The 60,948-nt window shown below is 44.6% G+C and overlaps 1 protein-coding gene across 1 annotated transcript; it reads right to left on the bottom strand.

Moving 5' to 3' along the window:
- Positions 1–793: 793 nt before the first annotated feature.
- On the bottom strand, positions 794–51,070 carry TAS1R3 (taste 1 receptor member 3). The gene is made up of 7 exons (XM_068242171.1): positions 50,699–51,070; positions 29,048–29,371; positions 23,162–23,923; positions 21,670–21,867; positions 21,427–21,495; positions 16,774–16,894; positions 794–2,725 (listed from the first exon to the last, which is right to left on the bottom strand). Exons 1-5 carry the CDS (start codon positions 51,068–51,070, stop codon positions 21,463–21,465), a joined length of 1,689 nt encoding a protein of 562 aa, XP_068098272.1. The 3' UTR covers positions 794–2,725; positions 16,774–16,894; positions 21,427–21,462.
- Between the last annotated feature and the right edge of the window lie 9,878 nt (positions 51,071–60,948).

Raw genomic sequence — 60,948 nt, 5'->3', positions numbered from 1 at the left:
GACCATCAGAGATCGGCTATTTCCGATTTTTCGATAGGATCCGGAGGCTTCCCCCACCCGAGGTGAGTACCCCCAGGGGAACTTTTTTAGTTACAGATTTTCTTTAATTGCTTGAGAACATCTATAGTCTCCATCAATATCTGCTACAGCTGTGAAAATGTCAAGCTATTAAGTGTGGTCATTGTACCGCTGATGCCAAACGGTGGTTAGCAAGTGCAACAACTTAATTACATTATTTCAGGTCTCACAAACATGTTAAGCCAGGAGTTGCATTTTGAAAGTATGAAAGAATAATATATAAGAGAAATTAAACATAATAAATATCATTGGTTTATAAGATAGAATTATCAATCTTTATTTTTTAGGTTCAAACATAAATTTACATGGCACAGACAAAGTTAAATATATAGGCCCCTATTCAATTAACTTTTTCTCTTAAGTTTTCTACTAGGTGATATTTTCACATTTGATCAATAAAATACCTTTTAATCCACCAGCAAGCAAGAAAACACTCAGAACAATTTTGATAGTACTTTTTCACCTCCTTTTTACTACTTTTCAATTGCAGAGTGCTGAAAGGTTATTTAATACAGAAGATGAAAAAATATTGCAGAAGAGAAAACTTAGGAGATAACGTGAATTGAATAAGGGTTATTGGCCTTATCCAGTTAAGTTTTCTCCTGGGTTTTCTCCCAGCAGATAATTTCTTATCTAAAAAAAGTTTTTAGCACTCACTATTTGAAAAAGTGCTAAAAAGAAGTTATAAAGGTAATATTATACTTATTTTGCATAATTTCTTGCTTGGTTGGAGCTTTAACGGTATTTTATTTGTAAGGTCTGAAAATATTTCTTTGGAGAAAAATCAGGAGAAAGTTAACAGGTAATAGGCCACAGAGGCTGATCTACTTAGGTTCTCTGGAGCTGGAGCACAGTGGAGAAATTTGGAGAACATAAGTCAGTAATCAAATCTACAATGGATTTGTAAAAATTTACTGGCATTAGGTGACAAAGTTTAAAATCTTCAAAGCTTGGATTGTGAATAAGCGTTTGTGTTTTTGCAGTTGCAAGAACACACTTATATTTAATATGTAATTAATTCAAGACTGTCTAGATACGTAGTGCAGAGTGCTCCTGGCCAAGGATGCGCGACACCAGCCCAGTGCCTGCGCACTATTGGTGCAGATTGCCTGCCTGGAAGTAGCTAGGTGGTAAGTGCCAGTGCAGCAACAGCTCGCCTTTCCAGAAGTAGCTAGATGGTGAACTGTTTGCTGCCGAATAGTGTGTGCCATCACTATTTGGGGGGATTAGTTCTAGGCACTTCAATGGGAGTTAGTGTTAGGCATTAGGTTGTGGGGTACTTTTAGGTACTAGGAGGAGAGGGTTAAGGGGAGAATGGGTGGATTCTTGATGTCAGGCATCATACATTGAAAGCCGGAGGGATGATAATGCATGCCTACTGGCCCAGGTGAAGAGGCAATGATAGGACCCAACACCCAGTGGTAGAACAGATACATGCATCTAGTGCAACAGCTCTGCATATAGATACATAGAGTGAGAGAAAAAGGGAGTCATGTTTTGTGCGAGAGGGGGGTGGGAGACATACTGGCAGCACTGTTCACTAAGAAGAGGAGGAGGAAAAGGGGATAGCATACCTAGCGCTCCACTGTTGCTGATCTGCTTAGGAGGAGAGAGAAGCACTCTGCCTCCTGGCTATAAGGCAGAGATTTAGGTCTGACTAACAAATAGGTTGACCCGTATACTTTTCTTAAGTGAGTCAGACCTAAAATTATGAATTTCTAGCCAAGGATATACAGTAAGAAGTTAAATTATTCATTATAAATTTTGAAATACGCCTCAGATGCCATCTCAGGTTTAAACAGAAGAATATAGCATTTTGGAGCAAAATAACCCAACATTATACCATAGGAACTGATAATAGTGACTGCCATTTGCAACAAAGACTGGTTTCCATCTGTAACCTCAGCATAAGCAGGTACAAAAGTGATCCATATCAGCAAATAGGACAATGAAGAGAATGTGATATCTCTAGCAAGATTGTACTGGCCAGGTGGGGCTTGAGCTACACAATTTAGCATGAAGGATATTAGAGCTAATAATCCATTGTAACCAAACATCAAGAAGAAAGTGAGAACATTGGAGATTTCACACTTAAGAAATTTGTAGAGGTAGGTGACCTCATTATTTTGGGGTGCATTGACTGTACTTAGCATGTGCCCAGTACAGAATAAACCCTGGATAAGGATGCCAGAGAGCACAGAAACCCATGTCCCAGTGGTCTTCAACCACTGGATATACTTGGTGGGGAATTCCTTGAAGTCTGTCACCAACATAACTTGCAGAGCCTTGATTGAGAAGGTCGATAGGCAGCATGTAAGGCTCATAGCTAGGAATGGTTGTTGTATTAAGCACACTGAATATACTGGCTTGCCTACAAAGAGGACCATGCTAACTAATACAGCTAATATAGATGTAAGAGCTAAGAAGCTCATGCAACCACCAGAGGCACGGACAAGTGGGGATTGCCTGTGCTTGAAGAACAGAGTGAGAGTTACTAAGGTAAAACAAAGGAGGACAAAGGAAAGCAACAGAAGACAAATGACAGAAGTGTCACTCCATTGGAGATACAGGTAGGTGGGTTGGCTGCAGCTGGTACTCCTTACACTTGACCATTGACCTGCTGGACAAGAGTGGCAATGGAAGTTATCTGCAAAACAAGAAAAACAATTAAATTCCAGTACGAGTATAAGTGTTAAAGAGACTATGATAGTTGTTAAGGCAAAAATGTATAAAACGCTGCAAAAACTTCAAAAAAACAACAACACGTCACAGGATAATCTCAGTCCTCTGCAGCAATTCAATCATGCAAACTAACAAAGCCTCACTTTCCTGTGCTTCTCACTCTGGTACAACATCCACTGACTCACCACAGATTAACTTGGTGCATGATGGCACTTCAAGTGGAGCACTAGTAGAAGTTATTACAATTTGTGTTGCTAGCCAAGAAACAAGTGTTGAATGAAGCTGCAGATGTGGCTGAGGCCCTGTTTCCCAATGTGACTGCTCACAGAAGGGATCAAAGACTGAATCTATATGCATCCTCCAGCATGTATGTTATAAGTGGAATTGGTAAGTGTGCTCACCCAGAGTGCAAAGTCTAAGGAGTCCCCCCGTTTTCACCAGAGCACCATGCAAGAGATGATGGTCTGGTACTCTTACTGAACCCCCGACTACTTTGCTGCCCTGGGCTCCCAGGTTGCATAGAGAGCCTCTAGCACAACTGGAGCTGAGTGAAGACACAAAACAGGGTTTCTGCTGATGCTTATTCAGGGATGCCTACCTGTAGCATGCGAAACCATGCCATGGTTTGTGCACACATGCTGTTGCACACTGGCACCATAGTGAAAACACCATAATGTGCACATGTACAATGGCCATATAGTAAAGATGAAGCCGGCACCATCCAAAGCTCTTTCAAAATTGTTTATTAAAGACTATCATGTAAACATTGCTTTGGACGGTTGACTTGTTCCTTTGTTCAGCTATGACAGCCTCAGTACAATCAATAAATACATTTGTTTAAATAGCACACCATAGTCACAATTTGACCTTTCATAGGATAGACGCTTGTACAGCCTATGATAGGTCAAATTGTGCATATGCTGTTCTATTTAAACAAATGCACTTAACCATTGTACTGAGAATGTCATAGCCTGAAAAAGGAGCAAGTCAACACTCCAAAACGTTGCAATGTTTACCTGACAGTTTTAAATAAAAAATTGTGAAAGAACTTTGGATAGTGAATGTCTATGATACCTCAGCGCAATAGATACAGTTTGCCCACATAGAGCAGGGTGGCCACAGTACCTGTTCCTGGAGTTTCCCACCTCTGATACTGTGCGGGGTATGTTCAGAAGGATCTTTAGTCTTGCTGTAATCCCGACAAGCCAAATCCGCTCCGTGTTATTAGATCGCTTCATGGAGAAGGGATACGATAAGAAGATCATTGAGGAGGAAAGGTTGAAAGTGTTGAAGGAAGGAAGACTTATTAGATTAACAACTAAAACTCGGAAAGAGAAGTCTGTGGAAGACAAATCAGAGTTCTCCTTTATCACTACCTATTCACGTGATCACAAGAAAATAAAGAAGATTCTAACCGATAGCTGGGGCATTCTGAAGAAGGACCCTGTATTGGGCCCTGCTCTTCCGGAGAAACCCAAAGTAATCTATAGGAGACCTCAAAATTTAAGAGATAAAATAGTGAAAAATTGCATTAAAGAAACAAGACCACCAATGTTCCCCACCTTAAAAGACTTTTATCCTTGCAGAAATCCAAATGTGTGTAAGATCTGTGAATATGGAGGACAGAGAATGACTGCCTTCACCTCCACCTCGAATGGGAAAAGATTTGTGATTGACAAATTTATCACATGCACATCTATTAATGTTGTGTATGTTCTGGAATGTCCGTGCGGTCTACAATATGTGGGCCGCACGGGCAGACGTGTGAGAAAGAGATGTTAAGAGCATATTTACAACATTGGACACCCAGATAAAAAGGCACACAGTGTCCCAAAACATTTCTCCAAGTACCATAATAAAGATCCAGCAGGCATAAGGTGTTATGGAATTGATCTGATAAAACCCCACTGGAGGGGTGGCAATGTGATTAAAGGGCTATCACAGCTGGAGACTCGCTGGATATTCCAATTACAGAGCCTGGCACCTCATGGCCTGAATGCTAATATTGACTTGAACTGCTTTATACGAGATGAGTAAATTTAATGGACTGTCCCTTTAAGAATTTAATACAGCGTCCCTTTTAAATACATTGCTTTTAATTTTCATTGTCGTTAATTTTTAATGTATTTACATCTATGATGTTGATTTTAGTTGGATTCAGCCATGTGGTTGTACAGTATTGTTTTTATGCATATATCTATATATGTATGCTGCTGTCTTAATTCCTCCGCTATGTGTAGGGAGGAGTTATGTTAATAAAAATGACCTCCTGTGTATGTAGCCCCACCCCCTGATGAAGGCGAAAGCCGAAACTCGAGTCGGGAAGTGGAGGCTACGTTGCAATACTGCCATTAAACAAGTTTTAATCTAGTAAGTGGATTCCTGCGCGTGGTCTATTTTGCCCCATACGGTGTGTACAATTGTCTTTGCATCTCTTGCAGTAATACCGTGACGCAAGGGACGCATTGGAGCGCACAGGGGAACGTCCACTGGCAATAGTGTGGATCACATGACCTAGAGAGACAGAAATCCGTCCAGCGTGACCATCCTGCTACCTACACGGAGCGGATTTGGCTTGTCGGGATTACAGCAAGACTGAAGATCCTTCTGAACATACCCTGCACAGTATCAGAGGTGGTAAACTCCAGGAACAGGTACTGTGTCCACCCTGCTCTATGTGGGCAAACTGTATCTATTGCGCTGAGGTATCATAGACATTCACTCCCTTTCCATTGCGCTGTGAAGCCAGCTCACCTCCAGCAGCATTTCCTATCTGCGCTGCTTTTTCTTGTGTTGTGAACTTTGGATAGTGCTTCATCTTTACTATGTGTTCTTGCTCATTTTGTGACCGAGTGGTGTTGGCACAACCGTGACTATCGCGGTCGGAGCGAATTTCTTCACCATGTGGCACATGTTCAATGGCCTGCACATTGACAGGGGGCACCAACCACCAGAACCGCCAAAGAAGGTATTACAGCAGCAAGTGTGTAACGATCGGTGTAACACAGAGAGGGTCTGATTATTGGTGATCTGCAGTATCACCAAGAATACAGATATATACCCGATTATTGATGATCTGCAGTATCACCGATAATCAGATATATCACTAACCTCTGGACACCGGAGAGATATGAGTGTTTTGGTGCAACAGTAAATACTTTGAGAGCAATACCTGGAAAACAGGTATCAGAGCAGTAGGCTATACTGCAAAAGAGAACAAGTGCCTTCCAGCAACCTGAGACTCTCCCGAAGGGAGAAGACAGGCCAGGAGATGGAAGGACCAGAGCGTTAGTGACACCAATAGGAGAGTGTCACTAATGATCTGTGAACTATCTCTAAGGTAGGGAGATAGCTCTCGAGGTCGGGCAAGCCTGGTCGACAACACACGGACAGATAAGTACAAAGACAGGAGACAGATTCAGTAATCCTAAGACATGCAGAGTTTGGCAACAGAATAACAGATATAGCAAAGTACCAAATCAATAATCAGAAGAGTGGTCAGAAAAGCAGAAGGTCATAACAGATAATAAACAATGCCTAGTCTTGGTGTGAGCTCCGTGATCATCAACACCCTGGAACTAGTCTGAAGTATAACAGAATGGTAATACAAGTCCCTAATCTGGGTGTGAGGTCCTTGATCATCAACACCCTGGAACTAGTCTGAAGTATAACAGAATGGAATACAATTCCCTAATCTGGGTGTGAGGTCCTTGATCATCAACACCCTGGAACTAGTCTGAATATAACAACTGGTAACACAGAATCTAACAAAAGGTCTGAGTGCTTCCACGTAGTGATCGCAACGGCAGACAACCAGTGAATGACCAGCACCCAGTATATATAGTACAGCGCTCTCCAGCGCCTCCCCTAAGTGCTGGACCAATGGGAACTGGTTAAATCGTCAGCTGACCGGCTTGGTCAGCTGACTCCTTTCTGGCTGTCATAAAAGTTCTGCCTCTCAGCGCGCGCGCGCGTCCTTCTGAACCTGTGTGGACTATCAGTCCCAGCCACACCAGCCATGTGTTGTGTACCACCCGCCGCGCTGGACGCGGAACCAGCCGCACCGATATCAGGGCATGCGGTGGTTTCTCCGCATTCAGCCATAATGGTAGATGTAGGCCTACGCGTGCAAACCGCCGCGTTGGACGCGGAATCAGCCGCCTTGTTCTGAACACACGCGGCGGCTTTTCCGCGTTTTCTCACAGTAACACCCCCCCCCCCCCCCCCCCCGAGGAGTGGACTCCGGACAGCTCCTACCCGGCTTCTCAGGATGTAGGGCATGGAATTCCCTCTTTAATTCATCCACATGCATGCGGCAATCAGGTACCCATGTTCTTTCCTCAATGCCATAACCCTTCCAGTGAACCAAATACTGTACTGGATTCTGTACAATACGTGAGTCTAAAATCTTTTCCACTTCATACTCAGGTTGGTCATCCACCATCACAGGGGGAGGAGGAGTGGAACCCACATGCACTGCTGGCTTAAGCAGGGATACATGGAACGATCTCACACCACGCATGCTGGCTGGAAGGTCAATGGCATAAGTAACATTGTTGATTTTCCTGGTTACCGGGAAAGGATCCACAAATCTGGGTCCTAGCTTGGGTGAAGGCTGTTTTAAAGCCAAATGACGAGTGGACACCCAGACCAGGTCTCCTGGCCGGAACTTCCACTCTATGGAACGTTTCTTGTCAGCTTGTCCTTTCTGACTCTGAAAAGCCTTCTCTAGATTATTTTTCACAATTCCCCACATGTTTTTAAAGGACTTTTGCCAAGCCTCTAAAGCTGGAAACGGAGTAGAAGCTACTGGCAGTGGGGAGAACCTAGGCAACCTTCCTGTTACCACCTGGAATGGAGAGAATCCAGAAGAAGAGCTTTTCAAGTTATTGTGTGCAAATTCTGCAAACGGCAAACACTTGACCCAATCAGTTTGTGCATCCGCAACGTAACACCTTAGAAACTGTTCCAGAGATTGATTAATTATTTCGGTCTGACCATTGGTCTGTGGGTGGTAGCCCGACGAAAACGACAGTTCCATGCCCAACTGATGACAGAATGCCCTCCAAAGTTTAGAAACAAATTTGACTCCCCGATCTGACACTATATTTTCCGGAATGCCATGTAGCTGGAAGATATGCAGGATGAATAGATCGGCCAATTCCTGGGCCGAGGGGAGTCCTTTCAAGGGCACGAAATGGGCCATTTTACTGAATCTGTCGACTACCACCCAAATGACCGACATGCCCTCAGACCTCAGGAGTTCACCCACAAAATCCATGGACAAATGGGTCCATGGTTCACTTGGGGTGGGTAAAGGCTGCAATGTTCCCACAGATGCCTGACGGGAGGGTTTACTTCTTGCACACACTGCACATTCTCTCACATACTCCTTGCAGTCAGTTGCCAATGAAGGCCACCAAGCACACCTAGCAACAAGGTCCTGTGTTCTGGTGGCACCAGGATGCCCAGCATTTTTGTGGGAGTGGAACATCTGCAATATCTGGAAATGAAATGGCAATGGTACAAACATGACCCCTTCAGGCTTTGCCTCAGGGACATCCTGCTGGAAGGGACTTAAAGTTTCAGTCCAGTTCCTCCAGGTCTCTGTGGTTGCCAACACCACTTTCTGTGGGAGAATAGTCTCTGGGTCTGAGGGCTGTGCTGTCTCTGGCTCAAAACATCTGGATAAAGCATCTGCTTTAATATTTTTACTACCCGAGGTATACGTAATTATACATCTGAATCTTGAGAAAAACAGTGACCACTGATTCTGTCGGGGACTCAATCTCTTAGCCCCTTTGATGTATTCCAAATTTTTGTGATCAGCGTAGACTGTAATCGTATGTTCTGCTCCTTCTAGCCAATGACGCCATTCTTCAAAGGCCAATTTAATGGCTAGGAGCTCCCTGTTGCCTATATCGTAGTTTTTCTCTGCGGGTGAAAATCTACTGGAAAAATAGGCACATGGGTGTAACCTCCCTTGCAACTCAGAACGCTGAGACAGCACAGCCCCTACCCCAACCTCTGAGGCATCTACTTCCACAATAAAGGGATAGGAGATGTCCACGTGTCTCAAAATGGGTGCAGTACAAAACAATTCCTTCAGAGTGGAGAAAGCAGCAAGAGCTTCGGGGGACCAGTGGTTACTAGGTATGGTACAGCAGGCAAAGGGTGTATGACAGTGCACCTGATTGGCTGACAAGCGTCTGCTGGCCAGATAGAGGCAGGATATTGCTCTGACTGGAAGTTAGCAATTGTGTTTGTTGCAGTTGGCATTCAGTTTAGAGGTGGTGGGGTGAGTTCCCTGGAAGTGAGAGGTCCAGGGCTTGCCCGCACTTCCCTCTAGGTGTCGCATGGTGGTTTGGGGGCCCCAGTGAGTGAGAGAGACCTGGGGCCCCTGGGCTGTCATGTGGACCAGTGTTTGTGATTTTAAATTTTATTTCTTGCAGCTTCTACGATGCGGTTGACAGGTGAGTGGTTAGGGAGAGGACCGTGTGGGAGATGTGCCTACACGGGGCGTCCCTGTTAAACGACGCAATTCACGATTGCGTCCAACCGAAGCCTCCCACCTGAATGCTAATCTATGTAATTCCTGCTAGGTATGGTACAGCAGGCAAAGGGTGTATGACAGTGCACCTGATTGGCTGACAAGCGTCTGCTGGCCAGATAGAGGCAGGATATTGCTCTGACTGGAAGTTAGCAATTGTGTTTGTTGCAGTTGGCATTCAGTTTAGAGGTGGTGGGGTGAGTTCCCTGGAAGTGAGAGGTCCAGGGCTTGCCCGCACTTCCCTCTAGGTGTCGCATGGTGGTTTGGGGGCCCCAGTGAGTGAGAGAGACCTGGGGCCCCTGGGCTGTCATGTGGACCAGTGTTTGTGATTTTAAATTTTATTTCTTGCAGCTTCTACGATGCGGTTGACAGGTGAGTGGTTAGGGAGGGGACCGTGTGGGAGATGTGCCTACACGGGGCGTCCCTGTTAAACGACGCAATTCACGATTGCGTCCAACCGAAGCCTCCCACCTGAATGCTAATCTATGTAATTCCTGCTAGGTATGGTACAGCAGGCAAAGGGTGTATGACAGTGCACCTGATTGGCTGACAAGCGTCTGCTGGCCAGATAGAGGCAGGATATTGCTCTGACTGGAAGTTAGCAATTGTGTTTGTTGCAGTTGGCATTCAGTTTAGAGGTGGTGGGGTGAGTTCCCTGGAAGTGAGAGGTCCAGGGCTTGCCCGCACTTCCCTCTAGGTGTCGCATGGTGGTTTGGGGGCCCCAGTGAGTGAGAGAGACCTGGGGCCCCTGGGCTGTCATGTGGACCAGTGTTTGTGATTTTAAATTTTATTTCTTGCAGCTTCTACGATGCGGTTGACAGGTGAGTGGTTAGGGAGGGGACCGTGTGGGAGATGTGCCTACACGGGGCGTCCCTGTTAAACGACGCAATTCACGATTGCGTCCAACCGAAGCCTCCCACCTGAATGCTAATCTATGTAATTCCTGCTAGGTATGGTACAGCAGGCAAAGGGTGTATGACAGTGCACCTGATTGGCTGACAAGCGTCTGCTGGCCAGATAGAGGCAGGATATTGCTCTGACTGGAAGTTAGCAATTGTGTTTGTTGCAGTTGGCATTCAGTTTAGAGGTGGTGGGGTGAGTTCCCTGGAAGTGAGAGGTCCAGGGCTTGCCCGCACTTCCCTCTAGGTGTCGCATGGTGGTTTGGGGGCCCCAGTGAGTGAGAGAGACCTGGGGCCCCTGGGCTGTCATGTGGACCAGTGTTTGTGATTTTAAATTTTATTTCTTGCAGCTTCTACGATGCGGTTGACAGGTGAGTGGTTAGGGAGGGGACCGTGTGGGAGATGTGCCTACACGGGGCGTCCCTGTTAAACGACGCAATTCACGATTGCGTCCAACCGAAGCCTCCCACCTGAATGCTAATCTATGTAATTCCTGCTAGGTATGGTACAGCAGGCAAAGGGTGTATGACAGTGCACCTGATTGGCTGACAAGCGTCTGCTGGCCAGATAGAGGCAGGATATTGCTCTGACTGGAAGTTAGCAATTGTGTTTGTTGCAGTTGGCATTCAGTTTAGAGGTGGTGGGGTGAGTTCCCTGGAAGTGAGAGGTCCAGGGCTTGCCCGCACTTCCCTCTAGGTGTCGCATGGTGGTTTGGGGGCCCCAGTGAGTGAGAGAGACCTGGGGCCCCTGGGCTGTCATGTGGACCAGTGTTTGTGATTTTAAATTTTATTTCTTGCAGCTTCTACGATGCGGTTGACAGGTGAGTGGTTAGGGAGGGGACCGTGTGGGAGATGTGCCTACACGGGGCGTCCCTGTTAAACGACGCAATTCACGATTGCGTCCAACCGAAGCCTCCCACCTGAATGCTAATCTATGTAATTCCTGCTAGGTATGGTACAGCAGGCAAAGGGTGTATGACAGTGCACCTGATTGGCTGACAAGCGTCTGCTGGCCAGATAGAGGCAGGATATTGCTCTGACTGGAAGTTAGCAATTGTGTTTGTTGCAGTTGGACCAGTGGTTAGTATCTGCCCCTTTCTTTGTGAGACTGGTGAGGGGTGCGATGACTGTGGAGTACCCCTTTATGAACCTTCTATAGTAATTAGCGAACCTTAAGAATCTCTGGAGAGCCTTCAGTCCCACTGGCTTAAGCCACTCCAGAACAGCAGAGACTTTGTCAGGGTCCATAGAAAGGCCTGAGGTAGAAATTATGTACCCCAGAAAGGCGACAGATGTTACCTCAAAAATGCATTTCTCCAACTTGGCATATAACATGTTTTGTCTTAGCTTGTCTAACACAAATCTGACATGGTCTCTATGCTCTGAAAGGTTGGCTGAGAAGATTAGTATATCATCCAGATATACTAGGACAAATTTACCCAAAACTTCTCTGAACACCTCATTAATGAGTTCCTGAAAGACGGCCGGGGCGTTACACAACCCGAAGGGCATCACCAGGTACTCGTAATGCCCATCGGGTGTGTTAAGGGCCGTCTTCCACTCATCGCCCTTTCTAATCCGTACCAGGTTGTATGCACCCCGCAAATCCAATTTTGAGAAAATCTTAGCATTGGTGACCTGAGTAAATAAATCATCTATTAAAGGTAATGGATAGCGATTTTTTACTGTGATTTTATTCAGGCCCCGATAATCAATGCACGGCCGCCCTTTTTCTTTACAAAAAAGAAACCTGCCCCAGCAGGCGACCGGGAAGGGCGAATGAACCCTTTGGCTAAGTTTTCACGGATGTATGCTTGCATGGCCAACTTTTCAGGCCCAGATAAATTGTAGAGATGACCTCTAGGGGGCATACAACCAGACCGGAGATCGATAGGACAATCGAAAGGATGGTGTAACACAGATCGTTACAGAACGGCAGACCAAATACAAATGGACGCACTCATCACCCGTCTGGGCACACTTACCACTACGGTGGAAAATATCAACCAAGTGCTGGGTAAACATCAGACCCTGATTAATGCCCTGTCTGGGTCCACACAAACCCTACAGACGGCTGTGGATGAAGTGCGATCTCAGAATCAGAATCAGAATCAGAATCTTTATTTCGCCAAGTGCGACCGAGGTCGTACCCGGAATTGGTTGTGGTTCACATGGCAGCAGCAATAGAGCAAAGACAGAGATTGGCATAGACAGTAACATAATACAAGCAAGACAGGCATAAGACAATAACAATAATACAAGCAATAATACAAGCAAGGTCAGGCAGGTAACGTCAGTTTTAGGGTCGGTGCAGTACAAAGTGCGGTTGGCTCTTGCAAGAGTCCTCCGGGTTGGATATTGTGCTGCTCAAGGGATAAAGTCACCTCCTTCAACCCTTTGAGTAGATTCTACCAGAAGTGACAGCTGGGTTATTTACTGGCCCGGGAGTGACTAGACAGGCTAATTTGACCTGAGTGCGGCTAGCGTACCGACGAGAGGCAGGAGTTCAACAGGAGGGCTGCTTGGGGAAAAAAGGTGTCTCTACGCCTGTTAGTCTTTGGGCAGATGGTCCTGTAGCGTCGGCCCGATGGGAGGAGCTCAAAGAAGCGGCAGCCTGGGTGGGAAGGGTCCCGGGAGATCCTGTTAGCCCTTGTTTTCATTCTGGTGGTGTAGAGGAGGTCTAGAGGTGGCAGAGGAGAGCCAATGGTTCTTTCTGCTGAGCTGATAACTCTTTGAAGCTTATACTTATCACTGGCGGATGCTCTTGCGTACCACACAATGATGGCGGAGCAGAGGGTAGCTTCAATAGTGGCAGCGTAGAAGCTGGACAGCAGCTCCTGAGGCATACCAAATTTTTTCAATTGGCGCAGGAAGAATAGCCTCTGCTGAGCCTTCTTCTGGATTTTGGTGGTATTCTCCGCCCACCTTAGGTCGCTCGTTAGGGTTGTTCCCAGGAACCTAACACTAGAGACCCTGGTCACTTCAATCTCATTGATGAAGATTGGTTGTTGTGTGGGGGGGTGTCTCCTGAAGTCCAAGATCAGTTCCACTGTTTTGGCTGCATTAAGGACAAGTTTGTTGACCTCGCACCATCTGCGGATTCTCTCTATCTCGCTGCGATAATCATGTTCACCCGCCTCACCGATGAGCCCAATGATAGTGGTATCGTCCGCAAATTTAATGACCTTTACGGAGTCGGCGGAGGAGGTGCAGTTGTTGGTGTACAATGAGAACAGGAGAGGGGACAGAACACACCCCTGTGGAGCACCTGTGTTGGTAGTGCTCACACTGGAGAAGCAGTTGCCAAGCTTCACCTGTTGCGTCCTGTTCGAGAGGAAGTCCTTTACCCACGCGCAGAGTGTGGGGTCGGCTCCGAGATGTGCCAGGTTGTCGATCAATATATTTGGACAGATTGTATTAAATGCAGAGCTAAAGTCCAAAAACAGAATCCTAACGTAGGAGTTTGGTCTTTCGAGGTGTTCCGTGATGAACGCCAGACTGATGTTGATGGCGTCATCCACGGACCTGTTTGCCCTGTACGCAAACTGATGTGGATCGAGGAGGGGGCTAGCAAGGCACTTCAGGTGGGCAAGGACCAGACGTTCAAGGATCTTCATGACTATGGGGGTGAGGGCCACAGGCCTGAAGTTGTTGTGTTCTGTATTACCTGGCTTTTTTGGGACCGGTATGATTGTAGACCTTTTGAGACAGGAGGGGACACTGCCTTCCGCCAAGGACCTATTAAAAAGGGAGGTGAGCGTGGGGGCCAGCTGGTCTGCGCAGGTTCTCAGGCAAGTTGGTGACACGCCATCCGGGCCAGCTGCTTTCCTGGCGTTGAGTCTGTGGAGGTGCTGTAGGACGTCTGCTTCCCGGACCGCTACCGGCCCTAGGTCAACTTGGGCCCTCAGTGGGAGCTTTTCCGAGGGTGTAGGGTTAGCAAGCTGCTTGGGATGGTGTTCGAAACGACAGTAGAACTTATTTAGATCCTCAGCCAGTGAGGTGCTGGGGGTTGCATGCTGGGGGGGTGGTTTGAAGTTCGTAACTGTTCTGAGGCCTTTCCACACCTCGCGTGGGTTGTTTGACTGGAGGAAGTGTCCCAGCTTGTCGGAGTAGGCCCTCTTTGCAACGCGCAGTTCACGATTCAGGGCGTTCTTTGCATCCCTGAACTCGACTGGGGTGCCGTGCTTGTGCGCCACCTCCTTGGCTTTCCGGAGGTGGCGCAGCTTGCTGTTGAACCATGGCTTGTTATTCGGGAAGATCTTGTAGGTCTTTGAAGGGACACACATCTCCTCGCAAAAGCTGATGTAGGCGGTGATGTTCTCTGCCCATTCCTCCAGGGAGGGTGCCTCTAGGGCCGACCAGTCGGTGCAATCAAAGCAAGCCTGTAGCTCCATCTTAGCCTCGGCTGTCCACCTTTTTGCCGTCTTTATGGCGGGCTTTGTAGTTTCAAGGTGCCTTCTGTAGGTGGGGATCAGGTGGATTAGGTTGTGGTCAGAGTTTCCCAGTGCAGCACCTTGAGTGGCCTTGTACGCATTCCTGAGAGTCGTGTAACAGTGGTCTAGGGTGTTGAGGTTCCTAGTGGGGCAGGAGATGTGTTGTTTGTAGCAGGGCATCTCCTGGCGCAGGTTGGCGCTATTGAAGTCGCCCAGGATAATGAAGAGGGCCTCCGGGTAGGCAGATTCCCACTTGGAGATGCTGTCGCTGAGTGCACTCAGGGCATTCTTAGTATTTGCGTCAGGGGGGATGTAGACCCCATAGAGAACGATGGAGGTGAACTCCCTGGGGGAGTACTGTGGCCTACAGTTTATAGCTATGAGCTCGACATCAGGGGAACAGATTTTACTGAGGGTGGTGGTGCTGGAGCACCAGGTGGTGTTAACGTAGAAGCATATGCCGCCCCCTCTTTTCTTCCCAGACAGTGCTTGGTTGCGGTCTGCGCGGAGTAGGTCGTAGCCTGGCACCGCAATGGAGTTGTCAGGAATGCCGTCATTCAGCCAGGTCTCGGTAAAGCAGAGAACCGGGGTGCTGCTGCCGATCGAGGGCTTACTGCTAAGTAGTAGGAGCAGTTCATCGACTTTATTTGGTAGTGAGCAGACGTTCCCTAGCAGGATGGCAGGGATGGGAGAGCGCAGGCCTTTCCTCTTCAGTCTCACCCGGACTCCTCCTAGCACAGACATATGTATGCCTGTACCTGAAAAATTTTCTGGTCACAGATCTGACTTCGGAAATTTTAGAAGTAGAGTGTTATCATACTTTGAGTTAAGGCCTAATTCTTCAGGAACCATGAGACTCTCCCGAAGGGAGAAGACAGGCCAAGAGATGGAAGGACCAGAGCGTTAGTGACACCAATAGGAGAGTGTCACTAATGATCTGTGAACTATCTCTAAGGTAGGGAGATAGCTCTCGAGGTCAGGCAAGCCTGGTCGACAACACACGGACAGATAAGTACAAAGACAGGAGACAGATTCAGTAATCCTAAAACATGCAGAGTTTGGCAACAGAATAACAGATATAGCGAAGTACCAAATCAGTAATCAGAAGAGTGGTCAGAAAAGCAGAAGGTCATAACAGATAATAAACAATGCCTAGTCTTGGTGTGAGCTCCGTGATCATCAACACCCTGGAACTAGTCTGAAGTATAACAGAATGATAATACAGTTCCCTAGTCTGGGTATGAGGTCCGTGATCATCAACACCCTGGAACTAGTCTGAAGTATACAGTAACAGAATGGTAATACAAGTCCCTAATCTGGGTGTGAGGTCCTTGATCATCAACACCCTGGAACTAGTCTGAAGTATAACAGAATGGTAATACAAGTCCCTAATCTGGGTGCGAGGTCCTTGATCATCAACACCCTGGAACTAGTCTGAAGTATAACAGAATGGTAATACAATTCCCTAATCTGGGTGTGAGGTCCTTGATCATCAACACCCTGGAACTAGTCTGAATATAACAACTGGTAACACAGAATCTAACAAAAGGTCTGAGTGCTTCCACGTAGTGATCGCAACGGCAGACAACCAGTGAATGACCAGCACCCAGTATATATAGTACATCGCTCTCCAACGCCTCCCCAAGTGCTGGACCAATGGGAACTGGTTGAATCGTCAGCTGACCGGCTTGGTCAGCTGACTCCCTTCTGGCTGTCATAAAAGTTCTGCCTCTCAGCGCGTCCTTCTGAACCTGTGTGGACTATCAGTCCCAGCCACGTGCTGTGTACCACCCGCCGCGCTGGACGCGGAACCAGCCGCACCGCTATCAGGGCATGCGGCGGTTTCTCCGTGTTCAGCCATAATGGTAGATGTAGGCCTATGCGTGCAAACCGCCGCGTCGGATGCGGAATCAGCCGCCTTGTTCTGAACACACGTGGCGGCTTTTCCGCGTTTTCTCACAAAGTGATGATCAACAAGGAACTTAGCGAAAGAAAGCTTGCATATCCAACCAGAGTGAAAGACATATTTATTTTGCTTCTCCATAGTACATAAATGGATACACACCTTCAGAAATGGTACTTGTAAATAAATGTACTACACAAAGGACACTGTTTTCACTAATAGTACTTACCAACACTAGACTTATACATTCCCTCCTGACAATCAATACAATCAAAACAACATGAATGTGTTCCTTTCACTCTTCTGATCTGACCAGGTGAACAGTCCCGGGAGCACTGAGATACTGGGATCTGAGGGAAAAAACACAAGAAATGTTCTGAATAAGGCCTGTAATGCCTCCTAAATATTTAATATACATTTACTGTATAATATTGCACAATCCTTACATAGGACTCTAACTCTTCATGGGTTTATGCTGTCTGGAAATCTACAGTTGTATAGCACACCTTGTGCATACTTATAGATATAACACAGAAATGACAAGATATAATAGGAAAACATGCCCTACCCCTTTGAGCTTACAGCCTAAAGGTGTGAGGGTGGATACAGGAGATAAGGGGGAGTTGATAAACTGTATATTAAATGAAAATATAGTAGAAGTAGAGTGACAATCGCCCACCAATCCTGTCGTACTATGCCATAGTTGTCATACAAGTCTCATCCACTTGAGACGTCTGGAGGCAAATGCACTGTGAGCACAGTAAATGTTTAAGATTGGTTAGCGTGCCTATACATGATACAATCTCAATTGTATATACAATTGGTAAAATAAAGTCATCAATTTTGCACTGGAAATCAAGGTATTTTGCTGCCACCACTCTCTGGATTGAAGAGGTAGAGACACCTCAAAGCTAGTTATTCCTAAAAGGAAGAAAATGGTTAATTGCAAACTAGCCAAATCAACAATATATAAAGACAAGCAATGCAGTAGTGTGTCTTTTCTTGAGGCCATTGAGGCCAGAGTTCTAGCATAGAATAATCTAGAATAATCCGGTAACAAGGGCAAAACTGCAATGATTGAATCGATAGTTTTATTATAAAAAATATAATTATTAAAAATAATTACTGTATATATCTGGTAGTAAGAGACGAGAGGTGAGGTATAATGTCTGGAAGTTCAAAATGAATAAAGAGAAAAATTAAATTAAAGGGAGAGCTCTGGATACCTAGAGCCTTCGCATGCCATTGTCCCCCTCCTCGCCCCCCCCCCCCCCCCCCCCTCTAAGTCATCCTGCGCTGTTCCCGTTGTGAATAGCTCTTTGGCACCCTTCGTGCAGTTTTCAGAACTGCTCTTATCCCCGGATAGTTCCCAAACACAAGTGCATACACAATGTGCACACGCAAGTCTGAGCTCAAGGACCTAGAAGAATAAGTAGCTTTCACCAAGGACAGTGCAGGAATGACCAAGGACCGGGAAGTCTCTGGTATGCAGAGCCTTCTCTCTACATACAGTATGTGTGGATAAAAGGTAGAATTCATTTTTCACTTGAGATTTGCTTTGACTTTTATTTTGATGATTTTCTGCCTTCACTTTATCTTCAAATCCGAAACTAAATTATGAGCAAAAGTTTTAGATTTAATTAACTGCTTTAACATGTCAATGATGCCATGATTTAACCAGTTCACCCCCAAGGGTTTTTATCCTAACGGACCAGAGCAATTTTCAGTTGTCAGCGCTCCTCCCTTTTATTCCCTAATAACTTTATTACTACTTATCACAAGAAAATGATCTATACCTCGTTTTTTTTCGCCACCAATTAGGCTTTCTGTGGATAGTACATTTTGCTAAGAATTTTTTTATTCTAAATGCATTTTAATGAGAAAAACAGAAAAAAAAAGAAAAAAAATCATTATTTCTCAGTGTTCAGCCTTTATAGTTTTAAAATTAAACATTCTCCTGTGGATAAAACAAACACGTTTTATTTGCCCAGTGGTCCCGATAATTAAACCGTTTAGATTATGTCCCTACCACAATGTATGGCGACAGTATATTATTTTGAAATATAAGTGGTTATTTTTCTGTTTGTTCTGGCCATAATTACAAGCCCCTATGTAATTAATTAAAATTAATTTTCCCCCATAAAATATAGAATAAAAAAAGCTGAGTCCCTAAGGCAACTATTTATTTATTTTTTTTAAGCTGATTTTTTTTTTTACAAGTGTTTTTTTTGGGGGGGAGGGTTGGAAGTGTAATTTTATTAATGATGTGTATATACTTGAAAATGTATGTATTTTGTAGGTGTAATATACTTTTTGGCCACAAGATGGCGCTAGTGAACACTCATAGGACGTGTTCACTTTTTTTTTTTTTACACTTTATTAAACTGTTACATTTCCTGTTTATGTGAATGGACGTAGCCGCTGTTCGCGGTCAAGTCCATTCACTCCAGGCACTGCGATTGGGTAGAGGACTGTTCGGTCCTCTTCCCCAATCGCCCAGCACGGGATCCCGACGGTAATGGCGGCGGTAGCGGCGGACACACGGCGGTAGCAGCGGCGGGAATGCGCGACGTATTAAAACGTCATGTTGCTGTTAATAGCGGTAAGCATGACGTTTTAATACGTTAGGATGGCGGTAAATGGTTAAATGAATATTCTTTGAATCAGTACCAAGTGATTCATCTAATTTTTGCAGCTACTGTTAACCTATGGTTTAGGGTTTAATTTAAGACTTGTACTCAGCAGGTGTTCAGTGCGATACTGCTGATCCCTTCAGCTTGGATGTACTTGGATAAATAAAATTAAAAAAATTATGGTTAATTAAGAATTATTAAATAATTTTCTTGTGATCAAAGTTTTATTTCATTTTTAACTCCTTGTAGAAATGGTTGAAGAAAATCTATAACACCCCCCCACCTCCTGGGGATACTTACCTCAGGAGGGGGAAGCCTCTGGATCCTAATGATGCTTCCCTCATACTCTTCACCCCGGGAAACCCCCGAACACCGGCAGGGTAAATATTTACCTACCGCAATCCAGCTGAAATGGCCGAGCCTGATCAGGTCCTCTCTACTGTGCAGGCGACCCACGCCTGCGCAGTAGAGCAGATCCAATCGGGCTCAGCTATTTCCGCCTAAGCCTGATCGGAAAGCTACTACTGCACCTGCGCTGGATCGCAGTAGGCACCAATGAGCCACAGCCGACATCCTTGTTGGCTGTGTTTTCAGGGAAGACAGAGCTGGATCCCTGAGGCTTAGGAGGATTGGGAAAGCTTCATTATGATCCAGAGGCTTCCCTCTCCCAAGGTAACTATGCCCGGGGGGGGGGAAGGGGGAGGGGGAGTTGTTACAGTGTCTCTTCAAGGGGCACATTAGTATCCCAATAACCATTTGGGGGCCAGGCTTTTAACAAGGGGACGCCCAGATGCCATCATCAACCCTGCTAGTAGGGCTTGGACCCATAGCCGTGTCAGTAGTTTCCCGCCACCTTTTCCTTGGCTTTACACCCCTCTCTTCCAGAGCCCCCCAACATCATGGACTATGCAGGGTGGTATAGCTCAGTGAGCATAGATCCCTGAAATCTGGGCTCAGCATTCTGGATATACCAGCCTGCAAGGGTGGCAAGAGGTAAAAGAGGCTTGGGAGGAGGGACCCCACATTGTCATTTTCTTAAAATATATCAAATGTGTATACGGAAACTCGGTATATATTAAAATGTACCACAGATTTTTCCCCTTTACCCCCCAACATACCTAGCAAATTAGGTGGCCATAGCATGTATGATGGTTTTGCTAGTAACCAAAAAAGTCAGCAGAATTGACCTCAATGTGAATTTTGCATAATTACGAGAAATTGTGAAATTTCAGATCATTATTACAGTTAAGAGACAAATTTATTATGAATTTGCTGGAAATTTTGCATTAACTTTTTGTATAATAGCTCAATTCAATACAAAATTACGATTATGTGGTATTGGCTAGCAATGGGTTACTAGTTTTTTGTAAATGTAAATTGTTATGAGGCTTCCCCCATCCTCTTCACCCTGGGATCCCCGAAACATCAAATAGGTAAATATGTACCTACCGCGATCCAGCTGAAATAACCGAGAAATAAAGTAGTGTGAGAAAATTTTCACTCTCTTCTGTTATCATCCACAGTCTAATAATCAGATGGAGAGAATGACTCAGACCTTGAAGCAATGCGTCCGTTGATTCACCTCTTCTTCTCAAGACGATTGGGTAAAGTTGTTGTACACTGCAAAATTTGTTTATAACAACTCTCTTCATTATTTTACTGATCAGACCCCCTTCTTCACTAGCTAGGGATACATCCATTGACTTCATTTGGATATAGATTTTTCTGTACCTAAGATCAAAAGTGGCTTGATGTAATCACTCAGATATGAGATAAGAAAGAGGATGCCCTGAGTTCAGGAGTGGGGACTGGGTTTCGCAGTCCACTGCTAATATGAAGCTTAAGTGCCCTTCCAAGAAGTTGTGTACAACATTCATTGGACTTTTTCCCATCTGCCAAGGGATCAGTCAAAAAAAACCTTCAATTTGATATTTCTCAGGTCTCTGAATTCACTCCGTGTTTCCTGTATTCTGTCAGGAGAATGGTGTTCCAGAATATTTTGCGGATGGAAATGAAGAATTTGAGGCTGAGGAGGCTGAGAAGATCTTAGACTCTAGAAAAAGGGCTGACACCATTCAGTACTTGATTAACTGACAGGGTTTGGGTCCTGAAGAGAACTCTTGGGAACACTGACGGAACATTCATGCACCAAGGATTCTCTCCAGGCCTTCCACATAGTGCATCCAGTGCAGAGGATATCCTTCAGGGGAAGGGGATGGGGAAGGGGGGGGGGGTTATGTTACACTTACCTGCACCTTGATTTAGGGATGCACGCCTCTGCAGGACTAACAATTTCCTCTGACACCATTCCGGGGCATCTTCAAGGATGGTGTGTATGTCATCCACATGCTCTTTGCCGGTTGTGCTTCTGTCAGTCAGTCCTACCCATCCTGTCTGAACTTTAGTCAGTCTCTTCTAACTCACTTCTGCCAGTCAGTTAAAATGAATTTACAGAAATAAACCACTTTATACTGGAAGATGTGCTTTCTTACCTGGTTGTCTTTAGTTCCCCAGTTAATGAGAGAAATATTCAAATCCAGTTCACCATTGTACGATCCAATGTTGATGAAGCCCATGCCAGTAAAGCTATGAGTCACAATGTAATATCCCACATTAGGGTTTCCATTTCTGTCAAAGTTAAATGATGTGTTAAAGATGGAGAAAGTCACGTTCTTCACCACCTCCAGCAGCTGCAATATTTAAAACAGAAAAAAACTGTGAATAATTGTAGCTACCAAATAAAAAGAGAGGCAAGTCAGTATTGGGACAGGAACAATGAACAAACGATATTCTGTCTCAGTTTTCATTATTTACTATACAGTCTGATTGCAAGTTTGCAACCAATCTCTGCTGTCTGTGGTATAATGCTCGTCTGCCTTAACTTGCATTATTTACCGTACAAACTGATTGCAACCAATCTCTACTGTCTATGACTTGCCGTCTCCTGTACACTTTACACTGCCACTTCATTTACTATCTGATATGATAGTGGTATGATATCTTTTGTTAACTTCTGAATGCTGGGTCCATTTCAATGGTTCATATATCTAGCAGGCGGAATCCATGCAATAGTAATCAGTAATATTTTATATGTTCCTGGTTTAACTTGTGTATAAAGTGAAATTAATTACTGTATATCCATGTGTGGGTGCATGTGTGTGTGTGCAATGGGAGGGTGCCAGAATATGCAGGGCCGAAACTACACAACCTTTTTTTTGCTCACTGAGGGCTATTGCCAACTACAGGGCTTTTACTTGCCCCTTGGAATCGATCGCAGTTGCCAGTGATTCCAAAAGTGCTAGGCTAATTAAAGTTAATGGAGTAGAGCCCACAGATGGATTATGGTTTGTTGAACTCACAATCGCAGGTCCTGTGCGATTCTTGTGCTATTTTCGTAGCAATTTATTCAAAGAAAGTGATAGTCAAAAATCTCTTTTCAGAATCACTTAGTTTTAAGTTCCAAAATTGCTCTCAGCATTTTGAGAGTGAATTTGCAGACCCAAATGGGCGTCCAGCCTAAGAGAAATTAGGCCACGTAAGAATGCTTACGTTTTAACAGAGGTGTCGTGTGTAGGCCAGCTCACCCCCCCCCCCCCCCCCCCCAATTTGCAGAGAGGCTTTTCTTCAATCATTATAAGTCAGGTGCTGCTTGGGAATGAACACATACCATGCTACTTCTTTGCAACAGTACTTTTTTACTATGTTGCTATCACTTTCTAGCATTTTATATGTTTTTTAAATGATTATGTTTCTTGGGAAAAGAAAATATTGTGTAATGCAGTCTATAAGAAAATAAAACAAATGTCCTTTAAAAAGCAGCACAGTGTAAGGGATTGGAGACACTAACGCACTTGTGTTTGCTTTTCGCCATCAGTAACACTGATGTGTTGCTGAAAAACAGGCAGAAGCACGTTAGTGTGTTCAGGCCCTAACAATGTCATAAGTAGTTAGGGCTATTTTGTTAAGTTTCTCTTTTCATCTTACCTTCCAAGGGTAGATTTTTGATTCTTGCTTGTTACACATCACAGAGTTACAGTTCAGAAGCGTGTCCAGTGCATAAGCCACGGCGTACACTGCTGTGTATACACTTTGTGCCAGTAGAGCAGTCAGTGGGTGCAATATGGCACTGATTGCATCAGGATTCAGATCAATGTTTTGGTAGCCCTCACTGGCCCACATTGATTGTGTAGCAGAATGTGGTGGGTAAAGTTGTGAGATGGCGTTTCTTAAAAATCCATCAAATCCAGGGACTATCTGAGCTTCTGGAAAGAATCCTATGACTGTGCCAACACGTTCAATACCTGTCAAAGATAACACTGATTCTGAAAGCACCCACGAGGCGCTCCCTATCCAAACTTGAGTCATGTTACGCCCGATGACTTCCTGGAAAAGTGCTATTGATTGGGGTAGAGAAGAGAACACTAACACCACATTGACCTCAGCCTGAACTATTCCATCCAGTATGCTCTCAATAACTGTACTTATAGCTGAATCTGAGATGTTCAGTGGAATTATGCCTTCATAGGCAAGACAGATCCCACTATCGATGGCAGAAGAAGAGAACTGTTGTAGAGCTTGCGTACCATAATCATCATCGCTGGCCACAGCAGCTATCCAGTTCCACTGGAAGTATGCCATCAATGCTACCATACCACTGACTTGCTTTATGTCACTTGGTACAGTTCGGAGGAAAGATGGATAGGTAGTTTTATCACTGAACTCATCAGCAGTCACGGCATAGCTGATCTGAAAATGAAAAGAACCAAAGTTCATTTTACAATACAGCCCAACACACTTACAGTGGGATAAAACTTCGACATAACATTCAATAAAATGTGTTTTCCTACTTTTTATTACCCACGCAGTCACCATATTTGTTTTTGTGCCTAAGCAATATTGTCTGTTTACAAATTACAAGTTCCCTAAGTACAGTTTATTTACTCTGAAAGCTGCCATTGCAATTTCTTGCATAGCTGCTGATTATATAAATATATATAATATATCTAGTGATCACTTCTCCACATCACACATACTAGAAACAGAGAGAGCTCAGTTTCATCACTTTGCTAATCTTTACTAACTGTAGCTGACAAAGGAATGTAAACAAAAGATAATGTTATAACCTCTTGGATGTAGCAGGAAGCTTTCACTGAAGAAGAAAGTGCTGTGTTAACTATTGAAATGTTGTTCTGCTACCAGTGATTTTTACGGTAGTACCGTTTTTGCTGTAAAGAGTCTTTTAGAGCAAAGGAGAAATGCTGAGTTTCATCCCACTTTAAGCCACAAATGTTTTCTTATGAAACATCGAAAAAAATTAGGATTAACTTAGATCTTCCCAAGTCATGCATAGGCACATTTATAAAACGTTTGATTTGATTAATTGAAATAGATCACTTTGAAGAACTTGGAATGAAGCCCTCCTTGCTAGTAAGTTTTGCAGCACTGACTTGCATTCCTGTAAGCTGTAAGTAATCATCCCATAATCTTCAGTTTGTACCCTGACATTTTGCAATCTGAGCAGTGTCCACTGGCGTAACAATAGGGGCTGCAGCCTCTGCACCCGCCAGGGGGCCCGCTCAGGAGGGGGGAGGGGGACAATGCTCTCCCCTCATGCTGCGACCCCTTCTGCCCCCCAAAAAGGCCCTTAGTGGGCCCCAGGGTGGGGCATCCAAATTTTTGCAGGGGGGCCCAGTGATTTCTAGTTACGCGACTGGCAGTGTCGCAGCAACAGCCCTACATGCAGTGTTCTGAACTGTCTCAGTGCTGGTAGTTTATCAGCTGCATAGTGTAAAATAAATTAGATTTTTGAAACTGCAATGCTTTCTTCATTGGCAGTTTTTAATGTTGTCCCTCGCCCATCCCCCATCTTTCGACTTCCTCTGCATCATTGCCCTGCCAAAAAAACTATTAACTGTTAACTAAACATTACCTTCGGACATCAAAGCAAACCTGCAGCAAAAATAAACTTATGATTGAATAAATTGTATGTGTAGTATAGGTAAGAAATAGAATATTAGTAGCAAAGAAAAAATTATCATATTGTTTTCCAATGCAGGAAGAGTTAAAAGGAGTTTAAAAAAAACTTCAGTTGTTATCTATGCAGAACAGCTAGCGATAAGGTATTACTACAGGAAAGTTTAAAGCAGGGCAGTTTCCAGGCTAAATTGCACCCAGGTATAGATGCCTGCAGTATAGGTTGGCTAGGTAAAGGTCCCCCCAGTATAGGTAGCTATTTATAGGTGCTCCAAGTATAGGTAGCCAGGCATAGGAGCTCCCAGTATAGCCAGGCATAGTTGCTCCCAGTATAGGTAGCCAGGCATAGGAGCTCCCAGTATAGCCAGGCATAGTTGCTCCCAGTGTAGGTAGCCAGGCATAGGAGCTCCCAGTATAGCTAGACATAGGTAGATGCTCCCAGTATTGCCAGGCATGTGTTCCCAGTATAGCCAGGGATAGAGCGGGCAGCATAGCGCTACAGTGGGTGCCGGGTGCTTCCTCCTCCCCCCCCCCCCCGACAGGAGTGACAATGGGTGCCGGGCACAGGGATGTTTGCCCCCGACCCCAGACAGTGAGTGCTGGGTACAGAGATGCTCTCCCTCCCAGCAGACAATAGGTGTTGGGCACAGAGGTTCTTCCTACCCACCCCCACATCCAAACAGTGGGTAGTGGGCACCCCCCCATCCCCCCCCCCCGCACACACGAACTGGGTGCTGTGTACTGGGCACAGGTGTGTTTGACCCCCCCTTTTTTCACCTGTTTGCAGGGGTGCTTACCCCCCCAGCAGGAGTGCACAAAGGTGCTTCCAACCCCCTCCCCAGACAGGTGTTCTCAAACTCCTCCCCCCCCCTTTCCCACAGTGGGTGCTGAGCACAGAGGCAGAGGTGCTTCCACTCCCCCCTCCCCAGACAGGAGTGCTACGCAATCCCACCTCTCCCTTTTACCTGTCAGCAGATTAGGATGCACGCAGGTACCATCAGTGCTTCAGTTTTATTGGTTCCAGGCTGCAATGATCTGCCCCGCCTCCATCCTCCACGGCAACCGCTCGTTCTCTATCCCTCTTCTGCACCTCACGTGTAATCAAGTGCAGAGGAACCCGGAAGTGGAGAACAAGCGGCTGCTGAAGAGTGAAGATGGAGTGGCAGATCATTGAAGCCTGAAGCCAATGAGGCTAAAGCAGCGCTGGCCGCTGCGTACATTCAATTCTGCTGACAGGGACACAGGACAGGGGCGCCTGAACTCCGGGGAAGATGCAGTCGGAGGGAAATCTCCCCAATTCCCTCAGGCCAGTCTGCACATGATGACCACCGCAGCTCCACCTGGCGCTCAGTGCTGTCGCACTGACCGCACGGCCCTGGAAACGGGCCTGGTTTAAAGGACATCTGCGGTGAAAATAAACTGATGAGAATTGTATCTATCCTCATTTATTTTATATTTAAATCTAGTTTTTGTCATGATCGATGTTAGCACACAGAGAGAATCTGATTATTGGCGATCTGCAGTATCACCAAGAATGCAGATATATACCCGATTATTGGTGATCTGCAGAATCACCGATAATACAGATATATTGCTAACCTCTGGGCACCTCAGCAAAAGTAACACAAATAAAGACAGTAATATCACAGAAGTGTGGAAATATCCACCTCACGGTAATTCCTCAGAGGTGTGGTTACCTCTGAATGGGAACCCCGTGAGTGAGATCCTCTAACCAGGCTGAGTGAGGAATCTCGACCCCTAGCAGTAATCGTCTGCTTGGGGCAGGCGTCTCGGAGAGGCAAGCCTCAGAGATAACCCTCCAGTGGGAGACGTTCCACTGAAGGGAGAAAGGTCAGACAGGCAAGGGTTCAGCAACAGAGATGACGGCAGCGGTACAGGAGCAGAAGACAGAAGAGTAATCGGTAAACGGGCAGAGGTCGGCAACAAGGATCAGATAGGCAAAGGTACAATATCAGCAAGAGATAGAGTAGTCAGGGATAGCCAGAGTCAAAACACAGATCAATATACAATAATATTCCTAAGCTAAGGTGTAAAATCCTTAGTATCAACACCAGGGCACTGCACTAAGGTCTGAGCACTAACACAACAATGTATTCACGACAGCAGACAACTTGCTACTGACAGGCAAGTTGTATTTGTAGCTAGAGAGCTACTTAGCGCCCCCCCAGAGCCCCAACCAATCCAGACACCTCCTGAGGTCAGCTGACTAGTGAGTCAGCTGAGCCTCCTACGTAGGAGGTAAAAGTCCTGCCTCTTTTCGCGCGCGCGTGCGACCCTTTGCCTCTGGGTAATGGAGAGGCCAGGCTCCGGGTCCGCATCCGCCTGCAGACTGAAATCCGCCTGCTGCCATGCGAGACCCGCCGCCGTGTCGCCAGTCGCGGCGGCGATGTCCCTAGCAGAGTGTTCCGGCTGCTCCGCATGAACGACGGAGTCAGTCGGCTGGGAAGCGGAGGCCGCCGCCACGCTGCCCTGCGCGGCGGCGGCGGTCCTGCTATTCCTCACAGTTTTTAAGTTTTTATTGTTTCATTGTCTATGCTCAATTCCACCTTCATTGAAGTATGCCAGAGCTCAAATCTATGAATTATTGACCCTTTTTATCTCTTTCCGGCTCCAGGAAGCCATTTACTGACAAGAAAGTCTTTTATTCCTTTAATTACTTATCACTAAGGGTTATGCAATAGTCTGACCCAGTCCTGACCCGGTCCCGAAACTGTCACTTGCATACCTGATGTTTAACTCTTTCAGGCAGAGAAAGAAAAAAAGAAACACAGCCTAGTTATTTGTGTGCTAGGCACTGTACCTGCACATGTCTATCTCATCATGTCACATGTCACCTCGGTTATCCTTTAAAGGGTCCGTTATTTCTGCTTTGTTTTGCAGATTAAAAGGCAGAGTGTGCTTTTAAAACTGCAACAGTGACAGAATGATGCAATGTTATAAACAAAAAAGCTATATAACTGAAAATAAAAATATGAGACTTTTTTTCTTTGCTATTAATGTTCTATTCCTTATATGTACTACACATACAATTCATTATATTATACGTTGTTGTTTTTTTTTCGCTTTAGTTTTGGTTTAAGTGATAAAGCTAGCTAACTCTCCTCCTACCCTACCTCTCCAAATAGATACCTAACCCTATCCTTCCTGCTAATCTCATATACCTAAGCGAGATTCACACTTTTTCATCTTTGTCCATGACTTCATTCCCAGCACCCATCTACTGCCTCACTGCCAGTATCTTTCCAAGTAACCAACCACAGGGGTATTGATATTTTGGCTTCAGCCAAACCTGCTGCATAAGTGACTTAGGTTATTTAGCCAGGCTCCAGTGCCAAAAGCACTTGTTTTGAGCCATAGAACCTACTTATAGCTCCTACTCCTACTCTGATGCCAGCTAGTTCAATATAGCAAGTTACAATGCATTTTTTTAAGAACAGCATTACGTTTTAGCACTTTGTGCTACCATAGTTTTTTCTATGGTATCAAAACAGACAAGTTTACATTGTTTTTTAGTCACACACCTGCAGCAAGCATGCAGCAAATGGAGTCAAAGCAAGTGATCTGTATGCTCTTTCTGGGACAGTGACTGATAGCAGCAGAGCATCAGCATAGAAGGCAGGCAACTGGCATTGTCTATTAGAGAACGAAGAGAGCAGCCTCCATATTCTTCTCACTTCAGGTTCCCATTAAATTTAGGAGGATAAAACATCTTCTACAAGGAAGTTACAGTATGTTGAATCAGATCTCTGATTAGAACTGCTCCAAACTTGTTTTTATGGATTAACTCTTAACAGTTTTCGACAAGACTGAATACATTTTTAGGTAACAGTTTCAAAATGGATTGAAAATGTTTTTAGGTTACGCGTGGAAACCTACCTGAGGAATAAGAAAAGCACTGAACAGCTTTGTGGGAACAGTGGCCTCCTCAATAGATGAAGGTCCTATAACAGCAATGACTTCGGTTTTATAGTCTGTGAGATTACACATCACTTCCACGTCTTCCGTCCCGTTTCTTGCCAGAAAGAGCAGAGTAGGGTGTAGGATGGCCAGAGAATTAAGACAAGTGTCATAGACCTTGTAGCCCAGGATCTGTCCTGGAAGAAGTGTGGTACTGTTGTTGATTTCTTCCACAGTGAATTTCATTGCCATTGCTTGGAGGAAACCTGCAGGATTTAAGCTGAAGTATGCATATACCTTAAACTTCAAAGTAGAATTCAATATACAGGAAAAGCACTCTAGTACATAGAAATATTGCAGTAGTAGTGTTTAATTTCCACCTGTTCTGCTGATCTTCCTATCTGATATATTTGTGCAGCTGCTGCTTACCCCCCAGAGACCCAAATAGGCACCCGGGTTGTATGACTTCATGGCCAGATAAACAGGCCCATTTACACATTCAACCATCCAATAGTGTTGCAGAACTGAACAAGAGGACTTATTAGTAATGTACATGAGATTTTAAAAAGAAGCAAATGGGGGAGGGTTTATTTTTGTAGCATTTTGTAGCTTAAATGTAATATTACAACACTGGGTCTCTGGGTGTTACAATGTGTACTCTGTCTACTGTACAGACCCTGAGTCTGGTGTTGTCTTATTATATTTTAATTTAGAGCAGCTCAGGGTATCAGAGAGCAGTGCAAAGAAGATGTGATCAGAGGTGATCAGATTTTATGGACAATTTGATGGGAAGTTTAGTTCCACTTTAAATACTAGCTGTGCTCAAAATGTACTGTATTTTCATTGCTTTTGGGTTTTGAGCACAGCAGGGGTTGATGCCTAGTCATATTTGCTGTTCAAGATCCTAGTTGTAAGAGCTATCCCCATCCTTTGTATTACCATGGCAGGCTGAGTGCAGCATTTTTGCCAAATTATTATTACCCTAAACATGTATTACAGTACCTATAAAGTCCTATGAAAGGCCCATTCGAATTAGCGTAGAGCAATTCCAATTAATCAATTCTCTGGAGTTTTCTCCTTAGGCAAAAACTGAGGAATCCCCAACAATAGCTCAGCAGAAAGGAGCTCCCTGGCTTTCCTAAAAGCAGTCAGGGCATAGTGGAAAAGCAAATTCTGTCCTATTGCATCCCAAGATGTAGAAATATGTTTTGTCTACTGTTATATTAGCATGCGAAAAACTTCACATTTGAGGTATGGAGCTGTAGGTAGGTATTGCGTAAGCCATCTGCTTTTGTCAGGATTTTTGAGATTACATCCTTTAACCACTTTAGCCTATCTGGACGAACATTCTTCTGTTCTGGCACTCCCGCCAGCCGTTAGCCCAGCGATCAATGAATGGGATTATAGCTCCCATTCATTGATTGAAGCCCCCCGCAGAAAAACCGACAGCCTCTTATCAGAGTATATTAATATAATTTTTTTAAATTATGGCTCGTAAAAAGTGATGGACGCAAATTGAAAAAATGCACCTTTATTTCCAAATAAAATATCACATACATTGTGATAGGGACATAATTTAAATAGTGTAATAAGCAGGACAAATGGGCAAATAAAATACATGAGTTTTAATTACAGTAGCTTGTATTCATTTTAAACTATAATGGCCAAAAACTGAGAAATAATTAATTTTTTCAATTTCTTTCTTAGTATTCCTGTTAAATTGGATTTAGAATAAAATAATTCTTAGCAAAATGTATCAACCAAAGAAAGCCTAATTGGTGGTGGAAAAAACAAGATATAGATCAATTCATCGTGATGAGTAGTGATAAAGTTATTGGCAAATGAATGGGAGGTGAAAGTTGCTCAGATGCAAAAAATGAGCAACCTGTGGGCTGAAGTGGTTAAAGGGCCTCCGGGCCATGCAATACTGTATTACACGTTTCAGGGTCCTAAGGGATGGGTCTTTAGGGATAAAGAAACATCTTTCTCGCCAGGCCAATGAAAACAGAGGTATTGAATATCAAGGAAGATGTCAAAGTGCTTCACTGTCAAGAGAGCATTCTTTTTGTCAAAAAAATCCCACAAGGCGAAAATTTACAGCTATTTTTGCTAAATTTTCTGAAATTGCTAATTTTTTTCACTGAACACCCTTTTTGGTCTGTTGGAATTAATAATGAACGCCCAAGATAATTCAGATAGAGATCATTTCCAGTCAATATTCAGTATTGAGGCCAGAGTGGATGATGGCTAGGCCAGGGTTCTATAATCAAGATATAAATATTGTGGATGAAGATCAGAAGAAAAGAAGAAGAACAAGATGAAAAGATTTATGTAAAAACTTGGGTTTTATGATTCGGATTTTAATAAAATATATATATAAAAAAACCAGTGTATTTTAATTTATTATGGTTGCAATCACAAAAAATAAAAGTATGTCTAGCGCTCCAAAAGACAGTCCACAACACTTCTGTGATCAATTTGGCTACCGGACCCGCTCTTCAATGGGGTAGAACAAGCGGAAACAATCTAAAAAAGATAGGCAGAGCGCTCCATAGTGTAAAACCAATGGAAAGTTTAATATGCGGAAGTTAAAATCTACTTACAAAATGGAAGATAAAATGTTGCATGTATGACAGCCTGGAATCACATTCCTCGCTCAGATTGTGTGGGCACCACACTACCAAGCTGTGGCCAGCAGCGTGGCGTCCGGTCTGCGGGAAGGTCCTCTCACAGGCGGGGGGTGTGCCTCTAGTGTGATGACACGTTTCGGCATCCCTGCCTTCATCAGATCACCGTGTGTGAAAGTGATCTGACGAAGGCTGGGATGCCGAAACCCGTCATCACGCTAGAGCAGGCTTTCTCAACCAGGGTTCCCTGGAATCCCAGGGTTCCTTGAGGACTCTGCAGGGGTTCCTTGGCATTTTACCCCATCGTGGGGGAAGTATAATAGAGCACATACAGCACACTATAATAGGTGGTACTGTAACAAGAAGCACTAAATTGGGGGGTCAGGAGACAGTATAACAGTGCTGGGCGTAATGGAAAAAACTACGCTTACGGATCATTACGCGTAATTTTACGCTATTACGCATTACGGAATTACGCTTACGGCGTAGACATTCATTTACGGTACATGTCTGTAATTACGCATAGCCCTTACGCAATTACGCGTAAGAATACCGTAATTCAGGTTGTTACGTTATTGGCTTACGCGTAAATTCCTACTAGCAATTAATGCGGTCATGCTGCCAAGCGGAAAAGTTGACCATGGATCAATGTTAGGTAGCCGCCGACTTTAAGGGTTAATAGCAAAGCCCCCTTAATTGCTAAGAGCCTCAAATTTGGAGAATATATTAAGGAGATCAGAAGGAATAAGAGGAAAACATTTTTTTTCAAAAAGACCTTATAGTTTTTGAGAAAATCGATGTTAAAGTTTCAAAGGAAAAATATTTACATTTAAAAACCCGCCGACTTTAACGATTAATAGCAAAGCCTGCTTAAAATTTAGGAACACCAAATTCACAGGGTATATTAAGGGGATCAGTGGGAATAAGAGGAAATTTTTTTTTTCAAAAAGACCTTATAGTTTTTGAGAAAATCGATTTTTAAGTTTCAAGGGCAAAAATGTCTTTTAAATGCGGAAAATGTCAGGTTTTTTTGCACAGGTAACAATAGTGTTTTATTTTCATAGATTCCCCCAACTGGGAAGAGTTTTACTTACTTTGTTCTGAGTGTGGGAAATATAAAAAAAAAAACGACGTGGGGTCCCCCCTCCCAGACCTCTTTAACCCCTTGTCCCCCATGCAGACTGGGATAGCCAGAATGCGGAGCACCGGCCACTTGGGGCTCCGCACCCTGACTATACCAGCCCGTTTGGTCCATGGATTGGGGGGTCTCGGAAGGGGAGGGGCAGCCAAGCTTTCCCCTCCCCCTCCGAGCCCTTGTCCAATCCAATCCAATCCTTCTGATTTAAAGGAACCCCACTGGTCTGCTAAGGACCAATGGGGCTCCTTGGAGCCCAAATACAAAGATGCTTTAGAGAGCTCTGAGCTATATAGCTCAGAGCTCTGTCGGGTGAAGGACGCTAAGTCCCGCCGGCTCTCGCTGCCCTCCCCGCCTCTCCCACATGTCACCTATATACATGCTGGCACCCATGGGTGCCAGCATGTATATGGGTGACAGGTGTGGGCGGAGTGGACGGCGGGAGCCGGCGGGGACTTAGCGTGTATGCGGCGGCCGGCGGGTGAGCGGCGAGTGACGTCGGGTGCGGTGGAGTTACAAAGTAACAAAGTTGTTATATTGTAACAACTTTGTTACATTGTAACTGATTAGTATATTTCCGAGGATATTGCGTGGGAACTGGCTTTTAAAGGGACAGGTAAGTATTAATGGTAATTAAGAATATTAAAGGACTTTTTTCGTGGTTATGTTTTTGTTCAATTAAAATACTTTTTCTATGTGTTTGTGTGTTTATTTACTTTTAACTCTTAAAGGAAATGGGTAAGGGGTACAAGTACCTCTATACTCATTTCTCCTGGGAGGGGGGGTGGGCATCTGGGAGACCCCTTTTTAAAGGGGACTCCCAGATGCCACCATGAACCCCCCCCCCCCCCAGGAAATCGCGGCCTTCACCTCCACCGCCCATCGGAGGTGGAGAAGAGCCCCTTGTCCTTGGATTGGACAAGGGCTCGGAGGGGGAGGGGAAAGCTTGGCTGCCCCTCCCCTTCCGAGACCCCCCAATCCATGGACCATGCGGGCTGGTATAGTCAGGGTGCGGAGCCCCACGCGGCCGGTGCTCCGCATTCTGGCTATCCCAGTCTGCATGGGGGACAAGGGGTTAAAGAGGTCTGGGAGGGGGGACCCCACGTCGTTTTTTTTTTATATTTCCCACACTCAGAACGAAGTAAGTAAAACTCTTCCCACTTGGGGGAATCTATGAAAATAAAACACTATTGTTACCTGTGCAAAAAAACCTGACATTTTCCGCATTTAAAAGACATTTTTGCCCTTGAAACTTAAAAATCGATTTTCTCAAAAACTATAAGGTCTTTTTGAAAAAAAAAATTTTCCTCTTATTCCCACTGATCCCCTTAATATACCCTGTGAATTTGGTGTTCCTAAATTTTAAGCAGGCTTTGCTATTAACCGTTAAAGTCGGCGGGTTTTTAAATGTATATATTTTTCCTTTGAAACTTTAACATCGATTTTCTCAAAAACTATAAGGTCTTTTTGAAAAAAAAAAATTTCCTCTTATTCCTTCTGATCTCCTTAATATATTCTCCAAATTTGAGGCTCTTAGCAATTAAGGGGGCTTTGCTATTAACCCTTAAAGTCGGTGGCTACCTAACATTGATCCATGCGTCAACTTTTCCGCTTGGCAGCATGACCGCATTAATTGCTAGTAGGAATTTACGCGTAAGCCAATAACGTAACAACCTGAATTACGGTATTCTTACGCGTAATTGCGTAAGGGCTATGCGTAATTACAGACATGTACCGTAAATGAATGTCTACGCCGTAAGCGTAATTCCGTAATGCGTAATAGCGTAAAATTATGCGTAATGATCCGTAAGCGTAGTTTTTTCCATTACGCCCAGCACTGTTATACTGTCTCCTGACCCCCCAATTTAGTGCTTCTTGTTACAGTACCACCTATTATAGTGTGCTGTATGTGCTCTATTATACTTCCCCCACGATGGGGTAAAATGCCAAGGAACCCCTGCAGAGTCCTCAAGGAACCCTGGGGTTCCAGGGAACCCTGGTTGAGAAAGCCTGCTCTAGCGTGATGACGGGTTTCGGCATCCCAGCCTTCGTCAGATCACTTTCACGCACGGTGATCTGATGAAGGCAGGGATGCCGAAACGTGTCATAAATGTATATATTTTTCCTTTGAAACTTTAACATCGATTTTCTCAAAAACTATAAGGTCTTTTTGAAAAAAAAAAATTTCCTCTTATTCCTTCTGATCTCCTTAATATATTTTCCAAATTTGAGGCTCTTAGCACTTAAGGGGGATTTGCTATATATTATACGGGAGCGTAATATTACGCGATTACGGCAGACTGTGTAATTTCAATGGGAGTTTACTGTCTTACGCGTAATAACGTAACCTACGGTCTACGCGTAATTAATTACGCGTAATACCGTAACCTTACACGTAACGCTTACAGTGCATTTGTAGTGAATTACGATGCGTAATTACGCTAATGCGTAATTTCGGCCCAGCACTGCAGTATAATGAGTGGCAGTGTAATAGTAGATAGTGAAATTAGCAGCCTAACCTATTTAAAGACCATGCCTCCTGAAAAATAAATGTAGGGGTTCCTCGAGACCAAAACATTTTTTGCAGGGGTTCCTCGAGATCCAAAAGTTATTTACAGGGTTCCTCCAAGGTAAAAAGGTTGAGAAAGGCTGCGCTAGAGGCACGCTGTGACAGAGGACACGCCCCCCGCCTGTGAGAGGACCTTCCCGCAGACCGGACACTAATTATAAAAATAAACAATTCCCATACATACAGATGGGTGCTATACAAGTCACTTTGCAATTTATTCTTATTAAAAATAACGTTTCTATTTCATTCTACAACTGACCGTTCAAATAGCTTTTCTTCACAGCTTGGGCAGCAGAACTCTGTGTAACCTGTTAGGAATACTGCTGCCCTGGCTCTGTCCAGAAACTCTGACCTTGCTGTAGAAGTATTTAGTTGCATGGGGCAGAAGCATGTTGTACTCATTTTTAACAGCAGAACTAATACATTTCCTGAAAAGTGAGATAAAAAACATAGGGTATCTGTAATTTTATTGATATTCTATTATCCACTATAGTAGAATATCAGTAATTTCACCGATATTTTACTAAGCCCTAACCTATTCTTATTGCATAACACTAACCTTACGCCCCCCCCCCCCCCGTGCCTAACCCTTAACACCAACCCGACGCCTAACCCTTAAGTCCCTCCTACGCCTAATCCTTAAGGCTCCCCCACACACCTGACTCTTAAGGTTCCTCCCCACACCTAACCCTTAAGACCCCCCGTCTTACCTACTGAGGGGTAAGTGCCTGCTACTTATTGGGCAGGCTAACACCTACAACTGATGGGCTGCTCAAAGATTTCACTGTATGTGCCAGTGTTCTCAGTATAGCAGCTAAATTACATAAGCGGCATACCGGTACCCAAATTTTATCACAGCTTAATTGCCATGAGCGCCTGAACAACACTAATATTTCTATCTACCAGTTCCTGTTAGACACACTGTGTAACAAAGTAAGCAGCTGATACAATGTCTGTCATTAATCTTTGCAAGGTGTATAAATAACTAGAACTGAAAGTTTTTCTCAACAAAACTAGAAATTCCCTTTTAGACTTCAGGGACCTTTATCAATGTTATCACACAAAAGGACAAGCAAATCTCAAACAGTGAGAGGCAGATTTACAATTGCCATAAAGCTCCACTCAAAATTCCATTCTGCTGCTCAGAAACATCCATGCACCAAAATAAAATCATCCATAGGCTACTCAGTTAATACATACAGTATACCTGAATTGTAGTTATTTTCACTAGACATTCTATAATTGGGATACATAAAAACAGTAATGGATAGCGGCATTCTTTCCCTCTGGTCTTACCCTGAACATGTCAGTGGTTCTGGCTTCCAGTAATTATCCAAGTTGTCAACAGTTAAGTGCAATGGGAAAAGCCCTCCGATGGTGATTTCTCCAGGTGTGCTGAAGACCTGGTAGGCTACTGGTTCCTCGTCCCCCAAAATGCCCGACACATGAAGTCCCAACAATAAAACCGCATAAACTGTCATGCTGGTGAGAGTGGACAGATGCAATGACAGGTGCCCGCAGTGATACACAGTGCCTAGCACACATAAACCAAACCATTCAACAAATGAGGCAGAAAGAAGAGTAAAACATAGATAGAATCAGTAATCTTCTGTTATCCCGGAAGACCTGAGTCACAAACCCTAAAATTTGAGTAATTGAAAACCATTATATTACAGCAGGCAGCCAGGAAGGGCAGTCAAATGGTGAGGTTTGTGTAGACAGGCATCACTAATGAGAGTCCTAAATGAAAGTAGAAAGTTAGCCATTCACTAACAAGTAAAAAAAAAAACCTGACCAGAAAGGCTGTTTTCACCAGCAAAGGGTTAATGTTAAGGGGGAGGTTAAGGTTAGGTGTTGAGATTGGCTACTGTTCTCAAAAACAGAAACTACAAAACCACTATTGCACTGAAAACAGTAAAAACAGCATTGCATAACATTGATACAGCTGAAACCCTGCACCAGCTGAATTCTGGATACAGTTGGCTGCGGAGATTCTTGTATGTTTCCTGGGGGGGGGGGGGGGACATAGAGGTCAAACTATGTACTAAAAGCAGCATAGTGTAATGTAAGGGGTGTTATTTCCTTCAGTGGTCTTGTGTAGGGTGACCATATTTTGATTTCCAAAAAAGAGGACGATCACAACAGCATGTGGGTGTGGCCATTGGCGTGGTCATGGGTGGGGCCAAATATACAAGACCTTAGCAGTGTGCTGTCCAACTTTGCGGGCATGGAGGGCCATTTTTTTTTTACAGACCACATGGTGGTGGAGGGCTGACCGACCACAGAATGCAATCAGATTCGCAGACGATTTTCCCACAAAATTGTAACGATCCGTTAAGCAACACAGATGTCTGATTATGTGTGATCTGCAGAATCACCAATAATACAGACGCTATACCTGATTATGTGGTGATCTGCAGTATCACCAATAATACATGTAAAATACACGTATAGTTGGCAAGATACAAGGTATGTGTAGTGCTTGGTGCAACAATAGACTGGGCCTTACTAGAGGAGCTGGTAGGCACTATAAGAACTCAGCAACAATAAGTTTAGCAAGACCTCACCAGAGGAGCTGGTGGGTACTTTTTAGAACACAGTAACAATAAGTTTAGCAAGACCTCACCAGAGGAGCTGGTGGGTACTTATAGAGCACAGTAACGATAAGTTTAGCAAGACCTCACCAGAGGAGCTGGTGGGTACTTATTAGAACACAGCAAGAATAAGTTTAGCAAAACCTCACCAGAGGAGCTGGTGGGTACTTATAGAACACAGTAACAATACGTTTAGCAAGACCTCACCAGAGGAGCTGGTGGATGCTTATAGAGCATGCATCCATCTGAAAATGGCGCCTGTGAATAATGGCGCACGGTGTTGCCGCTAATCCATTTGCCGCTTATCGCTATTTAACGTTAAAGCCTTATTGTTATTTAGCGTTAACACACAGAACCCTCTCTGTACCTATCCCTAACCCCTAACCCCCCCCCCCGGTGGTGCCTAACCCTAAGACCCCCCCTGTTGGTTCCTAACCCTAAGACCCCCTGGTGGTGTATATTGTACTGTAACTATACCTAACCCTACTCTCACACAGAACCCTCCCTGTACCTAACCCTAACCACCCCCTTGGTGGTGCCTAACCCTAAGACCCCCCTTGGTGGTGCCTAACCCTAAGACCCCCCTGGTGGTGCCTAACCCTAAGACCCCCCCAGTGGTGCCTAACCCTAACCTTGACAGTGTGACATTAAATCCATTCACCGTTTTGCAGTTAAATAATGTCTGCAGTTTGGCTTATGTAGGGCGCTATTGATAAATAACGTTAGTGTGTGCCACTATTGATAAATAACGTTAGTGTGTGCCACTATTGATAAATAACGTTAGTGTGTGCCGTTTTTCTACCTTTTTCCCTGTGCACCATTATTATGCAGTACTAACGATAAATAGCGATAAGCGTATCTTTTTAATGCGGCGCCATTTTTATGCATAGGCGCTGTGCGCCATTATTCACTGATCCCATAGAGCACAGTAACGATAAGTTTTGCAAGACCTCACCAGAAGAGCTGGTGGACATTAATAGAATACAGTAACTGATTAGTTTAGCTGAGCCCCACCAGAGGAGCTGGTGGGCACCCATAGAGTACAGTAATTGATTAGTTTAGCTGAGTCCCACCAGAGGAGCTGGTGGGCACCCATAGAATACAGTAACTGATTAGTTTAGCTGAGCCCCACCAGAGGAGCTGGTGTGGGCACCCATAGAATACAGTAACTGATAGTTTAGCTGAGCCTCACCAGAGGAGCTAGTGGGCACTATTGAGAATGCCTCACCAGCGGCGAGGGCCCACTGGTTAATCAGAGCGTCAGACAGGCTAGGTTCGGCAACTAAGAGGCAGATACAGTACAGAGTCAGAAGGCAAAGGAGTAGTAGGCAATCAGGCAGGGATTCGGCAACTAGATCAGATGGGCAGAAGTACAAAGACGAGTAGCAATTAGCAGAATCAGAGGTTAGCCAGAATCATACACAGAATATCAATAATATACAGTAAACAATCTCCTAGTCTTGTGTGAAATCCCTGGTTTCCTCCCAGATCAAAGCACACCGGATACTAGTCTAAGGTCTGAGCGCTAGCACATAAGTAATCACAACCGCAGACAAGTTGCAAGTGAGCAGCGACGGCTTAAGAAGCAGAGGACACCTCCAAGCCGCGCCCACTCCAATCAGCCAATCCTGAGCGGCGAACGTCCGCTCTGACGTCAGCCGACCAGCGGGTCAGCTGACGCGCCTCCTCCCAGCATAAAGGTCCCGTCTACGCGCACGGCCGTGCGATACAGAAACCTTATGTGCAAATGACAATTCCGTCCTCGGCGTACTAGACGCCGAGGGAATGGAAAAAGACTCTGAATCGGGAACCGAAGCGGCTGCGGAGACACCCTGCATGCCCGCAGCCGCATATGTTACAAAAATGCAATAAAATCACACAGGCAGGTGACAAATGACAATCATAGTGAGAGCTCCAGAGAAGACTAAAAACCATGCTAGTTAAGCATGATTTAGTATTCTGGCTGAACTGGATGGCTGTATGTCTTCTGTTCAACCTAAAACTGTAACTGCTGAGAAAAGACAAGTTAAACATGCTGTACTGAACGTTTTGCTATTCATGTGCCCATACTGAAAGCTAGATATCTCAGTGATTTAACTGAACACAAGTCAGAAAGCAGCCCTCCTGGAGTCTAGGGACTGTCAAAAACTTTTCAACTTTTTTAACACCTTATCCACACATGCAGTCACTATAACAATGGGGAGAGACAAGACAGATGTTTGCCCAGGGACCCTCCAGGCGAGCTCTGCATCTTGCTGTGTATATTTACCAGCTTGCCTGCCCTCCAATTGCACTTCTATCAGCTAGCCTAGTATTTTACATTGCCTTACAACAACAAACCTGAATACATCAGACACTAGACCAGCCCTAAATCTCTGAATGAATGGCAGCCTGGGGGGAGATTGCCCCCCTTCCCCCCTGGCCAGTCTGCTCCTGACTCACACACTAAACACACACAGGCACTCAGGAAGAAGATGCAGTTCCTGTTTCTTCCAGACATCCACTGTGAACCGAATCGTTCATTGTAATGATCCAGATGATTCGACTAACAAAAAAGATCCGAATCGTTCATGATCCGGACAACACTACTGCCCCGCTGATAGGCTCTGGGGAAAACACTGGACTGAGTCTTGGCCTCAGCTCCCAAAGAGTTGGCTGTGTTCGGCTCTCTGTCTCTTCAAGCGGCTCTTCTGCAGCTCTGCTCGTTTTGTGTTCAGCTCTCTTCACCCGGACATTTCAAAAACCTGGGAGGACAGCCCGGACAGGTGGTAAAAAGTGGACCTGTCCGGGCAAAAGAGGACGCCTGGTAAGCCTAGTCTTGTGAGACTCTGTGGAAGTCCTTAAAATGATGCAACATAACTTCCACAGTCTCACAGCAGCGTTATATTTATGCAGCTTTTTTTTCTTCCCTTAAAGTTTGGGTAGCTGGGTAGTGTACTGATTAAGGGTGCTGCCTTTGAAGTCTTTGGGCAAGGCACCCCAATGCTTCTGGTTGCTCGTGGATAGCACCCTAAGTGACTTCAACTCTGAAGTCCACCAGGGTACTCTCGCTCCCTTCACTATGGTGCACCTTGAAGTGTTTTATTGGTGGCAAATTATTGTAACCAGCCTTCAAATGGCTCTCATTGAAACACAGTGTGGGTTGCTAATAGGTTAGTATACAGTATTTGCAGCTGTGTGATTTCAGTCTCATGTAGAGGCTATATTGAGAATGTCCTTAACTAGGCTGTTCTGGATTTATTTAAAGAAAAACTTGTTTTGGATGTTGCATGCACAGGAACTGGATGTGATGACACCATCTGAGACCCATGCTCCTAGCCTATGTTTTACTCACTCGATGGTCTTCAAGATAATCAATTAAATTAGAAACCTTTATTCTTGTTTTATTTTAAAGTAAAATAAAGCAACAAAAAAGTAAGATACTTACCTTTGGAGAGGGAAAGCTCTGCGTCCTATCAGTGGCATACCTAGGGTATTTGACAACTGGTGCTGATTTGTTCCAGACACCCCACCACCACCACCACCATGCTAAGTGTGTTTGTTGCAACAAAATGTTCAGGAAAAGGAGCAAGTGCGTTACTCAAAGCGTGCCGTGGAAAATAATGGGCATGACCTTCAGGATGTGGGTGGAGCTAACAGTAATTAAAAAGTGTAACTCAGAGGCTGTGGCCAGATGCCCCCCCTCTCCTCGTATTAGGAAGCCCCCCAGGATGTCACCAGATGTCCCCCCTTGTATTGGGTAGCCCCCCAGAGTAGCCAGATGTCCCCCCTTGTATTTGGCAGCCACCCAGAGTAGCAATATGTATCCCCCTTGTGTTAGGCAGCCCCTCTGTATAGCCAGAAATGTTCCCCTTATATTAGGTAGCCTCCAAGAGTGGAGGCTTTTTAATCTTCTCCCATAGAGTGCCCCTGTAATGAATGACAGGGGGCCATCCACTCATATCAGCACCTCCACTACTTCTCACACAACAAATACACCAGGCAGAAGATCCAAACAGCAACACTTGTGAGTAAAAGAAACCTCGACACCACAAACTTCACCCATTAAACCACTGTGAGGAAATGAAAAGCACACACCCCATTACTCATAAAGACCATTAAGCCCCTGGTGCTAAAAACTTTATCTACTGTAAAATATGGGCATTACCATGGGGCAATTTTGTTATGTTCTAAGTCACCCAAACATAATGTTGAACGTCTAATGCTCTAAACAGAAATAAATTAATTCTATCTCTGTAAGTACAGAGCCTAAGGTACACGTATTTTTGCAACAATAATGCCTTGAAACAGAGAACATAAATACATTTTATGGAAAAAACGCACATCAGATGCTGCCCAGTCTACTGGGCCAGTAAGGACACAAAGTGAGTGTAATAAGCTGAGGCTGGGAGAACACTCCTGTGTTGATTTTCTGCATGTGTTTTCTGCACACCATGGGCTTGATTCACTAAACCACAATAACTCAAATATCACACCTTATCAAAGATATCACACCTTATCAAAGATATCACACCTTATCAAAGTTGACACGCCTTATCAGAGTAGCATAGCGAGCGCTACAAACTTATGCCTGCTAATTGGCAATGGAACTTGACCTGCCCTGAGCCCCCGTGGGTTCGTAGCGCTTGCTATGCTACTCTGATAAGGTGGGATATCTTTGATATCTTTGATAAGGTGTGATATTTGAGTTATCGGTTTAGTGAATTAAGCCCCATGTGTGTCTGTACATGTGAAAACATGCATGTTTTATCACAGAAGCAAATGTAATTTGATAGAGAAAATGCTCCCAGTGCTTTACAGTGCTATCTGTTTTTGGCTGGGTTCACATATGACACAGAGTGAAAAAGCAGCGTTTTGTATGGTGCGTTTGCGATTTTCTATTGCGTTTTTGATGCATTTGGCTTTTTTTATGCAGATGGGTTTTTCATGCATTTTGCGTGCATTTTAATGCGTTTGCAGTTCGCTAATGTAAAACGTATATGTGTTTAGTATGCATTTTTTTTAAAAGTTATGCAAATCACTTGGAAGACAACAGGAAGCGTAAACACATCAGAGATCTTTAATTTTTAATAAAAAATGCATGAAAAACGCAATGCATATGCGTTACCACTTTCATTCTGTGCGTTTTTGCAGCCAGCCAGCATAATATGCAACACTACCAGCATTTGCGAAACGCATACTATACAAACATATCTTCTTCTGCGTCCCATAGACCAACATTGCTGCATAAAACACAGCGTTTTCCGCTACGCTAGCGTTTATGCTATGTGGGCACTGAGCCTATATCTGCATGGGGAAAACACATTCAAGTATGCACTAGCCAATTGATCAAAATTGGATCTCAGTTTACCTGTGCAGAAAACACAGAAACAGACAAGTGTGCTCCCAGCCTGAAAACAGGACAGCATGTTGAGATCAGGAGTAGCAGCTGTGAGAGACACATCTGCCACAGTGAGTCTCATAGTGTTGTCTGCATAGTGTGACTTGCTGAAAGGGCTAGTGCACACCAAAATCACAAGAGCAAAACTAGCGCTTAGCGATGTGCGATTGAGATTTTGTGAAGAGATTTTTGAATGAATGAGCGTTTTTGCTCATTCAATCAAGCAGAATCAAGATAAAAGAGAAGAGCGCTCTATGGTGCATCAACGTTTTATTGCTGATAAGAATGATAAAAATGTGCACGTACAAGATGTAAATGCTATTCAAAGCATATCACCTGGCATAAGGGTTACTAGGAATCCTCTCTCCCCTCTCCTCTCTCTCCGAATCCCGTAGCTGTGGCCAATAGCAGGGGTGTCAAGATGTGCCTGCAACTGCTTCACCCTGCACTACACAATCAACGCTGTAATTAACACATATGACGCTACAATTGACATTAGCCCAACCAAGGGTAGAATAGAGGAGTGTAATAGGAATGTAATAGGCCTTATGCCGGGTGATATGCTTTGAATAGCTTTTACATCTTGTAAGTGCAATTTTTTATCCTTTTTATCAGCAATAAAACATTAATGCACCATAGAGCGCTCCTTTTTTATCTTGTTTTTCAGTTTTACTTGTCCCACGAGTTGTGAAGCTTGCTAATTGGTGCAACCTACTGAAGTATTGTTTCCTGGATCCTTCGCTCAATTGGAGTGCTGTTATTTTTGGAAGTTGTACATTAATCAAGTATAAAGTAAAAAACCGAGAGCCCAATATAGTGTAGTATGTATTGGAAGATGGGTAAAAGAAAATGAAACGTAAGTAATATACTTACAAACCAAGGTTACCTCCAAGGCAACCACTGGAAAAGCAGGTGGGGAGAACAAGCCTGTCCCCACTCAGGATTAAGACGTCACTCTTTGTAGATAGGGAAAAAAGAGGGTGTAACACCCTTCCACCAAGGGTGGATAGCTTGATACGTAGAGATGTACAGAGGCGCCAGTATGATAAAAATCACTAAAAACTTTTAAAACGTTCGGGATGCGGTGGTGGACCAGCCATCCCAAAACAGACCAAAGTGCTGTCGATTAAAGTTGTAAACAATTTATTCACATACTCCTAAGACAAGTTGCAACGCGTTTCGCAGGCAAAATCCCGCTTCTTCAGGCAATAAACAACAGGAGTAACACACTGAAAATGACAGAGATAAAAAGCGACAATCAGGCAACCTTGTATGGCGTGACTGTATAATAGTTGTGTGGTGTTAAGGGGCAAGACTATACATGAACGAACATGGTGAGATGACCATAAATGTGTGGAATATAAAATATGTACAGGACTACCATATTATTAAATGATATACAGTGAAACTTCATATTCATATAATAAAATCACTGGTGTGAAGCGGAAACGAGGTAACGTGACATTACATATTATTTCAAACGTTCTGTACAATATTTACCATAAATTAATATATACAGATATATAGAAAGAAAGAACTGTATATGCATAAGGATTCCCCCTCCCCCTTCCCCATGCAAGTTCCAGCTATCAATTTCCTTTCATCACAGATTGTTTACATAGGTATATATTCCCACCTTAGAATGTTATGTATATACATGTATATACATGTGTAGGTCCTTATGCATATAATATAATATTTTATATTCCACACATTTATGGTTATCTTACCGTGTTCGTTCATGTATAGTCTTGCCCCTTAACACCACACAACTATTATACAGTCACACCATACACCGTTGCCTGATTGTCGCTTTTTATCTATGTCATTTTCAGTATCCTACTGGCGCCTCTGTACATCTCTACGTATTAATCAAGTAGAATCGCAAGCAAAAAACCCCCCAAAAAAACAAAAACAAAAACAACCAAGCAGAATCGCTCCAAAAAATGCTACATGCAGTGTGTTTGCAATATTGAAAAAAATCACAACGCTGCTATGGGAACACCATCATAGGGTAACATTAGCCAAGTGCTTTTCAAAGCACTGGATTTGAAAAGTGCTCAGAAGCACTCTTGGTGGGGGTGGGGAGGGCCCCATAGGATTTCTTGCCAGGAGTGACAAAAGGCTAGAAGCGCCCTGCTCCGGACCTGTCCATTGATGCAAGCTCACAGTGATCACGTGGTCATGAGCCAATGAAAGCGGCTCCTGATCAGCTCACAGAGCTCTGCCGTCATAGGGATGGCAGGGAAAGGGGCCTGCGGCAGGTTCAGAGCAGTGTGATCGTCGGTAGCGGCAGGAGCGTTCGGCGAAGCAGTCCTGTCAGAGCCACGCAGCCACCTGCAGGACATAGATTGTAACCAACGCAGTCCGCAAGTAGTTAAATCGGAATATAACCCTGCATTTCAACTTTGCTCTAAAACATTATTTACAGTATATTATATGCAACCAGCATATTTTTTTTGACTAGACCAGCATTGAAAGGGTTACACAGAGCTTTAAAGTTCCTGGAGAGAACTGCAGACGCATCCGAAGCTTACATAGATACATTTTGTTTACATAAATGTATCTAAGTGTGGAATGTGACTCACTCTCTCTGACTGTGCAGGAGCTGGAGGACAGCCAAAGAGTGAGTAACATTTATCACTTGTTACATTCTATTTAGTTAAATGTATTTATCTGAACTTCTGCATATCTCTCCACGGAACTTTAAACCTCTGTGTTTAACCCTTCCAATGCTGGTCTAGTAAAAAAAAAAATGCTGGTTGCATATAATATGCTGTAAATAATGTTTTAGAGCAAAGTTGAAATGCAGGGTTATATTCTGCTTTAAGCTACTAGTAAACAAGAAAATACAATAATTTTGATCAGGGACATTTCTTGGGCAGTGCGGACAGGGCGACTGCCCTGGGCACAGACCGGTAAGTAGAAGAAAGTGGACACAGGCAGAAGGACATAACCGCTAGGGAGCTGGTGACGCGTGCTGCAGCCAAATGGAGGAAGTAGAAGATTACCAACACAATCACCTTCCTTGACTCCTCCTGGGCTGCCTGCGTCCAACGTCAAGTCATCATCACCTCACCACCGCGTGATGACACCTGATGTCCTGCAGCAATACTGCAGGGTGTCAGTGCGCGGCGCCCATGGAGGAGTCTGCTTTCTGGGCTCTCTTCGCCTGTGTGTTTTCCTGGTCCCTGCTTCCTCTTGGATGAGCAGCTGATCACTAGTAAGCAGGCAGATCTTACCTGTGACCTGTAGCTGTGTGACTATCCCTAAGGTGTAAGGGTTTGTGAGTCCACGGGGGTGGGGGGGAAGGGGGCACAAATTTTACACCCTCGCCCTGGGTGCAATTTAAACTGCCCTGATTTTGATAGTATGTTTCACTTACTTTTTATATTGCAAAATGCTGAAAAGTTATTTTAAAGATAAGATTAAAAATTATCTCCTAGGAAAAAACTTATATATGTTACGGCCAGAACCCGAAGTCTGGCCACTTCGGGTTCTGGCCGGTCAAATCTAGAAGTGGCCGGCTGATGCGGCCAATATTAGAAATAAACGTTTCTTCCGGACTTTGGCCGGCCAGAACGCGTTCTGGCTAAGTGTGGCCGGCCAAGTCCCGATCTGCCGCTCACCTCTCCCTCCCCTGATGCCGCTAGTCACTGCCAGACCTCACATCAGGACGACCCGGACCGGAGAGGTAAAGAGAGGCAGAGCAGCGCCGCACACGCGACCCGCAAAGACGCTTACACTTCCATGCAGAGGTGACGTCATTGCTCACTTCCGCATGTGAAGTGTATGGGTCAGGGCGTGTAGTGTGCGCGCTGCTCAGCTCCTCTCCGCCGCTCTGATCTGGGGTCTGGAAATAGCGCAGGCTGCCCCCCCCCCCCAGTCATGCAAAGCAGCCAGAAAAGCCCCCACAGCCATGCAAAACTACCCCAGCAAGGCACAGTGCCCAGCAAAGCGCCCAGCATTTACCCCCCAGCCATGCAAAACGGCCAGCAAATCCCCCCCCCCCCAGCCATGCGAAACGGCCAGCAAATCCCCCCCCCCCCCCCCCCAGCCATGCAAAATGGCCAGCAAATCCAAAGTGTCATGCAAAAACCCAGCAAATTCCCCCTAGCCCCCTCAGCCATACAGAAAAGCCCCCACAGCCATGCAAAACTACCCCAGCAAGGCACAGTGCCCAGCAAAGCGCCCAGCATTTACCCCCCAGCAAATCCCCCCCCCCCCAGCCATGCAAAACGGCCAGCAAATCCAAAGTGTCATGCAAAAACCCAGCAAATCCCCCCCCCCCCTCAGCCATACAAAGCGCCCAGCAAATCTCTCCCCCCAGCCATGCAAAGCAGCCAGAAAGGCCCCACCCCCCACAGCCATGCAAAACTACCCCAGCACAGTGCCCAGAAAAGCCCCCCCCCCCCCCCCCCGGCTATGCAAAGGGTCCAGCATATCAAACCCCAGCCATGCAAAAACCCAGCAAGTCCCCCCCCCCCCCCACAGCCATGCAAAGCGCCCAGCAAATCCCTCCCCCCAGCCATGCAAAGCGCCCAGCAAAGGCCCCCCCTCCCCTCAGCAAAGCTTCCCCCCCCCTCCAGCCACGTATAGCACCCACCTGACTGCCACAACAAAGCAGCTAATTTAAAAGCACATGATGTTAACAATATGCCTGCTCCCAAGAAAGCAGGATGTAGACACACTGCAGATTTATTGCAGGATTTGTATCAGTTGTAACTAACAAATAGTTCCGAGTGCCATTCATGTTTCTGGACTTTGGCCGACTGACTTTGGCCGGTTCTAGAACTGGCCGGCCAATGTCAGAAATTCCCAGCATTTTGGACTTTGGCCGACGTCAAATCGGCCAGTTCTAGAAACGGCCGGCCAATTCTAGAATTGGCCGATTTCTGGTTTTGGCCGTAACATATATACCAAATACATACAGTAGTTTCAAGAAACTACTAACCTCATACAAACTGTGAAGCATAGAAGTGGAAGAGTCAATTAGGTGCTGTGGGTGGACTTGAAAACTGCTGTACATGCAAGAAACCCCTCAAACATCTTACAAAATAAAAAGTAGAGGTACTTTCCATAGACCAATGTCAGAGAGTGATAGATGGCTACAACAAACTTCTCACTGCAATTATTTCAGCCAAAGTGGGTTAAACTATATATTAGTGGATAGGGTTTCCTCAGTAATGCTGGGAATACATGGTTCGTTTTTGCGCTGATTACATGGTTCGATAGATAATTTCCCACATGTTCGATCTCCCTTTTGATTCTTTTGACACTCGATTTCTCATAGAAGTGAATGAAAAAAGATAAGAAAAACGAGCAGAAGATGATAATCGACTGCAGAATTGAGTGGCAAAAACAATCTAGAGGAGAAACGCACGGCAGAAACGAACACACATTTTTGTTGGTATCTTTTATTTAATGAGTAAATCAAAGTTAATTTGTGTTTACTTGCAATTAAATCACTTTCTTTCCCAGAGATAAAAACCAGATTAGACTTCTGTATTTGAACATTTCTTACAGAGACACTGAAGCAATATATATATATATATATATATATATATATATATATATATATATATATATATATATATATATATATATCTGTGAACTTTTGAACCTTTCTCTGCCCAGAAAAAGAAAATAGTTTGACAGACACTTCAGATAACAGGCTTCAGAAGACAGAGCTCTCTGCCACTTGTGGAGCTCAATGGCAATTTGCGTAGATAACAACTGGAGTTTCTTAACTCTTCCTGTACTGGAAACAACATTAGACTTATGTCTCTGCTCCTAATGCTTTATTGCTTAGCTGTACTACACATACAAATCATTATATCATATATTTTTTTCACTTCAGTGCCTCTTTAATAAAGAACTGACTATTAAGTGTGGATTTTTTTCACATGACTGTATATATATACTAAACCAAATAAATAAATCATACAAAGAATACCGTATATGCTATTCATTACCTTTTAATATTGGTGTTAATGTAACCAGGGTCGGACTGGGACACTGGGGGCCCACCAAAGAAATTTCAACCTGGGGCCCACACATGCCATGATTGCGGTGGAAAAAAGGGCGTGACCATGCACCGGAAGGTGGGCATGGTCATGATGTATTATGGACAGGGCCAAATGTACATGATCTTAGCAGCATTGTAATTCAGAGACACTGCTGCCCAGCAAAACTTTGCATAGAGTCCCCTCCCTCCCTCAACTACAGTATTACCTCTCTATTGGTCCTGTGCTCATAATAATGACTTCTATACTTACTTTGACCAGTGGTTATCATTAACAAGCTATTTCCCATCCCTTTCTTGCACCTCTGACACTGTAGTTGCCATTGGCAGGTTTTGGTGCGTCATATCAATTGTTATGTATAGAGTGTTTGGGGGACCCCATTGTAAAACTTGCATAGAGGCCCACAGCTCCTTAGCTACGCCACTGCTCTCAGCATGAGGGATTACAGCACTGAGAAGAGAATTTTTGTGCTGCAGGAAGCAATTGGAGCTCTGTCAGACAAGGAGGGGGGCCCACCAGAGACCTGTAGGCGAGGCCCACCGAGGGAAAAAACTGTACTACTGTGGCCCAGTCCGACCCTGAATGTAACTTTTCAACCTGCAGGGCTGTTCTTTTTTAAGTATCCAAAAAATCCCGCTACACCAGTTGGTCGGGTGAAGTAGAAAATCTTTTTATTCTTTAATCCATCATCAGTGTTACAATAAAAAGCTCACGCGTATCAGAGCGTAAGATGGCTCCTTAATAATAGCTCACAAACAAGAGTGTTTTCACGAGTTATATAGTATATCAGGCCACACCCCTAAAGGGTGTGTGCCCTAGACTTAAAGGTATAGACAACACAGTGCAATTAAAAAGGTGGAATAAGCCACCACAATACACATATAAGATCCCTATTTAAAAACACATAGATACAGCATGACATTATGGCAACCTATATATCAAAGCTACCTGGTCACAAATATGATTTGTTACTGTAACGAGGGAAGAAAAACAAGAAAGGGGGAAAGACATAGGAGATAAGAAGAAAGGGGGGCATAGAAGGAAAACAAACATGACACATATCACAAGTATAGTATTCATAGGTATTAGTGTGCTGTTATATGTTTGGTTTCACTTATTTTCATTATTTATCATAAAATGTGTTTAAATCTAATCTGGAGTTTAACCCTAGAGGGGAACGTGTCCCCAATTTCCAGATCCAAAAAGCTTCCCGCCTTAAAAGTCTCCCATAAATATCTCCTCCCCTTGAAGAATGTGACACCCTTTCTATACCATGAAACCTAAATCACGACATGTTACCTGAGTGGACATGGAAAATTTTTTGGAAACACTAGAAGCATTGTTCTGGAGGGACTGTAGTGCTTCCTGCTCCTGTCGTGTCAAGTCAGAAGCTGCCTTATTGGCTTTATTTATTCGCATGAGGTCTTTTTCTACCAAATCTTGAAAGGTATCAACAATCGGAGTTCTGGCCTGGATGGGGTAGAAACAGGGATTGGAAGTGGCCACGGGGCCCAAGGCCGCTCCGGAGGCTGGGCCATCACTCATGCTGGACAAATGGTCCAACATGAGGATGAAAGAGACCTCCTGGAATGGAGGAATCTGCCCAACCTCCGGGGCGGAAACGGACGGGGGCCCCGGGGCCACCCCCGGCCCACTCCCCACACCATCCATGTCATCAGCCTCCAAAAAAATGTTTCCTCACCATTAAATTACGGACAAATTTATTAACATCTAACATGGTATTGAAGATGTCAAAATGATATGAGGGTGCATAAGATAAGCCTCTAGAGAGCAGGGAAACTTGAGCTTGGGAGAGTTCAAAACTGGACAAATTGATTACATTAGAGGTGGCCAGGGAATGGGTTATCTTCCGTTTCTTTCGGCCTGCCCTCAATTGTCATACTCATAACGTTGTATATTTGGTTATCTGTGTGGAGTGTGAGATACAATATGTGGGCTGTACTACCCGTCCCCTTCGCCAGAGAATCTCTGAGCACTATAATGGGGCAGGGAGATGTCTTAGGAATGCTGCATACATCACCCGTGCTTCTAGTGTTTCCAAATATTTTTTCCATGTCCACTCAGGTAACATGTCGGGATTTAGATTTCATGGTATAGAAAGGGTGTCACATTCTTTAAGGGGAGGAGATATTTATGGGAGACTTTTAACTTTTAAGGCGGGAAGCTTTTTGGATCTGGAAATTGGGGACACGTTCCCCTCTAGGATTAAACTCCAGATTAGATTTAAACACATTTTATGATAAATAATGAAAATAAGTGAAACCAAACAAATAACAGCACACTAATACCTATGAATACTATACTTGTGATATGTGTCATGTTTGTTTTCCTTCTATGCCCCCCTTTCTTCTTATCTCCTATGTCTTTCCCCCTTTCTTGTTTTATTCTATATTTTGCTATATTCTAATATTTTGCTATATTCATCAAAAAAGACATGAATTTTGTCAAAAAAATGACTTTTTTAACTTTCTGTGCTGACATTTTTCAAATAAAGTAAAATTTCCTATACATTTGAGCGCGAAAGTTATTCTGCTACATGTCTTTGATAAAAAAAAACCCATTCAGTGTATATTTATTGGATTGGGTAAAAGTTATAGCGTTTACAAACTATGGTGCCAAAAGTGAATTTTCCCAATTTTAAGCATCTCTGACTTTTCTGCGCACCTGTCAGGTTTCATGAGGGGCTAAAATTCCAGGATAGTACAAATCCCCCCCAAATGACCCCATTTTGGAAAGAAGACATCCCAAAGTATTCAGTGAGAGGCATGGTGAGTTCATAGAAGATTTTATTTTTTGTCACAAGTTAGCGGAAAATGACACTTTGTAACAAAAAAAAAAAGTTTCCATTTCTTCTAACTTGCGACAAAAAAAAATGAAATCTGCCACGGACTCACTATGCTACTCTCTGAATACCTTGAAGTGTCTACTTTCCAAAATGGGGTCATTTGTGGGGTGTGTTCACTGTCCTGGCATTTTGGGGGGTGCCTAATTGTAAGCACCCCTGTAAAGCCTAAAGATGCTCATTGGACTTTGGGCCCCTTAGCGCAGTTAGGCTGCAAAAAAGTGCCACACATGTGGTATTGCCGTACTCAGGAGAAGTAGTATAATGTGTTTTGGGGTGTATTTTTACACATACCCATGCTGGGTGGGAGAAATATCTCCGTAAATGACAATTGTTTTCTTTTTTTAACACACAATTGTCAATTTATAGAGATATTTCTCCCACCCAGCATGGGTATGTGTAAAAATACACCACAAAACACATTATACTACTTCTCCTGAGTATGGCGATACCACATGTGTGGCACTTTTTTGCACCCTAACTGCGCTAAGGGGCCCAAAGTCCAATGAGTACCTTTAGGATTTCACAGGTCATTTTGAGAAATTTCGTTTCAAGACTGCTCCTCACGGTTTAGGGCCCCTAAAATGCCAGGACAGTATAGGAATCCCACAAATTACCCCATTTTAGAAAGAAGACACCCCAAGGTATTCCATTAGGAGGATGGTGAGTTCATAGAAGATTTTTTTTTTTTGTCACAAGTTAGCGGAAATTGATTTTAATTGTTTTTTTTCACAAAGTGTCATTTTCTGCTAACTTGTGACAAAAATAAAATCTTCTATGAACTCACCATACTCCTAACGGAATACCTTGGGGTGTCTTCTTTCTAAAATGGGGTCATTTGTGGGGTTCCTATACTGCCCTGGCATTTTAGGGGCCCTGAACCGTGAGGAGTAGTCTTGAAACCAAATGTCGCAAAATGACCTGTGAAATCCTAAAGGTACTCATTGGACTTTGGGCCCCTTAGCGCACTTAGGGTGCAAGAAAGTGCCACACATGTGGTACCGCCGTACTCAGGAGAAGTAGTATAATGTGTTTTGGGGTGTATTTTTACACATACAGATGCTAGGTGGGAGAAATATCTCTGTAAATGACAATTATTTGATTTTTTTTACACACAATTGTCCATTTACAGAGAGATTTCTCCCACCCAGCATGGGTATGTATAAAAATACACCTCAAAACACATTATACTACTTCTTCTGAGTACGGCGATACCACATGTGTGACACTTTTTTGCAACCTAGGTGCGCTAAGGGGCCTAACGTCCTATTCACAGGTCATTTTGAGGCATTTGGATTCTAGACTACTCCTCACGGTTTAGGGCCCCTAAAATGCCAGGGCAGTATAGGAACCCCACAAGTGACCCCATTTTAGAATGAAGACACCCCAAGGTATTCCGTTAGGGGTATGGTGAGTTCATAGATTTTTTTTTTGTCACAAGTTAGCGGAAAATGACACTTTGTGAAAAAAAAAACAATACATATCAATTTCCGCTAACTTGTGACAAAAAATAAAATCTTCTATGAACTCACCATACTCCTAACGGAATACCTTGGGGTGTCTTCTTTCTAGAATGGGGTCATGTGTGGGGTTCCAATACTGCCCTGGCATTTTAGGGGCCCTAAACCGTGAGTAGTCGTCTTGAACCCAAATGTCTCAAAATGACCTGTGAAATCCTAAAGGTACTCATTGGACTTTGGGCCCCTTAGCACAGTTAGGCTGCAAAAAAGTGTCACACATGTGGTATCGCCGTACTCAGAAGAAGTAGTATAATGTGTTTTGTGGTGTATTTTTACATATAACCATGCTGGGTGGGAGAAATATCTCTGTAAATGACACATTTTTGATTTTTTTTACACACAATTGTCCATTTACAGAGAGATTTCTCCCACCCAGCATGGGTATGTGTAAAAATACACCACAAAACACATTATACTACTTCTCCTGAGTATGGCGATACTACATGTGTGACACTTTTTTGCAGCCTAGGTGCGCTAAGGGGCCCAACGTCCTATTCACAGGTCATTTTGAGGCATTTGTTTTCTAGACTACTCCCCACGGTTTAGGGCCCCTAAAATGCCAGGGCAGTATAGGAACCCCACAAGTGACCCCATTTTAGAAAGACGACACCCCAAGGTATTCCGTTAGGGGTATGGTGAGTTCATAGAAGATTTTATTTTTTGTCACAAGTTAGTGAAAAATGACACTTTGTGAAAAAAACAATAAAAATCCAATTTCCACTAACTTTTGACAAAAAATAAAATCTTCTATGAACTCATCATACACCTAACAGAATACCTTGGGGTGTCTTCTTTCTAAAATGGGGTCACTTGTGGGGTTCCTATACTGCCCTGGCATTTTACGGGCCCAAAACTGTGAGTAGTCTGGAAACCAAATTTCTCAAAATGACTGTTCAGGGGTATAAGCATCTGCAAATTTTGATGACAGGTGGTCTATGAGAGGGCAAATTTTGTGGAAACGGTCATAAGCAGGGTGGCCTCTTAGATGACAGGATGTATTGGGCCTGATCTGATGGATAGGAGTGCTAGGGGGGTGACGGGAGGTGATTGATGGGTGTCTCAGGGGGCGGTTAGAGGGGAAAATAGATGCAATCAATGCACTGGGGAGGTGATCGGAAGGGGGTCTGAGGGGGATCTGAGGGTTTGGCCGAGTGATCAGGAGCCCACACGGGGCACATTAGGGCCTGATCTGATGGGTAGGTGTGATAGGGGGTGACAGGAGGTGATTTATGGGTGTCTCAAGGTGTGATTAGAGGGGGGAAATAGATGCAAGCAATGCACTAGCGAGGTGATCAGGGCTGGGGTCTGAGGGCGTTCTGAGGTGTGGGCGGGTGATTGGGTGCCCGCAAGGGGCAGATTAGGGTCTAATCTGATGGGTAACAGTGACAGGTGGTGATAGGGGGTGATTGATGGGTAATTAGTGGGTGTTTAGAGGAGAGAAGAGATGTAAACACTGCACTTGGGAGGTGATCTGATGTCGGATCTGCGGGCGATCTATTGGTGTGGGTGGGTGATCAGATTGCCCGCAAGGGGCAGGTTAGGGGCTGATTGATGGGTGGCAGTGACAGGGGGTGATTGATGGGTGGCAGTGACAGGGGGTGATTGATGGGTGATTGACAGGTGATCAGTGGGTTATTACAGGGAATAACAGATGTAAATATTGCACTGGCGAATTGATAAGGGGGGGGTCTGAGGGCAATCTGAGCGTGTGGGCGGGTGATTGGGTGCCCGCAAGGGGCAGATTAGGGTCTAATCTGATGGGTAACAGTGACAGGTGGTGATAGGGGGTGATTGATGGGTAATTAGTGGGTGTTTAGAGGAGAGAATAGATGTAAACGATGGATTTGGGAGGTGATCTGATGTCGGATCTGCGGGCGATCTATTGGTGTGGGTGGGTGATCAGATTGCCCGCAAGGGGCAGGTTAGGGGCTGATTGATGGGTGGCAGTGACAGGGGGTGATTGATGGGTGGCAGTGACAGGGGGTGATTGACAGGTGATCAGTGGGTTATTACAGGGAAGAACGGATGTAAATAATGCACTGGCGAATCGATAAGGGGGGGGGGGTTGAGGGCAATCTGAGTGTGTGGGCGGGCGATTGGGTGCCCGCAAGGGTCTAATCTGATGGGTAACAGTGACAGGTGGTGATAGGGGGTGATTGATGGGTGATTGATGGGTAATTAGTGGGTGTTTAGAGGAGAGAATAGATGTAAACGATGGATTTGGGAGGTGATCTGATGTCGGATCTGCGGGCGATCTATTGGTGTGGGTGGGTGATCAGATTGCCCGCAAGGGGCAGGTTAGGGGCTGATTGATGGGTGGCAGTGACAGGGGGTGATTGATGGGTGGCAGTGACAGGGGGTGATTGACAGGTGATCAGTGGGTTATTACAGGGAAGAACGGATGTAAATAATGCACTGGCGAATCGATAAGGGGGGGGGTTGAGGGCAATCTGAGTGTGTGGGCGGGCGATTGGGTGCCCGCAAGGGTCTAATCTGATGGGTAACAGTGACAGGTGGTGATAGGGGGTGATTGATGGGTGATTGATGGGTAATTAGTGGGTGTTTAGAGGAGAGAATAGATGTAAACGATGGATTTGGGAGGTGATCTGATGTCGGATCTGCGGGCGATCTATTGGTGTGGGTGGGTGATCAGATTGCCCGCAAGGGGCAGGTTAGGGGCTGATTGATGGGTGGCAGTGACAGGGGGTGATTGATGGGTGGCAGTGACAGGGGGTGATTGACAGGTGATCAGTGGGTTATTACAGGGAAGAACGGATGTAAATAATGCACTGGCGAATCGATAAGGGGGGGGGGTTGAGGGCAATCTGAGTGTGTGGGCGGGCGATTGGGTGCCCGCAAGGGTCTAATCTGATGGGTAACAGTGACAGGTGGTGATAGGGGGTGATTGATGGGTGATTGATGGGTAATTAGTGGGTGTTTAGAGGAGAGAATAGATGTAAACGATGGATTTGGGAGGTGATCTGATGTCGGATCTGCGGGCGATCTATTGGTGTGGGTGGGTGATCAGATTGCCCGCAAGGGGCAGGTTAGGGGCTGATTGATGGGTGGCAGTGACAGGGGGTGATTGACGGGTGATTGACAGGTGATTGACAGGTGATTGACAGTTGATCAGGGGGGATAGATGCATACAGTACGCAGGGGGGGGGGGAGGGTCTGGGGGGTCTGGGGAGAATCTGAGGGGTGGGGGGGTGATCAGGAGGGAGCAGGGGGCAGTTTACGTTGACAGATAGTGACAGGGAGTGATTGATGGGTGATTAGGGGGGTGATTGTGTGCAAATGGTGGTCTGGGGGGTGGGCAGGGGGGGGTCTGAGGGGTACTGTGGGCGATCAGGGGGCAGGGGGGGGCAGATCAGTGTGTTTGGGTGCAGACTAGGGTGGCTGCAGCCTGCCCTGGTGGTCCCTCGGACACTGGGACCACCAGGGCAGGAGGCAGCCTGTATAATACACTTTGTATACATTACAAAGTGTATTATACACTTTGTAGCGGCGATCGCGGGGTTAACAACCCGCCGGCGCTTCCGATTGGCCGGCGGGTTGACGTCGCGGGTGGGCGGAGCCTATTGCCGGTGGATGCGCGCGCATTCCAGCGCGCGATCCCCGGCCAGAGAGTGCCCCAGGACCTGACGCCAATCTGCGTTACGTGGTCCTGGGGCTGCCACTTTGCCGCCGCCAATATGAAGTAGGCGGTCGGCAAGTGGTTAAATTATGTCCCTATCACAATGTTTGGCGACAATATTTTATTTGGAAATAAAGGTGCATTTTTTCCAGTTTTGCGTCCATCCCTAATTACAAGCCCATAGTAACAGTGTTATACCCTCTTGACATAAATATTTAAAGAGTTCAGTCCCTAAGGTAACTATTTATGTATACTATTTATGTATATATTTTTTTTTATTGTACTTTTTTTTCTTTTTATTACAAAAAAACTAAAAAATGGGGAGTGTGGGAGGTAATGAATTAATTTATTATATAACACTAAGGGCTCGATTCACAAAGCGGTGCTAACCCAGTTAGAGACTTTAGGCGTGATAACCATTGCACCACGCTGGTGAAAAGCCAGTTTAGGCGTGATAAGTTTAGGCGTGATAAGTTTAGGCATGATAAGTTTAGGCATGCTAAGTTTAGATAAGTTTAGATCGCACGCAAAGTCCCGCACGCAAAGCAGCGCCATTAAACTCTATGCAAAGTGCACCAGACTTTGCTAGCGCAAAACTTTTGATCAGCTGTGCACTGCGGTGCTAACCCAGTTGGTGCTTAAACTTATCATGCCTAAACTTATCACACCTAAACTTAACATGCCTAAACTTATCACACCTAAACTTATCATGCCTAAACTGAGTTTAGGCATGATAAAGGGCTTTTCACCAGCGTGCTAACTGTTAGCACCGCTTTGTGAATCAGGCCCTAAGTATTTATATATTAAAAATGTTTTGGGTGTAGTTTTACTATTTGGCCACAAGATGGCCACAGTAATTTTTTGTGCATGCGTCCTGTAAGCGTAGGAAGTACGCTTACAGGAAGTGCAATGAGGCTGGGAAACTTTTTTATAATTTTTTTAATATATTCCTCCTCTTCCCTTTATTTCCCTGCCTAGCTGCCTAGCTGAAACATGATCCTCTGCTCACTTGTGTTTACAAGCAAGGCTAAGGGGACTCAGCGATTGGAGGAGAAAAGAAAAAAGTTAAGGGAAGAAATTACATCAGCATTTAGCCTCAATCTGTGGCCAAAAGACATGGTTCCCACCAGGAACAGAATTCTCTTCATTTACTACAGGATCTTCTCAAAAAATTAGCATATTGTGATAAAGTTCATTATTTTCTGTAATGTACTGATAAACGTTAGACTTTCATATATTTTAGATTCAAATACACACAACTGAAGTAGTTCAAGCCTTTTATTGTTTTAATATTGATGATTTTGGCATACAGCTAATGAAAACCCTAATTTCCTATCTCAAAAAATTAGCATATTTCATCCGACCAATAAAAGAAAAGTGTTTTTAAAACAAAAAAAGTCAACCTTCAAATAATTATGCTCAGTTATGCACTCAATACTTGGTCGGGAATCCTTTTGCAGAAATGACTGCTTCAATGCGGCGTGGCATGGAGGCAATCAGCCTGTGGCACTGCTCAGGTGTTATGGAGGCCCAGGATGCTTCGATAGCGGCCTTAAGCTCATCCAGAGTGTTGGGTCTTGCGTCTCTCAACTTTCTCTTCACAATATCCCACAGATTCTCTATGGGGTTCAGGTCAGGAGAGTTGGCAGGCCAATTGAGCACAGCAATACCATGGTCAGTAAACCATTTACCAGTGGTTTTGGCACTGTGAGCAGGTGCCAGGTCGTGCTGAAAAATGAAATCTTCATCTCCATAAAGCTTTTCAGCAGATGGAAGCATGAACCCACTTTTGAACCAGAAACAGAGGCAGAAGCGCCTGACCTGGGCTACAGAGAAGCAGCACTGGACTGTTGCTCAGTGGTCCAAAGTACTTTTTTCGGATGAAAGCAACTTTTACATGTCATTCGGAAATCAAGGTGCCAGAGTCTGGAGGAAGACTGGGGAGAGGGAAATGCCAAAATGCCTGAAGTCCAGTGTCAAGTACCCACAGTCAGTGATGGTCTGGGGTGCCATGTCAGCTGCTGGTGTTGGTCCACTGTGTTTTATCAAGGGCAGGGTCAATGCAGCTAGCTATCAGGAGATTTTGGAGCACTTCATGCTTTTATCTGCAGAAAAGCTTTATGGAGGTGAAGATTTCATTTTTCAGCACGACCTGGCACCTGTTCACAGTGCCAAAACCACTGGTAAATGGTTTACTGACCATGGTATTACTGTGCTCAATTGGCCTGCCAACTCTCCTGACTTGAACCCCATAGAGAATCTGTGGGATATTGTGAAGAGAAAGTTGAGAGACGCAAGACCCAACACTCTGGATGAGCTTAAGGCTGCTATCGAAGCATCCTGGGCCTCCATAACACCTGAGCAGTGCCACAGGCTGATTGCCTCCATGCCACACCACATTGAAGCAGTAATTTCTGCAAAAGGATTCCCGACCAAGTATTGAGTGCATAACTGAACATAATTATTTGAAGGTTAACTTTTTTTGTTTTAAAAACACTTTTATTTTATTGTTCAGCAATCATTCAGAAATGGAAGGAGTATGGCACAACTGTAAACCTATCAAGACAAGGCTGTCCACCTAAACTCACAGGCCGAACAAGGAGGGCACTGATCAGAAATGCAGTCAAGAGGCCCATGGTGACTCTGGACGAGCTGCAGAGATCTACAGCTCAGGTGGGGGAATCTGTCCATAGGACAACTATTAGTTGTGCACTGCACAAAGTTGGCCTTTATGGAACGGTGGCAAGAAGAAAGCCATTGTTAACAGAAAAGAATAAGAAGTCCCATTTGCAGTTTGCCACAAGCCATGTGGGGGACACAGCAAACGTGGAAGAAGGTGCTCTGGTCAGATGAGACCAAAATGGAACTTTTTGGCCAAAATGCAAAACGCTATGTGTAGTGGAAAACTAACACTGCACATCACTCTGAACACACCATCCCCACTGTCAAATATGGTGGTGGCAGCATCATGCTCTGGGGGTGCATCTCTTCAGCAGGGACAGGGAAGCTGGTCAGAGTTGATGGGAAGATGGATGGAGCCAAATACAGGGCAATCTTGGAAGAAAACTTCTTGGAGTTTGCAAAAGACTTGAGACTGGGGCGGAGGTTCACCTTAAAGCAGGACAACGACCCGAAGCATAAAGCCAGGGCAACAATGGAATGGTTTAAAACAAAACATATCTATTTGTTAGAATGGCCCAGTGAAAGTCCAGATCTAAATCCAATCGAGAATCTGTGGCAAGATCTGAAAACTGCTGTTCACAAACGCTGTCCATCTAATCTGACTGAGCTGAAGCTGTTTTGCAAAGAAGAATGGGCAAGGATTTCTGTCTCTAGATGTGCAAAGCTGGTAGAGACATACCCTAAAAGACTGGCAGCTGTAATTGCAGCAAAAGGTGGTTCTACAAAGTATTGACTCAGGGGGCTGAATAATTACGCACACCCCACTTTGCAGTTATTGATTTGTAAAAAATGTTTGGAATTGTGTATGATTTTCATTCCACTTCTCACGTGTACACCACTTTGTATT

Source organism: Hyperolius riggenbachi, chromosome 6 (genome assembly GCF_040937935.1).
Source record: "Hyperolius riggenbachi isolate aHypRig1 chromosome 6, aHypRig1.pri, whole genome shotgun sequence".
NCBI lineage: Eukaryota > Metazoa > Chordata > Amphibia > Anura > Hyperoliidae > Hyperolius > Hyperolius riggenbachi.
Note: the sequence above shows the minus strand (reverse complement) of the source record. Positions and strands in the feature narration are given on the sequence as shown.

What these genes read in the sequence shown, in the direction of transcription:
- TAS1R3 (XM_068242171.1), bottom strand. Translation starts at nt 51,070, where the DNA reads ATGGATGGTGTGGGGAGTGGGCCGGGGGTGGCCCCGGGGCCCCCGTCC. An exon ending in AATTTTCCATGTCCACTCAG is followed by an intron (nt 29,372 to 50,698) that starts GTAACATGTCGT and finishes TCTACTTTGAAG; the next exon opens with TTTAAGGTATATGCATACTT. An exon ending in CAAAAATCTACCCTTGGAAG is followed by an intron (nt 21,868 to 23,161) that starts GTAAGATGAAAA and finishes TAAATATTGCAG; the next exon opens with CTGCTGGAGGTGGTGAAGAA.